The 72,089-nt window shown below is 40.8% G+C and overlaps 3 protein-coding genes across 4 annotated transcripts in view; 1 reads left to right on the top strand and 2 right to left on the bottom strand.

The window, feature by feature from the left end:
* Positions 1 to 24,610, top strand: part of LOC110530362 (junctophilin-1) — a 29,210-nt gene extending 4,600 nt beyond the window's left edge. Inside the window, exons 2-7 of one of the 2 annotated variants that reach the window (XR_002474514.2) lie at positions 6,112 to 6,874; positions 17,433 to 17,551; positions 18,849 to 19,531; positions 19,712 to 19,808; positions 20,026 to 22,598; positions 24,326 to 24,608. Coding sequence is in view for 1 of the 2 variants with exons in the window: in XM_021613349.2 (XP_021469024.2) it covers positions 6,112 to 6,874; positions 17,433 to 17,551; positions 18,849 to 19,531; positions 19,712 to 19,792 (1,646 nt within the window). In the remaining variant the exon portion in view is untranslated. Of the gene's footprint in view, positions 1 to 6,111; positions 6,875 to 17,432; positions 17,552 to 18,848; positions 19,532 to 19,711; positions 19,809 to 20,025 lie in introns of both variants that reach the window. The other variant, XM_021613349.2, reaches the window with a different exon arrangement.
* A 6,636-nt stretch (positions 24,611 to 31,246) lies between these two features.
* On the bottom strand, positions 31,247 to 34,057 carry LOC110530360 (transmembrane protein 70, mitochondrial). The gene is made up of 3 exons (XM_021613348.2): positions 33,743 to 34,057; positions 32,006 to 32,117; positions 31,247 to 31,891 (listed from the first exon to the last, which is right to left on the bottom strand). The coding sequence occupies exons 1-3, from the start codon at positions 33,923 to 33,925 to the stop codon at positions 31,443 to 31,445; spliced, it is 744 nt and encodes a 247-aa protein (XP_021469023.2). The 5' UTR covers positions 33,926 to 34,057; the 3' UTR covers positions 31,247 to 31,442.
* Positions 34,058 to 45,757: 11,700 nt separating this feature from the next.
* On the bottom strand, positions 45,758 to 71,695 carry LOC110530359 (potassium voltage-gated channel subfamily B member 2). Its single transcript, XM_021613347.2, has 2 exons — positions 70,990 to 71,695; positions 45,758 to 49,903 (listed from the first exon to the last, which is right to left on the bottom strand). Exons 1-2 carry the CDS (start codon positions 71,566 to 71,568, stop codon positions 48,020 to 48,022), a joined length of 2,463 nt encoding a protein of 820 aa, XP_021469022.1. The 5' UTR covers positions 71,569 to 71,695; the 3' UTR covers positions 45,758 to 48,019.
* Positions 71,696 to 72,089: the final 394 nt, after the last annotated feature.

Here is a 72,089-nt window from a genome sequence, read left to right as displayed (position 1 = left end):
AGTTTTTTGGTCCTTAATTAAATGAAATTGGTATATGTTTGTATTTATCACACTTTTATTTAGCCATTTATGTTCTTTAATACAGGGCAGACATACAAGTTCCTTACTTTTTTCCCCTTCGACTTGCCTCTTCCATTTTTGTGGTAATGCTGCAATTAATTGGTTGTAATTTTAGGTAGAGCAGACTCACCACAGACGGATGCTGGCACTAAGACCGCACTCAACCAACTCTATAAGGCCAAAAGCAAACAAGAAAATGCCCATCCAGAAGCGGCGCTCCTAGTGGCCGGGGATTTTAATGCAGGCAAACTTATATTAATTTTACCTCATTTCTACCAGCATGTCATATCTGCAACCAGAGGGGGAAAAAAACGATAGACCACCTTTACTCCACACACAGAGATGCATACAAAGTTCTCCCCCGCCCTCCATTTGGTAAATCTGACAATAATTATATCCGCCTGATTTCTGCTTACAAGCAAAAACTAAAGCAGGAAGTACCCGTGACTCGCTCAATACAGAAGTTGTCAGAAGAAGGGGATGCTACGCTACAGGACTCTTTTGCTAGCGCAGACTGGAATATGTTCCGGGAGTCATCCAATGGCATTGAGGAGTATACCACCTCAGTCATTGGCTTCATCAATAAGTGCATCAACGACATCGTCCCCACATTGACCGTACGTACATATCCCAACCAGAAGCCATGGATTACAGGCAACATCCGCATCCAGCTAAAAGTTAGCTAAAAGGAGCTAAAAGCTTAAAGGAGCGGGACTCTAATCCAGACGCTTATAAGAAATCCTGCTATGCCCTCAGACGAACCATCAAACAAGCAAAGCGTCAATACAGGATTAAGATTGAATCCCACTACACCGGTTGATTCTCGTTGGATGTGGCAGGGCTTGAAATCTATTACAGACTACAAAGGGAAACCCAGATGCGAGCTGCCCAGTGACGCGAGCCTATCAGATGAGCTAAATGCCTTTTAAGCTCGCTTAGAGGCAAGCAACACTGAAGCATGCATGAGAGCCCAAGTTGTTCTTGACGACTGTGTGATAACGCTCTCGGTAGCCTATGTGAGCAAGACCTTTAAACAGGTCAACATTCACAAAGCCGCGGAGCCAGATGGATTAGCAGGACCAGGACGTGTACTCAAAGCATGCACAGACCAACTAGCAAGTGTCTTCACTGACATGTTCAACTTCTCTCTGACCAAGTCTGTAATACTTACATGTTTCAAGCAGACCAACATAGTCCCTGTGCCCAAGGAAGCAAAGGTAACCTGCTTAAATGATTACCGCCCGGTAGCACTCACGTCGGTAGCCATGAAGAGCTTTGAAAGGCTGGTCATCAACATCAACAGCATCTTCCCGGATACCCTAGACCCACTCCAATTCACATACTGCCCCAACAGATCCACAGATGATGCAATCTCAATCGCACTCCACACTAACCTTTCCCACCTGGACAAAAGGAACACCTATGTCAGAATACTGTTCATTGACTACAGCTCAGCGTTAAACAGCATAGTGCCAACAAAGCTCATCACTAAGCTAAGGACCCTGGGACTAAACACCTCCCTCTGCAACTGGACCCTGGACTTCCTGATGGGCCATCCCCAGGTAGTAAGGGTACGCAACAATGCATCTGCCACGCTGATCCTCAAAACTGGAGCCCCTCAGGGGTGTGTACTTAGTCTCCTCCTATACTCCCTGTTAACCCATGACTGTGTGGCCAAACACGACTCCAACACCAGCATTAAGTTTGCTGACGACACAACAGTGATAGGCCTGATCACTGACAACGATGAGACAGCCTATATGGAGGAGGTCAGAGACCTGGTAGTGTAGTGCCAGGACAACAACCTCTCCCTCAATGTGAGCAAGACAAAGGAGCTGACCGTGGACTACAGGAAAAGGCGGCCTGTACAGGCCCCCATTAACGTCGATGGGGTTGTAGTGGAGCGGGTCGAGAGTTTCAAGTTCCTTGGTGTCCACATCACCAGCTATCATGGTCCAAACACACCAAGACAATCATGAAGAGGGCACGACAACAACTCGTCCCCTTCAGGAGACATGGCATGGGTCCCCAGATCCTCAAAAAGTTATACAGCTGCACTATTGAGAGCATGGTTGCATCACTGCCTGGTATGGCAACTTCTCGGCATCTGACTGTAAGGCGCTACAGAGTGTGTATGGCCCAGTACATCACTGAGGCCAAGCTTCCTGCCATCCAGGACCCATATAATAGGCGGTAGCAGAGGAAAGCCCAAAAATTTGAGACTCCAGTCACCCAAGTCATAAACTGTTCTCTCTGCTACCGCACGGCAAACGGTACCGGAGCGCAAAGTCTAGGACCAAAAGGCTCCTTACCAACTTCTATCCCCAAGCCATAAAACTGCTGAACAATTAATAAAATGGCCACCGGACTATTTACATTGACACCCCCCCTTCCATTTGTTTTGTACACTGCTGCTACTCGCTGTTTATTATCTATGCAGTCACTTCATCCCTACCTACATGTACAAATTACCTCAACTAACCTGTACCCCCGCACATTGACTCGGTACCGGTACGCCCTGTATATAGCCTCGTTATTGTTATTTTATTGTGTTACTCTTTATTATGTTTTACTTTAGTTTATTTGGTAAATATTTTTTGCTTGTAAGTAAGCATTTCACGGTAAGGTCTACACTTGTATTCGGCGCATGTGACAAATAAGGTTTGATTTTATTTTATTTAACGCATTAGTAAACCCGCTACCATCATGCAGTAACATTACAGTGTACAGTCAGCAAGCACTTTAGCACTTACACTGGCGAGCCCCAGTGGCAATAAATCAAACCAAAAGCTTACCTTGACTTGGAGGAGTTCCAGTGTTGTGTTGTATAGTCATATCCAGCTAGCTAACATAGCACCCCTCTGTTTGAGCAGGGTGTTTGAGTAAGCTAAACTAGTAAGTGATACTGAAAGTGAAATGACGAAATTGCTCTCTCTCTCTCTTGCCTCTACTTCACCTTGGAAGAAATTAATTTGTTAAAAAGTCTTCCAACTATTTTCTTTCTCTCTGAGTCAAATCAAATGTTATTTGTCACATACACGTGTTTAGCAGATGTTATTGCGGGTGTAGGGACTACTCACCACATTTTATGCACTGCAGTCCTAGCTAGCTGTAGCTTATGCTTTCAGTACTATATTCATTCTCTGATCTTTTGATCCTTTGATTGGGTGGACATAGCCTAGTGGTTAGAGTGTTGGACTAGTAACCAAAAGGTTGCAAGTTCAAATCCCAGAGCTGACAAGGTACAAATCTGTCGTTCTGCCCCTGAACAGGCAGTTAACCCACTGTTCCTAGGCCGTCATTGAAAATAAGAATTTGTTCTTAACTGACTTGCCTAGTTAAATAAAGGTAAATGTCAGTTCATGCTGCCAGAGCTCTGATAGATTGTTGGACTTCCTCTGGAAGTTGTCATAATTACTGTGTAAGTCTATGGAAGGGGGTGAGAACCATGAGACTCCTAGGTTTTGTATTTTTAGTCAATGTACCCAGAGGAGGATGGAAGCTAGCTGTCCTCCAGCTACACCATGGTGCTAGCCTACGGAGTGTTGTTGAGGCTACCATTAAAACAGTGTGTTTTAATCAATTATTTGGTGACGTGAATAACTTTAGTAGTTTTATCTAAAAACGATAACTTTTTAAATGTTTTACAATTTTTATGAAATTCATTGAGGAGGTTGGGCCTCCCCATCTCCACTGCTCTGCACTGTTTTAAGAAAAAGTTGCGCTGTTCACTGCAGCTGCATTGATGTGCTTTCCATAAAGATAGCCAGCTTTGCATCCAGCTCCCAGGCATATGCATGGTCCTAAAGTCAGCTCGCTAATACTGCTAAACTGCATTAGCCTTTTAATCGTGATGGTTGGTGTTGAGCTAGAGTATGACTGCCATACCCAATTGACGCCCCTGGGTACCTGAGTCAGCATAGAATCAGTCAGCTTATGAATCGGTGGGACAGTGGGAGTGTCACTCAACGAAATATAAATACTAGTCACTGACAAAAAGTGGCAGAATCTATCCTCCTAATGTGTTCAGAGTGATTTTGTTCTGTAACCTAATTGTGTTTAGACTGATTCATTTCACATAGCAAGACAGATGGAGTTAAGTTTGGCATGACCAACAAACTTCCCAATGTCTCAAGTTACTTCCATATTTTAAAATAGTACATTATTCTCTGTGGAAGCTATGATGGACAGAGTGGCATATCGCCTTGAGTGCATACCAGAATGCAGTATGCATTTAGAAATGTAGGCCCTCCTTTAGTCGCTGAAACGGCGGGAAGGCTTGAGATATCACAATTATGGTGGAAAGTCTATTTTGCACTTCCACCTTCAAACAAATATCTGAATGCCAAAAATACAGTTGGAGTGTCAACTGAGACTGTGAGGATGTCAAGTCAGTTAGTGTTATGGTGGTGGGTTCAACGTTACTGTTAGTGTGACAGAGTTGTTTTACTTCCACCTGAGCGATGTTTGAAATGAGTGACTTCTGCCGAACTGCAGTTCTTCCAATGGATCCTGTGTGCAGGAGGCATAAGGAGTGCCAAATCAACCCCTAGATCCCTATGCATTTGTGGACATTGCAGAGGATTTGACAGGTGTAAGCAATATGCTAATAGCTCAAACTTGCCCTCTGATAGGCTAGGTGGAAGTTTCACTACATTGCTTCAATACCAATAAAATGGTATTAGATCTCCACAAATACATAGGGCATAGTGCCTAGTGGTTGATTTGGGATTGGGTGTAGAATAAGTAGCCTACACTTCCCAGTCCCTCCTGACCTCCATGCCACGACCTGTTGCAGGACAGGTTGTTACCGTGGATGGGAGCTCATGTTACGAAATATTTTAAGGCTAACATATTTGGACAACTGCACTTGTTGTAACCTCAATAGGCCCTATCTAATCAAGGGCACTACATAGTAATGGCTTCATTCTTGCCAGCTTTCCCTAACCTAAACAAACAGTGCAACACACCACTGGTACATAACTTAAATGATATACCAGTGGTACCCTATGCTTGTCTAGTATGTCTACTGCCATAAAGGCCATGTCTAGACTTGACAGTTCATGCAGCTTTAGTATTCTGATCATGGAATTCCAAATATGTCATGCATCTACACCACAGCGTGTCTGGATTCCCTTTTCCTGCTCTATATTCAAATGCCAGTATGCATTCTACAAACGGTGGAATAGGCTAAATATGATAATAACACATCAACAACCTCTGTAGCTAGCCAGCAAGCTAGCAAGCAATGCTAAAGTGATTGCAAATGGGTTAGCATAACTCTAGCCAAACAATTTTTTTTTCTCTAAATATTAGTTAGCTGGCTAGATGGTAGACCACTCTGGTAGGCCTACATTATGATCAAATAACCACAGTAGTCTACTTTGCCACTGTTAAAGCTGCAACTTAAAGCAGGTACAGCCTCAGTGTTCACAGTAAATGCCCACACCGGAAGTTGGACAGAATCTTCACAACATTCAAGTTTGCGCTCAGCAGACCTTAAATTTGGTCAGTGCCCCCAAAAAATTGAGGGAACATTGGTCTGGACCCATCTTTTCAATGCGATCTTCGTATTTTGATAGCAGAAATCGCATGTAAATGTCAAGTGTAGAAACGACTAAAGACTGCCTGGTTTGGCATAACGCCAAGAGTATATTAATAGCAAATGATGAAGTGATAGTAAATCATGATACAAACAAATACTGAAATATGAATCTCATCATGGACATGGTATCTTGTATGTGGTTTGGAAACACAGCTCTGTCTGATTGACAGGAAAATCACAGTACCTGGGTAAAATTAGGTATTGGATGTGATTTTAATCCGTTCAATGGAAAGTTCCAAATGTAACAGGGATATTATGGACTTGTAGATATGTTTTCCACTTCAATTCCTTGAATTGACATTGGGCCAGTGTAAATAGATTTTCTAATCAACTCTAATATTAAAATGTTGTACGCCAAGTGATTATTCTGTGATCATGACAAAAATGTTGTTCATGATTTTCTTAACGTTTGTATTCATTCTTGACATTTTTTGTTATCCTAACAGGTACATACCAGGGGCAATGGACAGGAGGAATGCGACACGGATATGGTGTGAGACAAAGTGTGCCTTACGGGATGGCTACGGTTATTCGTTCCCCTCTCCGAACCTCGATGGCCTCGCTTCGCAGCGAACAGAGCAATGGCACCGTCCTCCATGCCAACCTTGACCTGTCAGACAGCCCAGCCGGCATTAGAGGAGGCTTTGTTCTCAACTTCCACAGTGAAGGCGAAGGTGAGAAGAAAAAGGGCCTGTTTCGTAGAGGGTCCCTGTTCGGAAGTCTCAGAAACCTCCGAAAGTCAGACTCCAGGTCGTCCATATCGAGCAAACGCAGCTCTGCCCCCAGTGATGCCGCCAGCTCCATCAGCCGAATCAGCTCCAGTGATGCCAACTCCACCATCAGCTTTGGAGATGGAGTTGATGAGTACATGCCCCTGGAGGACAATGTAGATGCCACCACCACAGAGTCCTACATGGGGGAGTGGAAGAATGACAAGCGGAACGGCTTTGGTGTCAGCGAACGCACCAACGGGATGAAGTATGAGGGTGAGTGGATGAACAACAAACGCCATGGCTATGGATGCACAATGTTCCCAGACGGCATCAAAGAAGAGGGGAAGTATAAAAACAATGTGTTGGCGCGAGGCATCAAGAAGCAGCTCATTCCTCTCAAAAACACCAAAACTAAACAGAAAGTGGATCGGGCTGTGGAAGGAGCCATACGGGCAGCAGCTATTGCCAGAACAAAAGTAGAAATAGCCACATCAAGGTAATCAGTTTCTCAATGTGTATGGTTGCATCCAAATTGACACCCTATTTCCTATACTGCTCTACCAAGCAAAAAGGCAGTAACTGCTAATTTGGTCGAAAATTAGTTAGTTATTTTTGCTACATTAAATACATGCTTAATCATGTGGAAAAGTATCCTGCCTCTATTGTTTTGTGTTTTGGAGAAAATGGGGGTAATGTTAGCAGTAACTACATAAAGTTACTGTAAAACCAAGGTAAATAGAAGCCATTTTTCTCAGTTCCACGCTATGAGCAGTTACTGCCTTTTTGCTTGGTAGGGCAGTATATAGTTGACAAGTTTTGACTAGAGCCTTGTTGGCTCTGGTCAAAAGTAATGCACTATATGGGGAAGGTTAGTGCTATCTGGGATTCTTGGGACATACTTACCCTAAACCCTAACCATAACCCTTCCCTAACCTTAATCCTTACCTTAACCGTTTTAAATGTCAACTTCAATGGGATGAAGGCAGAGTTGGGAAATCCCAAGAATCCCTTTCAGACTTTTCCATATGGGGAATTGGGTGCCATTTTGGACACCAATGTTGTGGTGTTGTTGGTGGTAAATAATCCTACTGCTGCATGGGTTTCCAGGTTAGGTCTGCTGATTGGGTTAAGTTGAATGGCTGACAGGTTGGAATTCTCAATGAGGGGTCAGGTTTTTATTGGTGTCACCTCATCCTACCTCTCCCATCTCTCTCCAACATTCTCCAACTCTTTCTCTCACTCACTCTCTCTCTGCCTCTCTCGCACACACACACACTAGAACCTAATTGTGTTTAGACTGATTAATTTCACATAGCAAGACAGATTGAGTTATGTTTGGCTTGACCAACAAACTTCCAGATCAGATCTGCTGATTGGGTTCAATTTAACCCGATCAGCCAAATAATACACAAAATAATAACATGGGTCAGGAGCCCGTAAAACGGCCGCCAATTCCTCCAGCGCCATTGTTTGGCCAATTACGCGCTGGTGGGGATATTTAAGACAACCCGAAAGCTGGTCTTTGCGATAACGCGGTTGGTTATGGCATAGATTATGACAAAGGAAGCGCAGCCTATCCAGCCGTGAGGCATAATGCCCATATGCACATAGAACAAGAGATATGTGCTTTTTGTGCTTGTAAACCTCGTTTTAGAAACATAAAAAACGAATGTTTTTTTCCCATTTCGTTTTATTTGATTAAAAACCAAGCATAGCCTATCCTAGCTGTTTTTTGTCATCCCCAATGCATTCGCCAAGTTGTCAAGACTATCGACAAATGGTTTGGTTTATGAGACCACTGAAATTAATTTTAATCACAAAAGTTTTATAAAAAGTTTGGCAGCAGCAAAACAGTGAGCAATGAACCCCTTTTTATCCATGTAGACTATTACATTTTTGGGGATGTACGTAAAAACAAATCCATGTAGGCTATATGCCTATTATGGTATCTTTTGGTATCTTTCTTATCATGGCCATGCGTTAGCCAAGTAGCCTATTTATAAAAGGTTACTAAATGGTCTACTCTTGAGGCTTTTGCCGATATGCTTTTGCATTATTCACATTTCACATAGACCTGCCTGCAGTGCATACTCCATTCTGCTTGCAGCCATCCCCATTTCTAAAGACGCGCTCCTCCAAACATAAGCAAATACATTTTGTCAGTCCTATAACGCCATATAAACGGTAGGCCTAGGCTAGATCTTGCTTATTGAGAATGTGCCTCACACATACAATTGAATTTACGGGAGCCTAGTATTTTTTTATTTGAGAAGTGCAATGGGTAAAGGCCCATACTGGTTGAAGCCAATTATAACAATGTTTGTTGACTGTTAACTAGGGCTGACCCCAATTAGTTGACTAGTCGATTGTTTTGTTGTTAGGCTGTTGGTTGACCGAGAGTGTTTTAGTTGAGCACTAACAAATATATATATACACTAATCAGGTCACTTACATACATATATATATGCTCCTATCTCAGTGAACTAATAATTTCGGAGGCCTAGACTAAAGGCAAATTTATCCTTGATTCGAAAATGTGGTCGAAGGCTTTGCATGGAGGCATGCAGAGGCCAAATCGAGCCCTGTACTGCACCGCCATGCGCCTCCCAAATGTTGTAACAATGCAGAATGCTCTGTATAGCTCCGTTTTGATGTGATTGGTTGACGGTAGGTGGGGGCGCTACATCCTATATAAACACAAACTCACTTTCTTGACAACAGCTCTGCACGTTCTGCGAAGCGCAAGAAGTATGAATGCCCTGACTTTTGCTGACTCCATTCTTGCCCTGACTTCTGCTGAGGCCATATCACCGTAAATGCTGCATGGCCAATGCAGACGTCGGGTTGACCATTCGCCCAGACGCAAAATGCACTTCTCTCTCCAGAATGCGCTCTCTCTTGCCATTTTGTGCACATTCATTATTTCATAACTTCATTGTGTGAATTGCTTGCGTTTGATTGTTAGTGTATATCAATTTCCCATTACATATATCACCAGTAGTACATTTACCGTTAATTCCCATCATTTCTAATCTACAATGTTTGTTACTTTGGTTACGGTCATTTCTTTTAATACATTCAATATTATTATTCAAATCTTTCTGTTCTCATTGTCGAAGTGGACACATTGTTTGCAGTGCGCACAAACTATGCTACACTTGTGAGAAACAAGTTTTTGTTTATTTAATTCCATTTACGAGTTCTGTCAATTTAGTCATTGTCTTTTGTTTGGAGCGCTCCTGTCAATGTTGAGTAAGGAAGCGCAAGCATCGAAGTAGGCCTATAGGATACCTGGTCTGCGCGCAAATATAGGCATATAAATTTGCCCATTTGGATATCTAAGATTATTTCCGATTGGTTTAACGCACCACCACTCTGTGGAGCCAAAGTAATGTAATGTTTTCTTCACCTCAAATAGCAAGCAAACAAAGTCAGTTTTGTATGTATTTAAAAATCTTTCCAGCGCTATCCCTTTCGATAACCACTCAGCATGAAAGGGGAAAATGTCATGCTCTGACCCAGTGGAAACGTCATAGAATAGGCTTCTTACCAGTGCTTGACTTGGACTAAAATAGGTTCCGGTACTCATTTTGGGTGCTGGTACTGTTTATATTTATTTAGGTGCAGGAGCTCCACAATACTTTTGAGCTAATATTCTATCAGAGGGAAAGGCCCCCAGCCGAATTGGAGTTTTGACAAGGCAAAAGTCTTCGATAACCTACATAACTTGAGGAAAACCACATGCCGTATTTAGCCATGGAACACCTTGAGTGGCCAGCCCTACACCTACAACTTGTTTATTCATCAAAACCCAGGCCTTTAGAGCTACCGCTAACTATTGCTCTCATTATAATGGCTGTGAACATAGCACACATATTTCTGACACCCCTCCGGACCTATAGCACTACTGCCAGCGCTTAGATTGACCATTGCATTAGGTTTGTTAAAATAGAGCCCATGTCTAACACGTCTTCATGACATGCCGTGGACTTCGAATTATTCCAAATTAAATTAAAGTTGAATTAGACATAAAGACTCACTTAGAGAGAAAACAATCATATTGTTAGTAGCCTATCTTGTCTATCACTTGGACAACAGTAAATTATGTTTTCTTTCAACGCTACATGAAACAACAACATTGATTTACTGTTTTATTGTCCTTTTATAGCATGGGGTTGCATTATTTTCCTATAAAGCACGGTATATCAGCACGGTATAATTCAATGGCTAAGAAGTTCATTCTTACATGTTCTATTTTTGAGCTGCTTTTGAAAGTAAAGGTCGAATTAAAAACAGTATTGGCATTGTTGAATTCGATTTTCATAATAGCAAGCTAGGATGATGGTTTGGTTAGCTAAGCTAGCAAGTCTGGTTGGTTACCAAGGCAACTACTGTAGCTATCTAGCTAGATAGTAAGCTTAATTGCTACTTCAGTGGAAATTTATACTGGCAAATTAATACATTTCTAGAGGCAAATATGTTAATTCATAGCCATGGTATAAAAGGGATAATCAACTCAGGGCTCCATGCATTCTCTGGAAAATAATACAACTCCATGGCGCGGTGGAACACACCTTCCACATTGTGCATTATTTTCCTGAAAATACATAGCCCCTCGTCTCACTGAATGCAATGCACAGAGATGAAATTATATACTACCATGTAAAACACCCACCCATATCTGTTTAAAGTATCAAAATAGAGACTTTATTGCCATATCATGCCCACCCATCCCCCCTTTCCTCATAATCTTCTTCTCTGATGATTACCACTCATTAGCATGTTCTTTATCCTGATTTTCTGGCATCTGTATGAATTGTAATGAGGGCTCTCATATGTCACTACCACAACAACTCCTCCCATCATGAAATATAAATGTGTCAGAGGCAGAATGTCTAAAATTAAGGTTTCGGTCTTTGAAGACTGTCTGAGTTTATACGTGTGGTAAGAGCTTTGGAAAGTGCAGACTGGGTTTGGTTTGCGTCACTTTCCCCATCATCTGGGTGGAAGCCCAGGGGAGCCAAGAAGGGAGGGAGTAGAGAGAGAGATGGAGAGAAGGGGGGGGGATGAAGGAGGGCAAGCAGTTCCTAGACCAGACCGGACGGTGTGTACTAACTGTGCCCTGCTCACATGTGAGGCCAGCAGCCACTAGTGTGTCAGTCAGCACTGAGCTCTGACTAAATAAGGCAAGGCAGGACTTGGCTTATCAACAGTTTACAGGAATACAGCAGCAGCTGAGCTGATACATTAGCCCATCTCTGTCCCACCATCGACTATCATCTGTTGGACTAATCAGTCTATCTGGTTGGGACTAGGTGTTGGAGAGTTTATCACTCACCTTTCCTCAGAACTCTCCTTAGACTTGCTAACATGTTTCCAGTAAAGTTTCTTAAACTTGGTTTAAATCACCTTTTTTCAATGTGCCCTCGCTCCCTATATTTTCTCCCCAAGCCACGTGATGTAGTATAGCCTATGCTTACAGGCTTCAAAGCTTTAAAGAAGCCCACATTAAATCGTATCATGACTCCATGATGATAATGAGTATGGGATAGTGGGGTAAGTTAAGCCCATTTTTATATTCAGCATCACAAAGGAAATATAGCATTCTTTCTGAAAAAGATATCTACATATATTTCAGAATGTTGTGTATACCTGGAAAAAAAAATCATAATTAATGTAAATGTTACAGTTTTGAAAACATAGTTTGTTCAATAAAAGTGATCTCTTGGTACAACTTACCCTGGGTATGGGGTTAGTTGTGCTGTGAGACAGGGTAAGTTAAGCCACCTACACATTTCTTTAACTTAATACCAGGGCCTGGCCTATCTCATGTCCCAGAGATAATCCCTTGCATTACACCTGGGTAAGAAAACACTTAAATTTGCTCAACTTACCCCAAGGCAAACATTTTGACTATATTAGCCCACACAGCTACAAGGATGCACTTTGATGCTAGGTTTAGGACCTCACATTGAAGTGTATAGAGATCCCAACTAACGTATAGAACAATCTTCAAATTATTTACTTTGGTTTAGATACAAGCATCATGAAACCTCTAACACAAATTCATTTGACTTGGTGATTTTTTTTTGGTGGGGGGGAGGACCTAAATTACTTAGGACTTTTCCCATGTGGTTTCTTCCTTCACAGACTATGAAATGATGACAGCTTCCTAAATATTTGGTCAAATTATCAATTTTGTGTATGATTTCCTAGAAACAAGGGTTTGCTCAATTTACCCCACTCTCTCTTACAACTGTTGTACTCCTCATTGTAACTATGTAAGTATTGGTACAATATAACAGAGTTCTACCATGATTCATTCAACAGCACAACGACTCTATATGCATATGAAGTTCTCATTATTCAGAATGATTCACTGTATGCGAGACTGTCAGCTGTTTACAGGCAGCAAAGCCAATTGCACATACAGTAATAAAGACTCCTCAATGCACACTAAGGTTCTGAAGTCATGTGCCCCCTAAATTTGGTGAAATGCACTTTCATAGTCAATAGTTGAAAAAGAGAAGATCCACAATCTTGAAGGTTGAAAAAGCAAATGTTTCGTCTTTGTGAGCTTCATCGGTGTCAAACATGTCTGAAGTAAAACTTTAAATTATATCCACCTTAATTCAAAAAGTGAACACCTCAAAGATGTTAAAATGATACATTCAGTTCAAGAGAAATAGTGTGAATCCTCCTGCGCTCTGTATTGAGAGGCCCTGAAGGACACTTATACAAACAGATGTAAAACCAACTACCTCTTATTGAGCTGTTTATAAAGAAACACCATTGAACTAACCTTGAAGGTCTTGTATCACTGTACCATTGAAATAAATCATGATAAATATAAAGAAGTATATTATGGTGTTCCGTATGTCATCGCATGTAAATGGTTTGTTTTGAAAAAACATTTACTTGAGAGAAAGTGAATGCAACACATACACTACATGACCAAAAGTATGTAGACACCTGCTCTCGAACATCTTATTCCAAAATCATGGGCATTAATATGGAGTTGGTGCAAAAACAGCCTCCACTCTTCTGGGAAGGCTTTCCACTAGTTGTTGGAACATTGCTGTGGGGACTTGCTTCCATTCAGCCACAAGAGCATTAGTGAGGTCGGACACTGATGTTGGGCAATTAGGCCTGTCATGCTGAAACAGGAAAGGGCCTTTCGCAAACTGTTGCAATAAAATGGAAGTATAGAATCGTCTAGAATGTTATTGTATGCTGCAGCATTAAGATTTCCTTTCACTGGAACTAAGGGTCCTGAACCATGAAAAACAGCCCCAGACCATTATTCCTCCTCCACCAAACTTTACAGTTGGCACTATGCATTCGGGCAGGTAGCATTCTCCTGGCATTCGCCAAATCCAGATTTGTCCGTCAGACTGCCAGATGGTGAAGCGTGATTCATCACTCCAGAGAACACGTTTCCACTGCTCCAGAGTCCAATGGCGGTGAGCTTTACACCACTCCAGCCGGCACTTGGCATTGTGCATGGTGACCTTAGGCTTGTGTGCGGCTGCTCGGCCATGGAAACCCATTTCATGAAATCTCCCGACGAACAGTTTTTGTGCGGACATTGCTTCCAGAGGCAGTTTGGAACTCGGTAGTGAGTGTTGCAACCGAGGGCGGAAAATTTATAAGCGCTATGCACTTCAGCACTCTGCGGTCCCATTCTGTGAGCTTGTGAGGCCTACCACTTCGCGGTTGAACCGTTGTTGCTCCTAGACGTTTCCACTTCACAAAAACAGCACTTGCAGTTGACCGGGGAAGCTCTAGAGGGCAGAAATTTGACGAACTGACTTGGCATCCTATGACTGTGCCACATTGAAAGTCACTTAGCTTTTCAGTACGAGCTACTCTACTGCCAATGTTTGTATAAGGAGAATGCATGGCTGTGTGCTCGATTTTATACACCTCAGCAACGGTTGTGGCTGAAATAGCCGAATCCCCTCTTTTGAAGGGGTGGTCACATACTTTTGTATATATAGTGTATACAGTGCCTTCGGAAAGTATTCAACCCCCTTGACTTTTTCCACATTTTGTTATGTTACAGCCTTATTCTAAAATTGACTAAATTGTTTGTAGTCCCTCATCAATCTACACACAATACCCCAAATTGACAAAGCAAAAACAGGATTTTAGAAATTGTAGTAAATGTATAAAAAAAAAATGAAACATCACATTTGCATAGTTATTCAGACCTTTTAGTCAATACAGTCGTGGCCAAAAGTTTTGAGAATGACACAAATATTAATTTTCGCAAAGTCTGCTGCCTCAGTTTGTATGATGGCAATTTGCATATACTCCAGAATGCTATGAAGAGTGATCAGATGAATTGCAAAGTCCCTCTTTGCCATGCAAATGAACTGAATCCCCAAAAAAGATTTCATCTGGATTTCAGCCCTGCCACAAAAGGACCAGCTGACATCATGTCAGTGATTCTCTCATTAACACAGGTGTGAGTGTTGATGAAGACAAGGCTGGAGATCACTCTGTCATGCCGATTGAGTTTGAATAACAGACTAGAAGCTTCAAAAGGAGGGTGGTGCTTGGAATCATTGTTTTTCCTCTGTCAACCATGGTTACCTGCAAGGAAACATGTGCAGTCATCATTGCTTTGCACAAAAAGGGCTTCACAGGCATTGCTGCCAGTATGATTGCACCTAAATAATTTATCGGATCATCAAGAACTTCAAAGAGAGCGGTTCAATTGTTGTGAAGAAGGCTTCAGGGCGCCCAAGAAAGTTCAGCAAGTGCCAGGACCGTCTCCTAAAGTTGATTCAGCTGCGGGATCGGGGCACCAACAGTAAAGAGCTTGCTCATGAATGGCAGCAGGCAGGTGTGAGTGCATCTGCATGCACAATGAGGCGAAAGACTTTTGGAGGATGGCCTGGTGTCAAGAAGGGCAGCAAAGAAGCCACTTCTCTCCAGGAAAAACATCAGGGACAGACTGATATTCTGCAAAAGGTACAAGGATTGGACTGCTGAGGACTGGGGTAAAGTAATTTTCTCTGATGAATCCCTTTCCGATTGTATGGGGTATCCGGAAAAAAGCTTGTCCGGAGAAGACATGGTGAGCGCTACCATCAGTCCTGTGCCATGCCAACAGTAAAGCATCCTGAGACCATTCATGTGTGGGATTGCTTCTCAGCCAAGGGAGTGAGCTCACTCACAATTTTGCCTAAGAACACAGCCATGAATAAAGAATGGTACCAACACATCCCCCGAGAGCAACTTATCCCAACCATCCCGGAACAGTTTGGTGACAAACAATGCCTTTTCCAGCATGATGGGGAGTGTTGCTGCACAGATATTTTCAGATCTCTCCAGAGATGTTCGATCGGGTTCAAGTCCGGGCTCTGGCTGGGCCACTGAAAGACATTCAGAGTCTTGTCCCGAAGCCACTCCTTGTTTTGTATTGGCTGTGTGCTTAGGGTCATTGTCTTGTTGGAAGGTGAACCTTCGCCCCAGTCTGAGGTCCTGAGCGCTCTGGAGCAGGTTTTCATCAAGGATCTCTCTGTACTTTGCTCCTTTCATCTTTCCCTCGATCCTGACTAGTCTCCCAGTCCCTGCCGCTGAAGAACAGCCCACAGTATGATGCTGCCACCACCATGCTTCACCGTAGGGATGGTTCCCGGTTTTCACCAGACGTAACGCTTTGCATTCACGCCAAAGATAATCTTGTTTCTCATGCTTTGAGAGTCCTTTAGGTGCCTTTTGGCAAACCCCAAGTGGGCTGTCATGTGCCTTTTACTGAGAAGTGGCTTCTGTCTGGCCACTCTACCATAAAGGCCTGATTGGTGGAGTGCTGCAGAGACGGTTGTCCATCTGGAAGGTTCTCCCATCTCCACAGAGAAACTCTGGAGCTCTGTCAGTGACCATTGGGTTCTGAGTCACCTCCCTGACCAAGGCACTTCTCCCTCAATTTGTTAGTTTGGCTGGACGGCCAGCTATAGGAAGAGGTGGTTCTAAACTTCTTCGATTTAAGAATGATGGAGGCCACTGTGTTCTTGTGGACCTTCAATGCTGCAGATTTGTTTTGGAACCCTTCCGCAGGTCTGTGCCTCGACACAATCCTGTCTTTGAGCTCTACGGACAATTCCTTCAACCTCATGGCTTGGTTTTTGCTCTGACATGCATCGTCAACTGTGGGACCTTATATAGACAGGTGTGTGCCTTTCCAAATCATGACCACAGGTGGACTCCAATAAAGTTGTAGAAACATCAAGGATGATCAATGGAAACAAGATGCACCTGAGCTCATTTTTGAGTCTCATAGCAAAGGGTCTGAATACTTTTATAAATAAGGTATCTGTTTTTAATTTTTAATAGATTTGCAAAAAAATCGAAAAACCTGTTTTCGCTTTGTCATAATGGGGTGTTGTCAATTTTAGAACATGGCTGTAATGTAACAAGATGTGGAAGTCACTGGGTCTTAATACCTTCCGAATACACTGTATCGAAGTTGAAAAAAAAAGTTTAATCAGAAATTACAAAAATAGAGGTTTTGATGAATGACAATGCTTTCTATAGAATATCACACAATGGATATGGCATGTCAAACTATTGTGTTTTCAATGTTCGTTTTACTGCTAAGAGTGTGAGACTGTATGATAATTAAATAATTCAAGTGAATGGTTATCTAACTACTTCTAATATTATTTAATGTTGGAAAAAGCTGTTGCTCCAACAGTATTTATTGGGAACACTGTAGGATCACTGAGCTCTCCACCCTATAAGCTACTTAAGACAGAGTCTGTCTGGACGGGCCAGAGGCACAAAGTGCTTCTTCACCCTCTTAGACCTGCCTTCAAGTAGTATTTGAAATATTTGTTATACTTTAGCTGTGTCTGATTGGGCTTGTCTGGGGCAATGAACCCAATAGAATAGTCCCAGAAGTGCAAACCCTGCAGATCTTGCACTCTCAAACAACATGCTCAAACAAACACTCAAAGTATGTAAAAGTAAACAAATACTATTTGAACCTTGGTATGTACCCTTCCCAGTCTAACCAGCTCTTATTCTGCTTTGCATTCATCCAGAACAGCTCACGCCAGGACTAAAGGCGACGCTGCTGACCAGGCCGGTCAGTCAGCCAGTCAGGACTCCGACATCGCCAGGGCAGTGGCCAGGGAACTGTCCCCCAACTTCCATCAGCCAGGTAACCCAACATACTGTACCCAACTAGGCCCCAGCATCTATCTATCTCATAGCCCCATGTTATAATCCCCTTTGTCCAATTTCCTTTGTGTCTGGGTTGTGGGTTTCTTTTTATTTTCTGTCTGGGGCAGATGTATATGCACATTTTAAAATGCTAATCTATTTAGGGAGGAACATATAATTAGTATAATTTACCTTGGGGTCTTTTTTATCCTCAGAAAAAAATCAGCAAGTGTCACAGATTTATGAGTACAATATTTTGTATTAGAGTGAACATGTTTCTGTGGCATCGATGTATGTATACGTACATACTGTACAGCATATTATTCTACAAATGAATATCTTTTTTTCTGCAAGATAAGTCTTTAAATATATAGATCGGTACTTTTGTCAGCCTGCTTAGTTTTATGAGAGGGTGGTTCTTCAGTGTTCGTGTTACATTTTAATGCATATTCAGCTCCTGTATGCATGAAGGTCAGTGGTCTTATATCATTATGCTTTTTGAGCATTCCTCTTTTTACCACATGGTTTTGCTCAGGTCTGGCCCATATAGCCTTGCTAAATCTGTGACACTTGACCTGACATCAGGATAGTGTAGATCACCAACTCCTAACAACCAGGTTCAATAGCCAGCCTGCCTGCAATCTGTAATCTATTTCATTTGAATGATGCCTTATAACTTTTACTTAATGCCCCATAAATGTCTTAATTATTTACCGTTGTGCTTTTTATGAACAACTGCTGAGCTTGTAGAGATGTAGTAAGTGATCTTAGCACTTGCTATTAATAGTAGAACAAATGTAATATTATGAACGATGATTCCATTTGATAACACTACTTGCGTCAGAAAGGTGTTAACTTTGTTGACTTGAGAGCTCGTGTCAGCTGTGTTATAGCGTTGGCCTCATCAGTGGTCAGGAGAATGTCGAGAATGCTTGGAACCTTTAATCAGTATCATAAACCAACTGGGACAGCTTTGAAACTACATTAAGGAACAAATACTCGATATGTGAAATCATGGACGCAGAAAAGGTATCCTAACCATGAGCTAACTGACAATGAATAAATGTGAATTTATCATTCACCAAAAGCAACACAAAATAATATGTAGGTGTGTGTATCTCTGTATCTCAAATTAGGATTCAGCACTAAATACTTGAGTGTTTGTTGATAGTGATATAAACACACAGCATTCATTCAAACGTTGTGATATTAGATCACTGTGTACATGCTACAAATTGACTAAGTATAGATAAAAGGACTGGATATCATGATAATAACGTCCTTCCATTTTCTAGGCCCTGATTATATAAAGCAGAGGTTCAACGAACCGATTGAACCTATTGTTCAAGAGGAGAAGAAAGAAAAGACCCCTTCAAGTAGCCCTCATTTCTACCGTAAAGGCACAACCCCAGACAACTCTCCCACCGCGAGTCCACGGTCCTCTCCCCCACCAACACCCCCGTCAACACATACCCCGGAGCCCAAGAAGAGCTTCTTCAGCAAGCTCGCCCCCAAGTCTGGGAAAGAGAACAAGACCCCTGCAGCAGAGAGCCAGCTCCCGGTCATCACAAAGGCAGTGTCTAAGACATCGTTGAAACAGGAAGTAAGACAGGAATTGCCTCAACCGTTCAAAATGGAGGAGTCGGTCCCCGCCAGCCCTGGCAATGGACAGCTGCACACTGACACGGAGTACCACGGCTACTACGTGAAGGCAGACGTGAAGATCCCTCAAGACGAACCTGAGGACATAGATGAGCATGTTACCCCGTCCACCCTCACCCGGATGCCACCGCCAGCAAAACCTATGGCGCAGTACAGGACACCCACCCCAAAACCTATAGTGCCAAAGTCGGTATCCAAAGAAAGCAAACCTGAATCAAGACTTAAGAAACAAGATTCGTATAAGCCAAGAAGTCTAGCAGAAACTAGGAAACAAGCCAGCTTGGAGATCACCACGGATTTTGTAGAGGAAGAGTCAGTAAGTGGCCAAATACTGTATGATGATGAAAATGGGAAAACTGAAGCAAAGAGAAATAAATGTGTAATTTCAGAACTGTGAAACATCAAAGGTAGTCTAATATTTTCAGTGATAATGCCTAGCTAACTTTAAAAATGCAATTTTTGAAATGTTCTCCCGTATCTCTTTTCTACTTCACAGGGTCCAAACTCAATACTGGTTGCCCTTGTAATGCTGTTGAATATTGGTCTAGCAATTATTTTTGTCCATTTTTTAACCTGACGGAATCTGAACTGAGGTAAGGATCAGCTCAATAACATCTATTCAGATGTTATAAATTGTAGAGCATTGTGATACAGTAATTTATGTTCCATTACATTTTTAAATGTAACATAAAGTAAAAGAAACGTTTACCTAAAGAGTAAATTGCAAGTTTTACATTAAATATTAAGATACAGTAAGCCTGAATGTGATTCAACATAACTATTGACCCTCCTACTGTTTTCAATCTTCAGGGAACTCATCAAAACTAGTGGCGCAGGCCCCTATCTCTGCAGTTGCGTCAATGGCCTTTAAAAATGGCGCCGGTCAGGCACAGACACAGGCAAAGAAGGACTGGAAATAGAGTGAAACACCGGAGAAAGATGAGAACAGGACCATTCGGCCCCGACGCTGCCCCGTTTTGCTGGCGATGATTTGTGACACGCTTAGGTTCTGTGAAATCTGAAGCAAGCAGTCATTGCGAAAGCAAAAAGAAATATCTGCTGATCCAAGCTGTTACCAGTCAAGTGCGTTGCCTCTCCATCTGCCCTGTCAGGAGGAATGTGGAGGGGGGTGGGAGAGGGAGGGCTTGACAGGATATGTTCGGAGATGCACTTTTAGTTGACGGAAGATAACAGCTGCCTTACTATTTTACCATCTGACGTTTTAGTGGGTAGAGGCAGTGCACAAGGCTGCCAGAGGAATGTGTTTCGGCAGGCTTTGCTGCCGTGGGAGTGTGTCTCTGTATTTGCTATAATATTCACTTGGTACATAAGATTTTTTATTTATTTTTTAAGTCGCACTCACCAGTCTTATTCCATTCCCCAGCCTTATCTAACTTCTCCTTTTGGGACATGCTTGTGCGTTGGCCGTTTCAAGTGCATTTGTTTTGTGTATTTGTTAGTAACTGTTCGTTTTTTCATTTGTTTTTTCCTTTGTTTAACCTTAGGTATTACAAATTATTAAGAGAGCGTTTTATTTATTTAAGTCTAGTCCATGCATTTCTCAAACTTTTTTAAGATCCTTCAAATCCAAAAGGAATTTCCCTAACACCTGTGCTACACAAAGCAGTTCTCCTTTGAAAGACATTGAAATGTTTAATTCCAGTTATTTCTACATTGTCAAATTTGAGAGTAATGTATACGAAATTGAAGCATCTTAGCAGTATACAAACACAGATTGTGCATTAACTTTTAACTAAACAGCTTGTTTTTTACTAACCAGCTATTTATTGGCTGGCTGCATGTAACACAAATGTATGAGGTTACATAGTTAATCAACACTGATTTGTGATTGAAAAAAATGGACATTTATTTTCTGATTAAGGGCTAACTGGTGATATGGAATAACTTTCCTCCTGATTCAACTTGTCTATCTATCTTTAACCAGACACTGATACGGTTTGTTAACATATCTAGTCATGTCATGTTCTTTCTGCACACTGACCCTATATTGCATCAAATTAGTTGTTTGTAATTTGATTGATTTTAACATAAAAAGCAAAAGGGCTGTAGTTTTGGAAGTGGGTTGCACTTCGTTAGATATTTTTATTTTTTCACTGTGCAATCAAGGATCAATGTCCCCAAAACATGGTGGTCTAAATTGTTTTGTGAGATAAAGGCTTAATGGTTAATTTTGCAATTGTACATTGTCAAATGGAGGCATAATGACTTGACAACTTGACTTCTTCTTCTTTTGTTAAAATGTGTACCAAATATGGCGTCCGACATTGATTTATTGCCACATGAATATGACATATACAGTAGATTGGCGCAGGAAGAGAATACATTAGAATAACGTGATTAGTTTGGTTTGAAAATATGCAATTGTGTCTTGTAGAATATTGTTGAGGAGTTGTTTGATTTAGTCATATATGAGTAAACTATTTGTGCATGGGTTGGTTAGTTGATGAATGTCACATTTTTTTGCTTAATAGTTGAGTCTTTAAATTTGGCCGAGCCAACACCCCACCAACACTGGACCTCATACTAACTAACTTGCACCGTTGTGAAAGCAGTCCAATGCTCAGAGCCCCTCTCTGCAATTACACCTTGTTATGTGTGTTGAATACATTCAGATAGAGTAAATGGTTGGCTAAATGTTTAGATGAGTATCTGTGAGGACTGTTAGAACATTAGAATGTTCCAGTTTACTTTGGGGAAGACAGAGGAGAGGGTCTTAAATATGAAAGTCTAATTACTGTATTTTGTCGTCAATATATTATTAATATTATTTTGTGCCTAGTTAGCTAAGCATGAAGATTTATTTTTATTTTTGGAATAATAAATGTAATTTTTTCTCAATTAAAGTTGAATAAATAGAATGAAATGTATTATATTTATAAAAGCGTACATTTTGGATAACATGTTGACAGGTGTAGGAGATGCATTTTCACTGGTTATGGTAACATTTTCATTGCAGCAATGCTAAGAGTATGGTATGAGGAGTTGAAGGATGTGTTAGTTGGATTTCAGGGCAGTAACATTGCGATGTTTTACAGAGGTTTGGTCATAGACACAGAGAGTATGTGAGATGGGAAGAAGAAAGCATCAGAAGAGAAATGGCTCCAGATGTGTTTATTACTACTTCTCTGAATGTAAAGTCATAAAGAACATTTAGAGCACATCGTTAAAGAGAACAGGCAACGTTCAAAGTTGAAAGTACCACGATGAATGATCAATAATGTATTTTTCTTGTCTAAACTGTATTTGCACACAGCTATGTATAAGGCTATTTTCTACTAATTGTACCTGATGCTCCATACATTTTTTTTGCCCAAAATGACAAGCTGTTGTTACTTTTTAAAGGCAAAGTAAGTATTTTTTAGGTGTGATTGTATTTTTCAAAAATGTGTTTTGGAAAACTAGTTTGTAAACTTTTGGAGAAATGTAATTTACCATTTGATAGATATTTTTAATTCGTGATTTTAATATCAATTCAATATTTATGAACTTTTGCCAGGCTTACAAAGAATATCACTGAATACAAAATAAACAACAAGAAGCTATATTGGACAACGAGTTTTGATATTTATGATCTCTGACTACAATGATTTTAATGGATTTTGGGGCAGTTGTTCCCCCCCATTAACAATTAAAATAACGTTTACAATACCATTTTTTTTGTGTCTGTCCAATTTTGTGTTGGGGCAGCTTTCTTTTGTCCATCATCAGAAGTTGGATCAGTGAAGGCAAGGAGGCTATCTGAAAAGAGACATCATTTGACCATAGATATACAGGTGTTAGTGTTCAATCAGCAACGATGTACAACTCAGTTTCATGTTAACGTTGTATGTTTTATAATTGTAGTCTAAATTGTTTTGACATAAAGGCTTACATTTTGCAACTGTACATTGTCAAATGGAGGCATGACTTGCCAACTTGATTTTTTCTTTTGTTCAAATTTGTAGCAAATATGGCATCCGACATTGATTTATTGCCACGTGAATATAACATATACAGTAGATTGGCGCATGAAGATAATACATTAGAATAACGTGATTAGTTTGGTTTGATTTTAATTTGAAAATATGCAATTGTGTCTTGTAGAATATGCAAATGTGTCTTGTAGAAAATCGCTGAGGAGCTATTTGATTTAGTCATATAGGAGTAAACTATTTGTGCATGGGTTGGTTGATGAATGTCACATTTGTTGCTTAATATTTGAGTCTTTAATTTGGCTGAGCCAACACCAACAACACTGGACCTCATACTAACTAACTTGCACCGTTGTGAAAGCAGTCCAATGCTCAAAGCCCCTCTCTGCAATTACACCTTGTTATGTGTGTTGAATACATTCAGATAGGGTAAATGGTTGGCTAAATGTTGAGATGAGTATCTGTGAGGACTGTTAGAACATTAGAATGTTCCAGTTTACTTTGGGGAAGACAGAGGAGAGGGTCTTAAATATGAAAGTCTAATTACTGTATTTTGTCGTCAATATATTATTATAACTTTGTGCCTAGTTAGCTAAGCATGAATATTTATTTTTATTTTTGAATAATAAATATATGTTCTGTTTTCTCAGCTAAAGTTGAATAAATAGAATGAAATGTTTCATATTTATAAACGCGTACATTTTGGTTAACTGTTGGCAGGTGTAGGAGATGCATTTTCACTGGTTATGGTAACATTTTCATTGCAGCAATGCTAAGAGTATGGTATGAGGAGTTGAAGGATGTGTTAGTTGGATTTCAGGGCAGTAACATTGCGATGTTTTACAGAGGGTTGGTCATAGACTGCCACAGAGAGTATGTGAGATGGGAAGAAGAAAGCATCAGAAGGGAAAATGGCTCCAGATGTGTTTATTATTACTTCTCGGAATGTAAAGTCATAAAGAACATTTAGAGCACATCGTTAAAGAGAACAGGCAACGTTTAAAGTTGAAAGTACCACGATGAATGATCAATAATGTATTTTTCTTGTCTAAACTGTATTTGCACACAGCTATGTATAAGGCTATTTTCTACTAATTGTAACTGATGCTCCATAAAAAATGTTTTGCCCAAAATTACGAGCTGTTGTTACTTTTTAAAGGCAAAGTAAGAATTTTTAGGTGTGATTGTATTTTTCAAAAATGTGTTTTGGAAAACTAGTTTGTAAACTTTTGGAAAATGTAACTTACCATTTGATAGATATTTTTAATTCGTGATTTTAAAATCAATTCAATATTTATGAACTTTTGCCAGGCTTACAAAGAACATCACTGAATACAAAAACAGCATGAAGCTATATTGGACAACAAGTTTTGATATTTATGATCTTCTGACTACAATGATTTTAATGGATTTTGGGGCGGTTGTTCCCCCCCATTAAGAATTAAAAGAAAGTTTACATCATTTTTTCTGTCTGTCCAATTTTGTGTGGGGGCAGCTTTCTTTTGTCCATCAGAAGTTGGATCAGTGAAGGCAAGGAGGCTTTCTGAAAAGAGACATCACTTGACCATATATATACAGGTGTTAGTGATATCCCACTCAGTTTCATGTTAACGTTGTATGTTTTATTGTTCTCACTCCAAAACCCTGGATGTAGCGTTTTGAATTGCGGTCCATTGTTTTTACTCAAGCATACTGATGTACTACTTCAAATTATTTAACTTCTTATTAACGTTGGTGGCGAGAGGATAGGGGGAATTCCCCTTTGCTGAAGCTGGTACAGAAGGGGTACTATTTTATTAGGAGCAGTCTAACCCCCCCCCCCCCCCCCCCCAGAGTGAAAATTGGCCCTGGGCTCAGGGATTGCTGCGGTTATCCTGAGTCTAAAATAGTGTACAACAGCTGCTGCTGGGAGAGTGTCACATTTGAAGGCAATGGAAGAGGTTGCGGATTTCTTTCTGTATGTACTCTGCTCACATCGTAGTGTGTGTCAGTGAATGGAAGGAAGGTCACTGACAAACTGTTTTTGTTCCATTCTCTTTGTGTTTCCAGACAACCACTGTAAATGACAGCGGTTCAGTGGAAACAGACCTATATAATGAATGTATTGCAGCCATGGCAACTCCTTATACTGTTCCTCTAGGGGAGAAAGCCTCCTGAGAGTCCATAAGCTTTGAAGCACTATTACGTTTCACACGGAGTATTCTATTTTTCTGTCCCCACTGTCCTCAATTTTATCAACAGTCATTACTCCACGCATAAGCCTGACTGACCATACTGAAATCACAACAGGAGTACAACTGACATGTCTTTAATAAATCCTGCATGCATGTACACTCCATCCCCTTGCTACACAAGGAACATGTGATGTGAAAAGTATAAATGGAAACTGGAAAGAAGCAGCAGGACTCTTGATGATTCTGGCATTGCATTTATTAACTTGTGCCAGAAACATAATTGCTCTTACACAGTTGGGAGACCTGTTTCAGACAATCCTACGCAGGTGTTATTTTATTTCCAAATGCCCTCCCATCCAACAATCTCTTAACTAATCTACTCCAAATACTATTCTCATCTGATCTTTGGTCTCGGCTGAAGTCTCGAACAAAAAGGGTTCGTAAGCATAGTCTGTGAGCAATTTCAGAGATCTTTTTGTGGGAATAGCCAAGGTCAAACAGCGTAAGTTACAGGCGTATTGCTGGCATGTGAATGGGAGACAGTGACAAACCCCAAACATCTCCAACTATACACACACACACACACTTCATCACTTCTTGTGTGGGATACCAGACACATTTACTTTTCACCAAGTCAACGGTGTCAATTCTCATTGTGCTCAAAGTTTAAAGCATTTGTTTATTTATTCAAGGTATTAGATACATTTAAATCATATTAAAAGTATAGAAAATAACACATTTTTCACATGTATTCATTAGTTGAAGGTGTTTAAAGTCGCATCACATTTAAAACTCAACTTCATAAAAAACATCCTTGGAAAAAGTTGCTTCTCCGCCCTGGTCAAAATGGCAGCTGTTACAGCTGGTAATACATTCTGGGGGCCTGAGGAGGCTCCTTAATTAACCCTGCCCACTCCAGCCCATTCACCCCCCAACTCGCTTGCTTGTTCTGCTCCATTAAACTTCAACCCCCCCTTTTCTCCAATAGAGCGAGATTGATAGGCCCTGGGGGTCAAAACTCTGAGGTCGTCCCGTCTGCACGGTGGCACCTGCTCTTCCCTGTCAGGAGCGCAACATTGCACCCACCCACTGGCTGCTGGCGGGGCTGCTAGCTACCACTTCAAATCCACTGTCAAGTTCCTCACAGCCAAGGCAGGCTTGATATAGAGCACCAGTCAAAAGATTGGACACACTTACTCATTCAAGGGTTTTTATTTTTTACATTGTAGAATAATAGTGAAGACATGAAAAACTATGAAATAACACATATGGAATCATGTAGTAATCAAAAGTGTTAAAAATATGAGATTCTTCAAAGTAGCCACCCTTTGCCTTGATGACAGCTTTGCACACTCTTGGCATTCTCTCAACCAGCTTCACCTGGAATGCTTTTCCAACAGTCTTGAAGGAGTTCCCACATATGCTGAGCACTTGATACAGCACTCCATCACTCTCCTTATTGGTCAACTAGCCCTTACACAGCTTGGAGGTGTGGTGTTGGGTCATTGTCCTGCTGAAAAATAAATGATAGTCCTACAAAGCAAAAAAAAAACTGATGGGATGGTGTATCGCTGCAGAATGCTGTGGTAGCCATGCTGGTTAAGTGTGCCTTGAATTCTAAATTAATCACAAACAGTGTCACCAGCAAAGCACACCCACACCATCACACTTCCATGCTTCAAGGTGGGAACTACACATGTGGAGATCCTCCATTCACTTACTCTGCATCTCACAAAGACATGGCGGTTGGAACCAAAAATGTCAGATTAGGACTCATCATACCAAAGGACAGATTTACACCGGTCTAATGTCCATTGCATGTGTTTCTTGGCCCAAGCATGTCTCTTATTAGCGGTTTCTTTGCAGTACTTCGACCACAAAGGCCTGATTCACAGTCTCCTCTGAACAGTTATTGTTGAGATGTGTCTGTTTCTTGAACTCTGAATCATTTATTTGGGATGCTATTTCTGAGGCTGGTAACTAATGAACTTATCCTCTGCAGCAGAGGTAACTGTAAGTCTTCCTTTGCTGTGGCGGTCCTCATGAGAGCCAGTTTCATCATAGTGCTTGATGGTTTTAGCGACTGCACTTGAAGATACTTTCAAAGTTCTTGACATTTTCCATAATTGAGTGACCTTCATGTCTTAAAGTAATGATGGACTGTTGTTTCTCTTTCCTTATTTGAGCTGTTCTTGCCATAATATGGATTTGGTCTCAAACGCATAAAGGAGGAAAGCAATTCCACAAATTCACTGAAATGCATCCCAGGTGCATCCCACATCTCAACCTCATGAAGCTGGTTGAGAGAACACCAAGAGTGTGCATCGTTGTCAAGGCAAAGGGTGGCTACTTTGAAGAATCGGAAAATGTAAATATATCTTTAACATTTTTTTGGTTACTACATGATTACATATGTGTTATTTCATAGTTGATGTCTTCACTGTTATTCTACAATGTTGAAAATAGTAAAATAAAGAAAAACCCTTGACTGAGTAGGTGTCCAAACTTTTGACTGGTACGATAGATAGATAGATAGATAGCACATTGTTGGATTGCCCCAACCAAGTTTAACATTCAGTTACATTTGTATTCACCTGCCAGGCCAAGGCTCTAGCCCTCCAAAGGAAACTAAACACATGCTGAATATCATTATCATTTGTACTAACAAAGGAGCTGTAGCTACTGCTTAGTAAATCATGTCATAACAAGAGCAGGGATATGTTAGCTCAAAACAGATCTCAAAAACATTGTTGCATTAAATAAATGACTCACATTTGTGGCAAGGCTCCCTAGCAATCACACACAGTATAACATACCAAACATTGCAGCAACATATGAACATCAAATTTAACTGATTACAATTGATTAGTTTATCAAAAAGGTCACAAACCGTGTGTGCTGGAGTTTAATATCTAAGTATTGCCGCGCCTTTGTTTGGTTAGAGCAGCGCATACAGAAATCAAATCTGTATCAGATCAGTTCCTCAATGAATGACACTACTCAGCAGCTGATAATGTGCATCCCCATGAGTCACAGTGGAGGACCAAAATGGCCGGCTGATGAGCTGGGAGGGGATAGTGGCTTTCCTTTCTGACTGGAAATACTTCCACATGTTCCTGCCAGTGCCTTCAACTGGCGTCATGAAAAGTCCCTTTTGTGGTATTGATTGATTTGTCCAAATAGCAAAATATTTTTTTTTTTTAAGAAACAAGACATTTTCTGAATGACTTATTCCTTAGCTACATACAATATATGTTATTTGTTTCATGATTGTGGAATACCACACTGGCTTGTTCCTCTTTTCACTTGACTTACAGTGCACCCTAGTGGATGTAGTCAAAACATCCTTTATAGTACATTAGTGACTCAATATCCTGACTTGAATAGTGTTGGCATGAAGGAGATTTCAGAGCTTGAGTTACTTAGTTGTCTTGCATTTGTATTTATTATGGATCCCCATTAGCCAAGGCAGCAGCTACTTTTCCTGGTGTCCTGTGACATAAAACAATTACATACAGTTTAAAATACTACAAGACATTACATCTCATAACAACTTACCTGACACATTCAGTGTGTTCCCTCAGGCCACTACTCCACCACCACATATTTACAATACAACATCCATGTGCACACGTGTGTAGTGTGTCTTATCTTGTGGTCTCTGGCACATCAGGATTAGCATTGTAATAAACTAGTACTTGAACAACTTTGCTGGAAACAAACTACACTGCTCAAAAAAAAATAAAGGGAACACTTAAACAACACAATGTAACTCCAAGTCAATCACACTTCTGTGAAATCAAACTGTCCACTTAGGAAGCAACACTGATTGACAATACATTTCACATGCTGTTGTGCAAATGGAATAGACAGGTGGAAATTATAGGCAATTAGCAAGACACCCCCAATAAAGGAGTGGCACATGTGACAGACGTGACAGAGTCTGGAGACACCGTGGAGAACGTTCTGCTGCCTGCAACATCCTCCAGCATGACCAGTTTAGGGTGGGTCAGTCATGGTGTGGGGTGGCATTTCTTTGGGGGGCCGCACAGCCCTCCATGTGCTTGCCAGAGGTAGCCTGACTGCCATTAGGTACCGAGATGAGATCCTCAGACCCCTTGTGAGACCATATGCTGGTGCGGTTGGCCCTGGGTTCCTCCTAACGCAAGACAATGCTAGACCTCATGTGGCTGGAGTGTCAGCAGTTCCTTTAAGAGGAAGGCACTGATACTATGGACTGGCCCGCCCGTTCCCCAGACCTGAATCCAATTGAGCACATCTAGAACATCATGTCTCGCTTCATCCACCAACGCCACGTTGCACCACAGACTATCCAGGAGTTGGCGGATGCTTTAGTCCAGGTCTGGCAGGAGATCCCTCAGGAGACCATCCGCCACCTCATCAGGAGCATGCCCATGCGTTGTAGGGAGGTCATACAGGCACGTGGAGGCCACACACACACTACTGAGCCTCATTATGACTTGTTTTAAGGACATTACACCAAAGTTGGATCAGCATGTAATGTGGTTTTCCAATTTAATTTTGAGTGCGACTCCAAATCCAGACCTCCATGGGTTGATAAATTTGATTTCCATTGATAATTTGTGTGATTTTGTTGTCAGCACATTCAACTATGTAAAGAAAAAAGTATTTAATAAGAATATTTCATTCATTCAGATCTAGGATGTGTTATTTTAGTGTTCCCTTTATTTTTTTGAGCAGTGTATACCCATTTTACATTACACTACAGTTTCACAGTAACACCAATACATGCAAATCATGAGAATGTCATTCTCCACTCACATGCGTTTCCCCCCATTTCACTTCAGTTGTAACGTTGACTTTCAATTTTTCCACAGTTTGGCTGTCTGAATTCCACAGTTTCGACGAAGACCTCATAATTCCCCTGTAATGAGGCAAATAAAATGTACAACACGTTATTAAAACTCACATTCTTAATAATAACATATCTTAAAGCCCTTCACACGGAGGTGTACAATGTGAGGGTAAACTAACCATGGAGGCAAAGCTGTGTGTCTTTAAAATATGTATATTTTCAGAAGACAAAGAATCTGGTTTTCAACAGTAAGACTGGTACTCACTTTTGGCAACACATCATAGGCCCTGAGATAAAAGAGAACAGTATCATGTAGAGATTCTGCAAAGAGGATGACCATCTGTTAGTCACACCACCCACCAGAAGTGAAATTTAACAGCATATAATTTCTGACAGTTGGAATGGTGGGTGAATATGAATATTTCTGGTACATTCCTCCTTTGAGATTACATATTTTCAGATCCGGGCAAAAGCAATCTTTCTGGGATAACTTGTTCTATTTACTTCCAATTTTTATACCAGACATAAAACTCGAAACCATTGTGGCTCTATTGAAACACAGAGTTAAAATAAAGAAAACAAAAGAAAAGGTTGTTAGCTATGGGTTTGGTCCTAAACCGTTTTAACTGTCAAGAATGCAACACGACTAAAGAGAGGTGTTTAGCAAGAAACATTAGAGTATCAGAGGAAAGTAATGACATTTCCAGACATCTAGTAGTTCTGGTACTTAATACGTAGTCACAGCGATATACTAGTTATCTAAAATGTTCTGATTAAATTCAGTATATACGTTTTACATTCTTCTCTATATGATCACTAGATAAGTAAATAAAAAGGTCTTACCATGCCAAGTATACCAGGTTGACACTCTCTGAAGAGCAAAGTTATGCAATCAACACTGTTTGATAGTGCCCAAGCTCTCAAAACATCAGAAGTAGCAACTTCTCATTTTGCCCACAGAATACTGGTAGTGTTTTTCTAAAGAGATGCATTGTTTGAAGCAGAAGGAAGGGAAGTTACAATTGCAATCACAGTCATGTCACAAGGTGAATTTAGTTTATATTTAGTGATGAAATGAATCCATAAGCTTTGTTTAAACACATTTTATTCATATACTCCATGTCTATACATTACCTCTTACTAGTGAAAGGAAGAAACCAACATCTCTCAAAGGTTCTCTTTGATATCATATAATTTATAGCCTACATTAACAACTAAGGCGTACAAACACACACGTTCCATTCAACAGTTCAGACTGCAATTGGCATTATCTGTAGAAATCCGTTAACTCTTATTAGGTTTACCATTCAAGTCTTCCGTATCAAATGAAAAGGGCTGGTCGTAACCCATGAGGTGGTTATAGTCATGAGGAAGTGGGAACAGCATCGGATTCACAAGCATTGACTTCTTGTCGGCATAGAACGTGGTGAACATTTTGCTGACACCCGGTATCTTGACCTCACTCTGACGGAACACAGTCTTTTTCTCCATCAGAAGGATGTTGTAGGTGACAGCTGTGTACGTGTCAGTGTCATGGTTGTGGTACAGGCGAACCACATAGCCTTTGGTGATGATGTGGAGGAGGATGGGAGTCAGGAATGTGAAAAAACCAATGACACCACAGAAGGCCCCCTTCAGGACAAGACTCTGAACGCTGATGCCAGTCTTCAAAAGAATGTAGGGCATCATACACAGGCTGGCCCCGCTACTGGTGTAAGAGAACATCTTCACACCTGCAACAGACAAAAAATAAAATTCTTGTTTAGGCCTAGTTATTCAATGATGATAACAATGTTGATGATGAGGAGACGATCATGAGAGATTGTTTATGGTGATTAAAGTAATACCTCGGACAGAATTGCCGAGGTTCCCTGAATAGATGAGCGTCCCCTCCTCAGAGTGGTTTGTGGAAGATGTAGAGAAGCAGCAGGCCATCCGTAGTACAGAGGCTGGCTGTACCTGGGCAGAGACAGACAAATGAGAAACTAGGCCATTTCTTTCCATACAATGCCTTTAACTGCTACAATTAGACCAGAACAAATAATATATCATTTTAAAAAGAACCTGGTCCAATTCTTAATTACCTTTCAGATGAGATTTTACAGAGTGTGATCAAATATGTCATAACGCAATTTGCCATGGGGGTTGTATAGATTAATTGAATCTAACGCACTTTCAAAAGTTAATGAACTTGCACAACCAGGCCAGTGCAGATCATGCCTGACCACACCGCTCGAATATTGATTTTGTCCATCCACACCAGATGCGGTCAGGACACGCTGGTTGAAATATCAAAATTAACTCTGAACCAACTATATTAATTTGGGGACAGGTTGAAAAGCATTAAACATTTAAGGCAATTTAACTAGCTAGCTTGCTGTTGCTAGCTAATTTGTCCTGGGATAGAAATATTGGGTTGTTATTTTACCTGAAATGCACAAGGTCCTCTACTCCGACAATTAATCCACAACTAAAAGGGTAAACTTAGTTCATTTCTAGGAATCTCAACTCCTTCAGGATTCTTCTGACTTTATATGGCGGTTGGCAACCAACTTTAAGGTGCATTACCACCACCAACTGGCCTGGATGTGGACTTCAGTTCGTCTTTCAATCACCCGCGTGGGTATATGCTCCTAAAAACCAATGAGGAGATGGGAGAGGCCAGACTTGCAGTGCATCACAAATATAACCAATGATTGAATAACATGCTGACCACACCGCTATCGTCAGATGCACGTTGCAAAATAAATGTACACATACATGCTATTCAATCATTGCGTGCACACGACAGAAAGCATGGCATGGCCAAGTGCTAAAATAAAAATAGGTCCTATTTGTGATGCTGAACTGCAAGTCCGGCCTCTCCAATCTCCTCATTGGCTTTTATGAAATAAGTGTTAATTCAATATTGTTGTAATTGTCATTACAAATAAATTTTTTCCCTTTCTAAATCGGACGATTAATCGGTATCGGCTTTTTTTTGGATCCTCCAATAATAGGTATCGGTGTTGAAAAATCATAATCGGTCGACCTCTAGTTGTAATGCACCTTAAAGCTGTTTGCCAACGCCAAATAAAGTCCAAAGTAAAAATAGAAGCCTGAGGAAGGAGGAGAGATGACGATAAAGGAATTCAGTTTACTGTTTAATCTGTGGAATATTGTCAGAGTAGAGGACCTTGTGCATTTCAGGTAAAATAACAACCCAATGTTTATATCCCAGGACAAATTTGCTAGCAAGCTAAATTGCCATCAAAGTTGAATGCTTTTCGACCTGTCCTCAAATTATTATAATTGGTTCAGAGTTTTGTTTGATATTTTAACATGCATGTGCTGATCGTGTCTGGTGTGGCTGTACAAAAACAACATGCGCGCGCCCGGTTTGGTCAGGAGCATGTAAATCATACATAGCTAATGTATCGAGTGTAGAACTATCGAACGCAGAGCCACTAGGCTAGCTAGTTAGCTAACATTGCTTCTTTCAGCCAAAATAAACTTACGTAACTAGCATAATAGGGCATATTATATCCCAGGATTGGAAGTATAACTATCTACCAGACAAGTGAGGACAAAATAAAGCCAAATACCTTTTTAGCCGCATCATTGAGAAACGACCTTTTGGCAGCGTGATACAAACACCCTTCGGTCTTCATTGGCAGCCTTCTACACGCGTGAGTAGCAGGCCTCCCATTTCGGAGGGCAACAAATTGTATACTAAACGTTTGAGAAATAGCAGTACGTAATCCACGTGCAAAGTAATGCTGAAACATTATACAATCATAAATTTAAGCCACTTTAGTAGCTTCTTTGCTAACAGCATGCACAACAGCACTGTTATTAACCCCCGCCCCTTTCTTCTTCTGTGGCAGTGGTAAGCACAGGATTCTTCTTTGAGGTTTATTGGCAGACTGCACTAATACGGTGTATTGCTGCCACCTACTGTACGGGTTAGAAAGAATACTACAAAAGCAAAATATGTTTTGGATGAACAAATTCATGCTAATTACCCCCCCCCCCCCCCAAAAAAACTAAACAAATTCACAATACTACCCTGAATTTTAAAAAAAATGTACTATTCAGATCCCTACACAGTCTCAACAACCTGGGAGGGGGAACCTCTTCATTCAGTACTCCCTGTTACATTTCGCCTGTAAAGTCCTGGAGATCCAGAAATCGATTTGTTGCCTTCACAATGATGTCTAGCTTCTTTTATGTTTTCTAAGTTTAACTAGTGCAATTTATCACTAGCGCTATAAACACAACAAAGTCCACCTTCTTCACTATTAGTGTGTCGGGATCCTTCTCCTGCATGGCATTCACTGCAGACTGTGGGACATCCACTACCATCTCCTCTCTACTCACTCCTTCAGCTATTTTCACTGCCTCCACATAGAAGACCTGCTGGTTGGCCTGATCCTAGCTACTGCGACCTCCTTCATCCGTACAGGGAACACTGGGAACTCGGGAATGTGATTCCCATGACAATTATAACAACATGCTTCATCTGACTCTTCAACTAGTACATATTTTTTTTCCTTCGACAAACACTTTCCACATGTCCAAACTTTTTACAATTTTAACACTGCTGCGGCTTCTGTACATACTGTCTCACCGCATAAATCAAATCAAATCAAATTGTATTTGTCACATGCGCCGAATTCAACAGGTGTAGTAGACCTTACAGTGAAATGCTTACTTACAAGCCCTTAACCTACAATGCAGCTTTAAGAAAAATACCTTTAAAAAAAAAAATAAAAGTAACAAATAATTGAAGAGCAGCAGTAAAATATCAACATCGAGGCTAAATACAGGGGGTACTGGTACAGAGTCAATGTGTGGGGGCACCGGTTAGTCGAGGTAATTGAGGTAATATGTACATGTAAGTAGAGTTGTTAAAGTGACTATGCATAGATAATAACAGAGAGTAGCAGCAGCGTAAAAGGGGGCAATGCAAATAATCTGGGTAGCTATTTTATTAGATGTTCAGGAGCCTTAAGGCTTGGGGGTAGAAGCAGACCAACTGATGTAACCCATCAGGATGCTCTCAATATTGCAGCTGTAGAACCGTTTGAGGATCTGAGGACCCATGCAAATCTTTTCAGTCTCCTGAGGGGGAATAGGTTTTGTCGTGCCTGCCCTATTCACGACTGTCATGGTGTGCTTGTACCATGTTAGTTTGTTGGTGATGTGGACGCCAAGGAACTTGAAGCTCTCAACCTGCTCCACTACAGCCCCGTCGAAGAGAATGGGGGCGTGCTCGGTCCTCCTTTTCCTGTAGTCCACAATTATCTCCTTTGTCTTGATCACGTTGAGGGAGAGGTTGTTGTTCTTGCACCACACGGTCAGGTCTCTGACCTCCTCCCTATAGGCTGACTCATTGTTGTCAGTGATCAGGCCTACCACTGTTGTGTCATCAGCAAACTTAATGATGGTGTTGGACTGGCCATTCAGTCATGAGTGAACAGAGAGTACAGGAAGGGACTGAGCATGCACCCCTGAGGGGCCCCCGTGTTGAGGATCAGCATGGCGAATGTGTTGTTACCTACCCTTACCACCTGGGGGCGGCATGTCAGGAAGTCCAGGATCCAGTTGCAGAGGGAGGTGTTTAGTCCCAGGGTCCTTAGCTTAGTGATGAGCTTTGAGGGCACTATGGTGTTGAGCGCTGAGCTCTAGTCAATGAATAGCATTCTCGCGTAGGTGTTCCTTTTGTCCAGGTGTGAAAGGGCAGTGTGGAGTGCAATAGAGATAGCATAATCTGTGGATCTGTTGGGGCGGTATGCGAATTGGAGTGGGTCTAGGGTTTCTGGGATAATGGTGTTGATGTGAGCCATGACTAGCCTTTCAAAGCATTTCATTGCCTCAGACGTGAGTGCTACGGGTCAGTAGTCATTTAGGCAGGTTACCTTCGCTTCCTTTGGCTCAGGGACTATGGTGGTCTGCTTGAAACATGTTGGTATTACAGACTCAGACAGGGAGAGGTTGAAAATGTCAGTGAAGACACTTGCCAGTTGGTCAGCACATCCATTATCTTTCATCTCTCTGTGTTTCATAAATTTCCTTCAATTCGCTAGAGGCAGTCAGCAATAAGCATCCGAGCGAGCGAAACAGCGCCCATCTGTCTCTATGTGTAGGCCATCTGTCTGATGCTGTCTGGTCCAAACGAGTATGACATTGTTGCCGGATGTAGCATTGAAGGCAAGAGAAGCCAGCGAGCATCTGGCCTCCCTTGACAAAAAAATAATATTACAAATTTGCCTATCAGCGTTGACCTAAACTGAGCGAGATCAACTGTGAATGATCCTGGCGTACCAAAAAATGTGTCAAGGGAAACCAGCTTGGATTTGGCATCACTCCTATCAAATCCCATTGAGTGCATAAGTCATTGACAGAAAAACTTTAATTGTTGCATCTCATTGTGCCGTTGTCCTCCGGTGGCTAGCTAGCCAGCTTGCTAAAATTGGCCCTTTCCTAAATTAGCCATGGAAGTAGATAGGGATTGTCACTTGTGGTTTTACTTAATTCTCCGTACTGGCCAATGATTATAACGGTGATGCTGATCCAACCATTAATTCATACATTGTTTTGCCCCTGGTCTGAGAGGATGTAAGTTCAATATGTAGCTAGATGTAGAAGGCTATTGTTAACTAGCTAACGTTGCTCATGAATGGAGGTTAGGCTAGTGAGCAAGCATTTAGCCAGGTAGCCTAGGACCACATAAAATTCAAGCTCGTACTGTATGACAGAGTGATAGACCGTTTCAGCAACATGAAAGAGATGAGGATGGCATTGGCATTTCTCTACAAGTAGGGTGAGTGAACATGTTTTTCAACCTGCACGCACGCACGCACACTCACACACACACACAAATCAGAACCATGGACAGCCACATCATATTTATCTTACGTTGATTGGACTAAATTGTTTTGGGGATCTTTTGTTACTGTATTAGACTAAGCAGAGGTGACTTGATGATGTTGAAATGTTGAAGTTGAAAGGATTGTTGAATAGGGGAGGCAGCTCCTGTTTTCTTTGCGACGTTTGGTAACTCTCTTCTCTCTCTCTTCTAAATCAATAGTTGTTTAGTGGTCCGAAAATGTCGTAAACATGAACTTTCTTGACCATGCGGTAGGTCCTGTAACTGTCTCTTACTGTACATGCAATATGCTTTGTGAACTTCACTGGACAATGGTAGCTATCCGGTTTTGTGATAAAACAAAGGTGTGGTTGATTTTATTCTGCCACTGTGTCTTCTTATTGTCTCTGCCTTTAGGCCTCTATATCACGGTCTCAAGACATATGAATTAACTGGTTAGAGAGCAAACAACTCAATTATCACAATAAATAGGTTGTAATATGGAGGGGGGGTGGGGGGGGGGGGGCTTGGCTTTATCCCTAAACCTCACAGCCTTTATGTCTAGCGAGACACCGGAGGTTACACCTTTAACTGGTGCCCAAATTTGAAAATCATAGCTTTCCACATCTTACGTCAATATCTTGTTGAGCCACAGAGCTTTCTCCTTTTGCACTTTTGACACACACAAAAGCAACCTCATACTGCTCCTGGTCACTCTAACCAATTCCACTTTACCCAATTCCTCCTTCTCCATCTTCTTCGAGACCGCAAACAAGGCACCCCAAAAAACTTGTTTACGCACAGGATTTCCTGAATGAAGCAGCAATATGAGAGATACTGGATATAATGACGAGATGCTTATGACTCCGCCCTAACAATATTCTTCTTCATTGTGTGCTTTTCCGACAGACTAGATGATTTGTTGCGAAGAGCAAACTGTTCGGGTGACTCTGTACTGGCCTACTACTCACAGGGATCCTCTCAGGCTCCCTCACCCTTTTCACACCATCCTCAACTTTCCTCACTGCCTCAGCATATGACACTTTGCTCACTGCTTTCACCCTGAAAACTTCAACCTGTCTCACTCACACAGGACATTTCTGATCCCCAGCAACAAGGCCACCCCCACAATTGAAACACTACACTTCTTCCACCGAAACTATACACTTCTTTGTATCATGCCCCCCTGCACACTTCTAACACAACAGAATCTCCCACCTACATATTTCTGCAACATGACCATAAACTTGGCATCTGAAACACGGTAGTGGGTTTGGAACAAAAGCTCTCATGGGATAACTTATATACCCTAGCATGACTTTATCCTGCAAAACTAGAAGGACAGACAGGGTCTCCTTAGTCTCCCATGCATCACAGACACCCGGGGATCCTAAACTTCAGTCGATCCACCTCAACTCAACACCACCCCAGTTATTACTCCTTTCAGTGGCGCTCTGCTCCGGAGAGCAAAGCAAGACACCGCTCTCGGTCCGATTCGCGAATTGCGTAGTGCTTTCTCCCTCAGGGCAGCAGACACACAAAAAATCTTGACAAGTCCACTTATGGGTACTTTGACAGAATTCAACTCCTTCTTCACCCAGCCTGATACCACAGACGGAACCGACCAGAGTCATCTCAGGCATTTTCCTGATCATTGGGGTGAGGTTTGGAAGCCTTCAACTCACCTGATGACGCATGTTGGTATACAGCAGAGGTAAATCTGGGTCTTCCTTTCCTGTGGCGATCCTCATCATAGCGCTTGATGGTTTTTGCGACTGCACTTGAAGAGACTTTTAAAGTTCTTGAAATGTTCCGCATTGACTGGCCTTCATGTCTTAAAGTAATGATGGACTGTTGTTTCTCTTTGCTTATTTGAGCTGCTCTTTCCATAATATGGACTTGGTCTTTTACCAAATAGGGCTTTCTTCTGTATACCACCTCTACAGTACCTTGTCACAACACAACTGATTGGCTCAGACACATTAAGAAGGAAAGAAATTCCTAAAATGTACTTTTAACAACACCTGTTAATTGAAATGCATTCCGTGTGACTACCTCATGAATCTGGTTGAGAGAATACCAAGAGTGTGCAAAGCTGTCATCAAGGCAAAGGGTGGCCACTGAAGAATCTCAAATATAAAATATATTTTGATTTGTTGAACACTTTTTGGTTACTACATGATTCCATATATGTTATTGTATAGTTTTGATGTCTTTACTATTATTTTACAATGTAGAAAATAGTAAAAATAAAGAAAAACCCTGGATTGAGTAGGTGTAACTTTTGACTGTGTCATGACGTGGCCCTCTTTGGATATAGCAAGCACCAACTCTCTCTCACCACATCTCTCTTCCCCCTACACCCAGGCTCTGTTATCTCAGGTTGTAAATTCCTGGAGACTCTCTCCCTCATGCAGTATAGAGAGAGAGGGTTCACAGTAGAACAAAGGAACTTCTTCTACATCACAGAACTTGAGAACTGAACATTGTCCATGTTTTGTTAGAAGGCGTAAACGGTCGGTGGAGAATCCAGCTACGACCAGTCCATTTTGTTTTATGATTGTGAACTCAGGAAATACAATACAGCCACATTACCATAACTCTGCTTATACAGGAGCCTCCGTTCTGAGGCTTGCATCTAATTATTGTATAAAATGAATGAGTAAAGATGAAACTATTTTTGAAATTGTGCAATGTGATTTTAAACCGTTAATGTGAGATAATTGTATTTCTGTTTAAAGTTTCACTAAGTCATTGGGCCACCCCCATGAGCACAGACATCAATCTGGCGTCATGGGACAGCCTTTTCTGCTGTTCTGAATCAAACCCCCACCTAGAGAAGCCCACTTCAGACCATGCGTACCTCGATTACCAAGAGGTCTAAGGTTTGAGTAGAGACCATGCAATCCTCGGTCATCTGAGGGAGCTAATGTTGTAACGACTGTTGAACCACGTGGAGCATTGGCTACACTGGTGGAAATGGTTCAACTCTGAGACTATTGATACCGACAGAATAAGAGCAAATCTTCGATACTAATTACTAGTCTGCAGCTAGAATTTATGTTGACCTGGAATGCGAAGACCGACAACCTGCCGAAACATCTATCTACAATAACATTTCTGAATGGGACTCTGAAGTATCCATTCTAACCACGAAAGACTCCAGGGACGCAAAGAGAAGTTCAGATGAACTTTTCAACAGAAAGACTGATGATTCCAACAGAGATCACGACGACACACTGAGCGTAAATATACAGTGCCTTGCGAAAGTATTCGGCCCCCTTGAACTTTGCGACCTTTTGCCACATTTCAGGCTTCAAACATAAAGATATAAAACTGTATTTTTTTGTGAAGAATCAACAACAAGTGGGACACAATCATGAAGTGGAACGACATTTATTGGATATTTCAAACTTTTTTAACAAATCAAAAACTGAAAACTTGGGCGTGCAAAATTATTCAGCCCCTTTACTTTCAGTGCAGCAAACTCTCTCCAGAAGTTCAGTGAGGATCTCTGAATGATCCAATGTTGACCTAAATGACTAATGATGATAAATACAATCCACCTGTGTGTAATCAAGTCTCCGTATAAATGCACCTGCACTGTGATAGTCTCAGGGGTCCGTTAAAAGCGCAGAGAGCATCTTGAAGAACAAGGAACACCCCAGGTCCGAGATACTGTTGTGAAGAAGTTTAAAGCCGGATTTGGATACAAAAAGATTTCCCAAGCTTTAAACATCCCAAGGAGCACTGTGCAAGCGATAATATTGAAATGGAAGGAGTATCAGACCACTGCAAATCTACCAAGACCTGGCCGTCCCTCTAAACTTTCAGCTCATACAAGGAGAAGACTGATCAGAGATGCAGCCAAGAGGCCCATGATCACTCTGGATGAACTGCAGAGATCTACAGCTGAGGTGGGAGACTCTGTCCATAGGACAACAATCAGTCATATATTGCACAAATCTGGCCTTTATGGAAGAGTGGCAAGAAGAAAGACATTTCTTAAAGATATCCATAAAAAGTGTTGGTAAAAGTTTGCCACAAGCCACCTGGGAGACACACCAAATGTGGAAGAAGGTGCTCTGGTCAGATGAAACCAAAATGTAACTTTTTGGCAACAATGCAAAACGTTATGTTTGGCGTAAAAGCAACACACCATCCCCACTGTCAAACATGGTGGTGGCAGCATCATGGTTTGGGCCTGCTTTTCTTCAGCAGGGACAGGGAAGATGGTTCAAATTGATGGGAAGATGGATGGAGCCAAATACAGGACCATTCTGGAAGAAAACCTGATGGAGTCTGCAAAAGACCTGAGACTGGGACGGAGATTTGTCTTCCAACAAGACAATGATTCAAAACATAAAGCAAAATCTACAATGGAATGGTTCAAAAATAAACATATCCAGGTGTTAGAATGGCCAAGTCAAAGTCCAGACCTGAATCCAATCGAGAATCTGTGGAAAGAACTGAAAACTGCTGTTCACAAATGCTCTCCATCCAACCTCACTGAGCTCGAGCGGTTGTTGCAAGGAGAAATGGGAAAAAATTTCAGTCTCTCGATGTGCAAAACTGATAGAGACATACCCCAAGCGACTTACAGCTGTAATCGCAGCAAAAGGTGGCGCTACAAAGTATTAACTTAATAAGGGGGCTGAATAATTTTGCACGCCCAATTTTTCAGTTTTTGATTTGTTAAAAAAGTTTGAAATATCCAATAAATGTCGTTCCACTTCATGATTGTGTCCCACTTGTTGTTGATTCTTCACAAAAAAATAAAGTTTTATATCTTTATGTTTGAAGCCTGAAATGTGTCAAAAGGTCGCAAAGTTCAAGGGGGCCGAATACTTTCGCAAGGCACTGTATATATTGATTGCAATTATTCCCGAATGAGTGAGCGTTCATGTGCAAAGGATTGGCATTTCAATTAATATAATTATCAACTGTGTAGTGTCTTTTGTCTATCGCGCCCTTCAGTCCCTTTGTCTACCAAGCCGTCATACCAGTTTAACCCACTAGGGCACATCCCCTATCATCCCCTACCTTGTAACCATATCTACTTTGTTTGTTTGTTTGTTATGCATTTCTGTGATTATTTAGTTAGTTAGTAAATAAATGATTAAGATAATTGATGAATGGATGATTTATAGTAAAGACTGGGTTCGTGCAGATAACCAACGATTTACAACGTTCGGAATGAGACTAACGTGAGGTAAAGAATGATTAATTAATTAGAAGACTAATTGATCAGATATTAAAACATCTGAAAAGTTATATTAGGAAAATTATAACTTTGTAATCTGAATATTTTCCTTGGTGCCCCGACTTCCTAGTTAATTACATTTACATGATTAGTTTAATCACGTAATAATAATTACAGAGAATTGATTTGATAAAATAAGTCTTCACTTTAATGATGCCAAAGACTGGTATTGTCTAGTAGTAAAGGCCAAATTAAATATTTTATCCCCAAAAATATGTCTTTTTTTTATTTTTTATACCTAAAGGGTTGTAATATTCATCAGGAAATAGCTCAATTATCCATGGTATGACAATCCATATGTTAGCTTGGTACCATTTATGCAGCAAGACAATGATCCAAAACACACAATCAAGTCTACTGTACATGAAAATGGTTAAAAAGCAACACATTTAAAGTTTTGGAATAGCCTAGTCAAAGTCCAGACCTAATCCCAATTGAAATGTTGTGACAGGACTTGAACAGTTAAAACAGTTCTGCATGCAAGAAAGGTAACATTCAGTATCAAAAATATACAAAAATAGAGAAAATCTGAAAGTGGACAAATACTTTATTACGTATTTGTCACCAATTACTATTCAAAAATTCTTTATTCATAAAAAACTAAAAATAATAATATCTTTCACCTAATCAAATCAAATCAAATCAAATGTATTTATATAGCCCTTCGTACATCAGCTGATATCTCAAAGTGCTGTACAGAAACCCAGCCTAAAACCCCAAACAGCAAGCAATGCAGGTGTAGAAGCACGGTGGCTAGGAAAAACTCCCTAGAAAGGCCAAAACCTAGGAAGAAACCTAGAGAGGAACCAGGCTATGTGGGGTGGCCAGTCCTCTTCTGGCTGTGCCGGGTGGAGATTATAACAAAACATGGTCAAGATGTTCAAATGTTCATAAATGACCAGCATGGTCGAATAATAATAAGGTAGAATAGTTGTAACTGGAGCAGCAGCACAGTCAGGTGGACTGGGGACAGCAAGGAGTCATCATGTCAGGTATTCCTGGGGCATGGTCCTAGGGCTCAGGTCCTCCGAGAGAGAGAAAGAAAGAGAGAATTAGAGAGAGCATATGTGGGATGGCCAGTCCTCTTCTGGCTGTGCCGGGTGGAGATTATAACAGAACATGGCCAAGATGTTCAAATGTTCATAAATGACCAGCATGGTCAAATAATAATAAGGCAGAACAGTTGAAACTGGAGCAGCAGCACAGCCAGGTGGACTGGGGACAGCAAGGAGTCATCATGTCAGGTAGTCCTGGGGCATGGTCCTAGGGCTCAGGTCGTCCGAGAGAGAGAAAGAGAGAAGGAGAGAATTAGAGAACGCACACTTAGATTCACACAGGACACCAAATAGGCCACCTAATGGTGGTGCTCAAAACATGCGCAAATTTCCATAGGAACCCAGCCCTAAAAGCGCAGGGCTTGTGCAACGTGCCATGCCTTTTATTTTTTTCTTACAGGAATGATATACATATGAGGAGAAAGCTGAAGTAACTTTTTCACTGATATAATCAGATCTCATGTCTGATTCCCAGCTTGTCCACTAGGTAGTACCTCACTGTGCGAAAATGTCTAAAATGAGTTTTAATTACTGAAATCTTAACTCGAGCTCTAGGGTCATTTTATCATGTTTTTTGTTTGCGGGGGCATTCTTATGACATTGCCAGCAGTACGATTTTAGCTCGATATGATATGTCACTTTCTATTTTCTGACTGAAATTGACGGAGTGAGTACTAGGAAAGCTCTGCGGGCCTGGGCAACCGATCAGAGTTTCATAGAAACATAATTACCACTTTTGGGAAGGAAAATGATTTCACTCACATTGTAATTATTTATAGGTCATATTTCATAGAAATTTGGAAATACTGGACAGTTACTTTAAAGGCTGACTTTGGTCAAAATGCTAAAATAATGGCTTTAAACTGATCAATGCAACATCATACCAGGTAGTTGGTAGTTTAACCTTGTAGTGTTTTCAGTAGTTAAAAACGTTTTACCATGTAGCGGTGTAACTAACTACTAGAACTACACACTACTTTTCTTTGCGGAAATAAAATATGGGTGAAGCAGGCATTTTCAGATCTGCCCAATTCTCATTTGAAACATTGTTTTTGTGTTTAAAGGTGCTACATGTAGAATGTCTCACCCATGTGGAAGCTAGGTGAATTGCAACAACACTTAAAGCCGATTTATGGTCATTCTGGCGTCTGCATTGGCCGTACAGCTTTTAGATGTGGCCTCTGCAGAAGTTAGGGCATTCATACTTGCGCATCGCAGAGCTGTTGTGAATTAAGTTGTCAAGGAAGTGAGTTTGTGTTTACACAGAACATACAGCCCCAACCTACCATCAACCAATCATGTAAATGCCGAGCTATACGGAGCTATAAAGAGCCCCTCCGCATTGTTACAACATTTATGAGGTACACGGCGATGAGGTACAGAGTTCAATTTAGCCTCTGAAAGCTCCGCTATTGCATTACACCCTCGGTACGGAGCCCCTGGACCTCATTTCCGGAAACACGGGTGGAGAGGTTAGTGTTATTCGACTTCCCAAGGTTTCCAGATAGCATGGACCAATGGTGGTTACGCCCCAAGGATCCCGGAAATCATGGTGGAGACTATTTTACTTTCAGTTTCATCCTCCAACTTCAAACAGCTGTAAAAATGATGTTTTTTTCACAGTAATTTAGATAGTACAATGATACCTTACACTATTCACCGGTCTGGCTTTTGTTGTCAAATAGAAAGTCTGCATTTTAGACTGCGGTTTTGTATTGGCCCAAAATACATTTTCTGTGAAAAATATTTTGAACCAGTATCATTCCATTATTACTGCAGATATGCTATGAATGATGTTCTGCAAATACAGTGCACAATTTATAAATGTAGCTCCTTTAATAAGCTAAATTAGACATTCTGTTAACATATGACCCCAAAGTGATCTGTTCTTGCAATTTGTAGTCTAGGACATTTCATATTTACATATGATATTTTTTCACAAGGTAGTTTGAATGTAGTGAACTACTTTTTCAAAGTAACTTTAGTCAAGTAAACAATATTTTTCTTAAGGGTAGTTCAGTTTAGCTTAACTTCTCCCAATGTGAAGTAATTGGTAGCTTGGTAAACTATATTTTCTGTTCACTGTTCAATCATCACCAAAGGATCTCCCCTTAACCATATCCTTGGTTCATTGCTGTTTTATGAATATGTGAATTTGATAACAGCCAGTGATTGATTGATTATCACTGAATTGAGCGCTCGCCATGATGAACTTGGTTATACAGTTCCTAGATAGAGCCTACTACACAGTATCATTCGATAGGGAATGTAACACATTTCCCCCCCCCCCAAAAAATGTTATTTGTCCTCATACTGTATATGTCTAGTCTATTCACCTTATTATTGAAAATGTCCATGACATGTAAAGAGAGAATCTTGAGGACCACTCTGCAAGCAGACACATTACAAAGGGTCACATGAACAAATTTTATTTGTCTTGCATATGGTAATAAACCTATTGTAAAACAATAAGTTACTATTCATTCACTATCAAGTTATGTTGACTAACAATTAAGATGACTATGGTCACATACCGTTAAAACAACCAAAGTATATTGGGATGGAGGGAACATCAAAAAAAAGCAGGCAGAAGAAAAATATCTGCGGAATTGACCCTAGAGTTACCTACAGTATATTGTGGTTGTAAGTATTGATTTGAGGATGTGCGTATGATCAAGCTAACTGTACAAAAGAATGTAAGATAATTACAACAAAAATACAAATCGTTTTACAGATGACTTGGTGGATAAGAGGTGGTGTCATACCAGGGTGTGTCAGTGCAGTAACTTTTCCTGTTTTCCATGACATCTCAATTATGATCTAACATAAGTCTACTGCACTGTACTGTACTGTACTGTACTGTACTGTACATTACTGACAGCAAATGGTACTTTGAAAGGAGGAAGTAAGCCATGATATGATAAAGCTTTCAAGTTATACAAAACCCGAGAACTTGGTACAATAGCTATTTGCTTATCATCACCTCATATGTATCCCTACTAGAAATACATTATTTATAGATCTCTATGTACCAGCCAAATTATGTAGGTTTTCGCCTTCTCATAAATGTCTATTTATGAAAAGGCACACAATTCAAAAATGTACCAGGAAATATTACAATCCAGATCTATTTTATCTTAGAAAAATAGAATCAATCATACGAGTGAACCAACAAAACATAATATGGTAGCATAATCTACTTTAAATAGAATATAAGCACAGTAGTTTATATAGTTAATACACTGTAGTATTACTATTGTCCGCAGTAACCCTCGTGATTCAGTTCAGACTTGTCGGCATCATTTAAAAAAAAGCTGCAACAGTTGTCTACCATTTACTGAGTAGATCAGCCATGCAAAACTTAAAATGCACAATGAATCAATAAAGATGTTACTTTGTTCAATATTAAGAGGAATTCCAACTAGAGATATGCATGAATTCTTGGATTAGTGCCTTAAAATCCTCCGTCTGTAGAGGGCAGTGTTATACTTTCTACCTGAGTACTGTACTGTATTGGACCTAGCAATCAGCCCCATACAATATAAATTCAACTTGACACATCAAACATCACATACACAGTATTTGTTCCAACTAGCATACATACATACCCAACACATGTTCTGCACTTCTCGAAGGCAGCATTATAACAACATGAATACAGTGAGGAATGTAACAACAGATTTCCTTTGATCAGAATGGATCTGGTACTCAGCAGTAATGCATGTCCATTTTAGTGAAGAACTTGAATAACCATTCAGTTGATATGATCTGTATCTAAGTGAATGAAGTGCTGCTGTATGATACTTTTTTCCCCTTAAGTATAATGGTTGTCATTATCTAATCACTTTTGCCATAGTGTAAATCCTTGAGGTTGCCATGCAATACTTGTATGGCTTGTCCATTTCCCATTGCATGGATGAAGGGTTGCACAACAACAGAGCTAAACACAGAAATTAGGGACGTAAGCTCATTCACGAACAGAATATAAAATAGTAGAATATAAAGTATTAGAAAGCAATCATAGATAGTCATGTATAGGCTATTATTAAAACTGTCTTATTGGTCTATTTCCATATAGATTTGCTATATAATATGCTGCACTTTCTTTTTGCTTCCCTGAACTAAGAGACTGTTGCTTGTTCCATATATCTCTTGGTTGACTTGATTGAGAACAATGCAAAATCTAAACAGACAAAATAACATGAAAAGTATATTAAACTTAGCAAATGAATGCAAGTCATATCAAGTAACAGAATATGATATGACATTGATACTGTTTCACAAATGATGAGCCCTTATATAAAAATCCCAAAGCCTTTCCTCATTTCTCTCTTCAGATGATGTCCTTGTCCCAACACACTAGCAAGCTAAAACAAAGAAACTTGCAATGAATAACTTGCTACGTAAAAAGTCCTGGACCATAATGTACAATTTGTTCATAAATGTCCTCATTCATACTAGGTTGTTTCTTTGCTCACATTGGAGCCTTATAGTAAAATCCACTGTTATAAGTTCCACGTCTGCAGCAAAAAGCAGTTCTCATAGGTCTTCAGAAACAGTGATGTTATCAGAAATAATACTTGTCAAGTCATGCAGACAACTTATTATTCACTACATTAGTGTGCTTCTTTTTTTTCTTCATACACAAACAGAGAGTCTGTTTCCTCTTTCCTTGACCGTCCACCTATACTAGTCACATGCTTGTTTCACAAGGTGGAGATAGACTTCCATCCAGAACTATGTGGTTTTCCTTTTGGCTGTTGCCTGTCTCTCTTTCCCCGTTGCCGGCGACGACCACTTCCTGAGTAGTGCAGTTGAGGGATTTAGGTGACAAAGGGCTGAAGACGGCGGCCCTGTCCATGTGATTCCCGCTATGGCTTAAAATGGAAGGCGGACCTTCTCCCTCTAAGCCCTGGGCTCCATCCTCTCTTTGGCCTGACTGTCCTGGAGACCATGGGCTGGTCACCGGGCCCTGGCCTGGGGGTGGGGAGGGCTGGTATCCTGGTGGAGACAGAGTTGCACTGAGAGACTGAGGGGACTTAGTGCTGGGAGGTGTTAATGGCACCTCTCCCTGAGATTCATTGAAATTGACTTTGAGAGATTTTGTCTTCTGTGGATTGTTGCCTCTGAGAGAACTGCGGATGCTTTCGACGCTCATGTCAAAGCTTTGATTATCCTCCCCCTGTGAGGCCCCCTCTGGATTGCTTGAGACAAACTCATAAAGACCCTCCTTGATGATGGTGGCCGGCTGAACTTTGCCTGTGGTTTTTGGTTCCACAGAGGTGATCTGGCTGAGGTCGAGGGGATGAGGAGCTCTCCGTCCTGCTACGTTGGGGAGGAGGGAACTGCTCTCTGCCACACTGAACTCCGTAGTGCAGCTGGCAAAGCTGTCCACACTGGATGGGCTCCTGAGGTCACCCATGGCTCTTTCCTTGATTGGGGGGGGCTTTAGTCCAGAAGACACTACCTTCATTTCCATTACTTCCTCAAGCTTCTGTCCTTGTTCATGTGGAGCTCCAGAGCCAATGTTGGCAGTGGTCGTCATCTTGTTGTACATCTCCTCCAATATCTGGGCGTTCAGGTGCTGTGGGCTGGTTCTTGGTGGATTGACCCTATCTGGAGATCCCAGTTGAGCAACCTCTTTATACCTCGCCTGGGATTTTGGACTAACCTCAGAGTTGCCGTGCCTACTGCTCCACCTACTAGGCGAGAGATGGTTATCCATCGGCCGTTTCTCGTCACCTTTCTCCACCATAACATCCGTCAGCTCCATACTGCGAGCAAATGCATCCTTCAGATTCATAGAAACAATACTGCCATTCCTCTTGGCCCGCTCCAAGGCCTCTCTCCTCTTGATGGCTTTCTCCTGTCTCTTCTGCTCTCTGTAAAACTCTGAGAAGTTGTTCACAATGATGGGGATGGGCAATGCAATGACCAATACACCTGCAATACAGCAGAGCCCACCAACTATTTTACCAAGAAGAGTTTGTGGATATATGTCCCCATAACCTACAGTTGTCATGGTAATGGTAGCCCACCAGAATGAAGCTGGAATACTAGTGAATTTTGTGGCATCTTCATCTTTTTCGGCAAAGAATACCAGGCTGGAGAAGATCATGATACCCATAGCCAGAAACAATATTAACAGACCCAATTCATTGTAACTGCGCCGAAGGGTGAACCCAAGGGACTGCAGTCCAGTGGAATGTCTGGCCAGTTTTAGAATTCTCAAGATTCTCATGATACGAAATATCTGGACCACTCGTCTGACATTCTGGAACTGCAGAACACTCTTGTTGGATTCGGTCAGGAAGAGAGTTACATAGTAGGGCAGGATAGCGAGTAAATCAATGACGTTCAGTGGGCCTTTGCTGAACTGCCACTTGTCAGGAGAAGAGAGGAAGCGGAGGAGGTACTCCATCGTGAACCAGGCGATGCACACAGCTTCAACATGCGCTAGGCTGGGATTGTCATTGAACTGTCCAAACTCATCAACGACTTGTAGCTCCGGCAAGGTATTGAGTGATAATGAGATTGTTGATAGAACGATGAAGAATACGGAGACAAAGGCCAGGAACTGAAAGACAAAGAAACAATTTAATATTAGTCATGATGAGAGAGTTGAAACAACTCCTTTTACGTGTGTGCGTGTGTGTGTGTGTGTGTGTGTGTGTGTGTGTGTGTGTGTGTGTGGTGCACATATATGTGTCATGCGACTAGAAAAGGCCATAGTATGTGGTTGGATTGATTTCATCATCTCTTGTGTTTCATCCACTAAACAAGGGGGTACACAAAAGGTCCACTGAACATAGAAGAGATTAATGTTAACATCTGGAATACGAATTTGAAATAAACAAGGTTCATATCAGCATGTCACGTTAGCATTGCTTGATATAAAGGATGGCCAATTTTGGGAGATAAAGCTACAATAACAATAACATGATGTCTTCTACATACATAGACAATCCACAAAGTGATATCATATTTGTCGGAGGTTAACAGTTTTGATTAAGTAAACAAATAACTTCAGCATTTTGCAAGTGGTTCTTTCATGTTTCAATGTGTTCTCTTGATGAAAGAAAATATCCTCCATTCATTGAAAACAAATTTTATGCGAAATGTCAAGGAACATGAATCAAACTGATTAGAGATTTCCTGTCTCTAAATCTCTGAAGACTTGATTTGGTATCAACATGTATACAAATGCATAATTTACACCTGACATCGTCTTGCAAGCCTAAAAGTACATACTGGTTACTAATTCTAGTTAACTTGTTTCTCAGAACTAAGCCTTCCTTACTGAGGTACCTGGAAAACCTTCATTATGCCTTCAAGTGAGCAGATAGTGAGTGACTTCAATATTTGTTTACATTTAGCTTTGCCAGGAGGATCAATAAGAGCAGGTGTAAGAATGTAAAAATCAACCAGTAAGTTGACTGCTGACTTTGCTTAAGGTCTAATGATTTTCTATAAGTAAATCAACTACCACACCTCAGCTATCACTGTCTTCACAGGGTCTAGAATTGTTCTCCCAATGCAAACCCTTAACCCTACAGTGGGGTACTCATATTGGTCTGGCAGAGGCAGAGCAGCCTCGTAATGTGCCTTGACCTTAAGGGAGAGATTTGTTAGTGCATCCATCTAACTATAAAGTCATTTTTAGTTTTACTATGATATTACTGGTACGTTACTTAGTGACAGTATAGCGACCTATTTTTTAAAATGTATTACACAACATCCTTTGGTTAGATGGAGCTGCCACTTAAACTTGTATATACTGTATAACCCAATGGGTATGATGATGTGAGCAATACCAGAAATGGTTGTGTAAGGCACAGATGACAGAGCAGAAGGCAATATTTCCTCCCATCCAGCTAAATGTGGCCGGTAGCAGAGGCTCGCTTATGGATTGATAATCAATGCTTAAAGCAGATATCCTGTCAACTTTCTGCAGCCCATAGGCCACTCTTTCCTTACCCCAAGAAACACTTAAATCAGGGATATCTGACTGATGGAGGAAACAAACAAATCACCACATCAGTTAACGCTAATTAACAGTATATAGATTTTTGTCTGCACTTTATTGTGTCACGGTTCTAAGAAGTCTTTGTCAATGGCTATCTTTCTCTGATTAAATAAGCACTAACATAAGCACATACCAAAGGTTGACAAAGGTCAAACCTGTGAGGTGTGTGTATGTTCACTTTGTCATCAAGACAAGGGCACAGGTTTAGTGCCCTGTGGAAATAGACGCTTATTATATCCCTCTTAGTTATACCTGGTCGGTCCAGCCTCCCTCCCTCCTTCCCTCCCCCTTGGCTTGGGTTCCCAAGGCCTGTGACACTGTCATCACATGGGCTTTACCTCCCTGAAACACTCTCTTAATCATGGCTTTAGAGGAGAATTAACCCCAGGTTACAAAGGACTCCGACACCGAAATAGATCTGTATCTCCAACGCCTCTGTAGAAAAAAGGTAATTGTGATTAGCAGACAGAGACAAAAAAAAAACTATGGCATAAAAGTATAGTTAGGGCTGCAAAGGGAGCGGATATTACTTGAAACTTTCAAAGTGTACCAGTAAACTACCAGAATGTTGGTATCTTTCAAGGATTTTATGTAATCTATGAAAAGACATCTAGTGGCCCTTTTTGGTATTTCAGATTATCACAGGTGTCTGTAATTATCTCTAGCCCTCTGGGGATTTATCAAATGTAAAATATATGAAATAATTAAATAAGATGATATTAAATTAAATTAAAAACGGAATGTCAAAGCTCTAAAACATTATGCTAAATATAAGCCATCAAATTAGTGAATACCAGGGTTTCAGCATGAAATATCCTTTTAACACACTTACAGTGCCTTCAGAAAGTATTTATAACCCTTGACTTATTACACATTTACAGCCTGAATTCAAAATTGATTAAATATATTTTTTTCTCATCCATCTACACAAAATACTTTTTAATGATTTGTTTTATTTTTTACTTACGGAAAATGAAATACAGAAATACCTAATTTGCATATGTATTCACATCCTTGAGTCAATACTTTGTAAAAACACCTTTGGCGGCGATTTCAGCTGTGAGTCTTTTTGGGTAAGTCTCTAAGAGTTTGCACACCTGGATTGCACAATATTTGCCCATTATTCTTGTGGTAAAACTTTTTTCAAGCTCATTGGTTATTGACCATTACTATTCATCCATTTTCAAGTCTTGCCATAGATTTTCAGGCCGATTTAAGTCAAAAATGTAACTAGGCCATTCAGGAGCATTCAATGTTTTCTTGGTAAGCATCTCCAGTGTAGATTTGGCCCTGTGTTTTAGGTTATTGTCCTGCTGAAAGGTGAATTCGTCTTCCAGTGTCTGTTTTAAAGCCGACTGAAGCAGGTTCTCCTCTAGGATTTTGCCTGTGCTTATAGCTGTATTCAGTTTATTTTTATCCCCCCCAAAAACTCCATAGTCCTTGCCGATGACAAGCATACCCATAACATGATGCAGCCACCAGCATGCTTGAAATATGAAGAGTGGTACTGATATTTTGTGTTGGATTTGGCCCAAACATAACGCTTTGTATTCAGGACACATTTTGTGCAGTAATACTTAAGTGCCTTCATGCAAACAGTATGCATGTTTTGGAGTATTTGTATTCTGTAGAGGCTTCCTTCTTTTCATTTAGGTTAGCATTGTGGAGTGACTGGGTGTTTTGATACACCATCCAAAGCCAAATGAATAACTTCACCATGTTCAAAGGGATATTCTGTGTCTGCTTTTTTTTTTTTTTTACACATATACCAATCGCTGCCCTTCTTTGCAAGGCATTGAAAAACCTTCCTGGTCTTTGTGGTTCAATCTCTGCTTGAAATTCACTACTCGATTGAGGGACCTTACAGATAATTGTATGTGTGGGGTAAATATATGGGGTAGTCATTCAAAAATGATTTTAACCACTATTATATAACATGGAATGAGTCCATTCAACTTATACGATTTGTTAAGCACATTTTTACTCCTGAATGTATTTAGGCATGACATAACAAAGGGGTTGAATACTTATTGACTCAAGACATTTCAGCTTTTAATGTTTTATTAATTCCTTGTTCTACAAACAAAATTCCACTTTGACATTATGGAGTATTGTGTGTAGATCAGTGACACAAAATCTTAATTTAATCCATTTTAAATTCAGGCTGTAACTCAACAAAATGTGGAAAAATTCAAAAGTGTGACTACTTTCACAATGGCACTGTATATATTTCACAATGTCAATATGTATTTGTTCTGTAATGTTTTGGTGTCAAACTGGTGGCAGTTGAGAAGAAAAGTCAATAGTTGCAGAGTTAATAGAAAATAATACCATTATTGATTAGATTCTATTTTCTCTTAAACCATATGGTCTATCTACTAGAAATTCATGGACACTGACATATTTTTATATACTATATATGAATACATCTTTTTACAAGTTATTCAAGTATAAATTACCAAAATTACGATAGATTGCCATATATTTTCTGTTAATTACCAAAAATACTGAAGATTCCAGTAACTTTGGTAAATTACAGGAGCTTTGCAACCCTAAATACAGTATTGTCTGTTGGAGATTCAGTCACACAGACAGTTGCCAATTTAATTTCAACTCATTTAAAAGATGCATAGGTGTTTGAATGGGAGAACTAATGACGTAAAAAGACAGATCCCTCATTGCAGATAATGCAGTTAGGAGTTAGCAGTAACATTTCCTAGCAGAACACCTCAAGGTGTCAAAATCATTTCTATAGGGATACTGGCCCATGTTGACTCGAATGCTTCCCACAGTTGTGTCAAGTTGGCTGAATGTCCTTTGGGTGGTGGACCATTGTTGATGCACACGGGAAACTGTTGAGCGTGAAAAACCCAGCAGCATTGCAGTTCTTGACACAAACCGGTGCACCTGTGCCTGACACCTACTACCATACCCTGTTCAAAGGCAATCTTTTGTCTTGCCCATTCACCCTCTGAATGGCACACATACACAATCCATGTCTCAGTTGTCTCAAGGCTTAAAGATGTATTTCTAACCTGACTCCTCCCCTTCATCTACACTGATTGAAGTGGATTTAACAAGTGCCATCAATAAGGGATCATAGCTTTCACCTGGATTCACCTGGTCAGTCTATGTCATGGAAAGAGATTAATGTTCTTAATGTTTTGTATGGTCAGTGTATATTGGTATATCCCAAACAGGCCAGGACATACTGTAGTATTTAGCACTGAAAGATTTTGGGGGGAGAGCTATTGACTGGCTTGGAGAGCTAACGATGGGACTCTTGGCCTTGTGAGAGATGGTTACACAGAAAAATCCCTTTCTGGAGGGATTTCCCTCATCCCATGAAGCAAATGCAATTATAGACTTTATTAAATGTCATGTATTCTTTCTTATTTGAAACATAAATATTATATGTATAGGCTAATACATGCTAACTTTGAGTCTCTACTCATAGCCATACAACCATACTGTATGGATCACAATGAGTTTCATTAATCAATTATTATACACAATCTGCTTTCTATACACAATATACTGTCTGGCTGGCATTTTTCAATGAAAGTTTCCATGGGGGTGTTTAGAATTACAACGTTGACTGAAGAAGAAGTATCAGATTATTGGTTGATTCTTCCTGTTGAGGAAAGAATGAGTAACCATTTCTAACCTCTCTCTATCCTTACTATAGATAGCCACCAAATCCTATTATAATTATCCTGAAATGTCCTCCTCACAGAGACAAGACAACGCAAGCACATGCAGAAGCTCCTATACTTATGGCCCTCTGGAGGACAGGGGGTGTTATATTGACTTATTATACCTGCATCTACATATAAAGTGATAAAAAATATATAATAAAAATAAAAAAATGTCCAGGAGAGCACATAAGGTGATTTACAGTGGAGAGTGGCCATAGCTGTGACAGCCTGTCGATGCCACGTGAGTTGCTGACAACCGCCTGCATCTGCTGCCAGCTACTTCTGAGAAAGCCTCCTGCCAAGCTGAGGCAAAAAATAAATGAGCCACAACTGGTGGTAAAACATAATATATATGTTGGTTCCACTTATAAAGTACCATGATCCATACAAGTATTGGTAATGTTTATTTTTATTTTACAGTGCTGTTTTAGATGGTATTTGACAGATTATTACTCCGAAATGATGTGGTAAGTAGAAATGGGTTGGCCTACTGTACTTCCAGGTGTTTACCTGTTATTTACTTAATGAAAATAATGTATAATTCAACACAATCAGTAGCTACCTACAATTAGTATCAATGATATTTGTACTTGGTTTTAATATTAATAAGGTGGAAAAAGTTAATATGCCAGAACAATGTAACAACTATGTTACTACATAAGTAAATCCCAAATAACCCAAATCATTGGAAAGATATCAGATGTAAGAACATTTCAAAACTTTTAAAAAAATATACAAATGTTCAACTGAGAACACATTAAAGAAAGGTGGCTTGCTATAGAGCTTTACAGAGAGTCATTATGTGATGCAGTGGTACACTCTTAGAAAAAAGTGTTCCATAAGGGTTCTTCGGCTGTCCCCGTAGGAGAAACCTTTTTTGGTTCCAGATAGAACCCTTTTGGGTTCCATGTAGAACCCTCTGTAGACACGGTTCTAAATGGAACCCTGCAATCAAAACCTGCAACCAAAAAGGCTTCTTCAAGGGGTTTTCCTATGGGGACAGGCAAATAACCTTTACATTTTACTGCAGTCGGCTAAATCAGGGTCACACAGAGTGTTTCTTGGTAGTCTTAAACAAATCTACTTTGAAACTAAAGTATACACCTCACACACATGGTTTTGGGTTTAAGAAAAAGAAGGCACCTGTAACATGTCAGATATAGAATTTAAATGTATTCAATTTTGAGTTTGCATCCCAATATTACACTTTATATACATATAAATATCACAGAAGACTGAAAAATAACAAAACTGTTTGACATAGAAACATTGAATTTTCAGCATTTATCAAGTGTATTAATTACGAATTTATGACAAATACTATATTAACCTTTTCACGCGTGAATTCCAAATATCTCTAACATGCTGACCACACTGGCAGTGTTGCGTGCGCGAGCATTGAAAAATAAATGTACACATACATGTTATTCAATAATTTCAACCAAACTGCTCATGAGCATCTGCATAGCCATGCGCTAAAATACAAATTGGTTATATTCTAGATGTTTGACGTGCTGGAAGTCCTGCCTCTCCCATCTCATTGGTTTTTAGGAGCACATACCCACGTGGGTGATTGAAAGATGGAGGTCCACACTCCATCCACACACACATGGTTTCTCAAATGATTGCCTCGCCTGGTTCACCAACTACTTCTCTGATAGAGTTCAGTGTGTCAAATCGGAGGGTCTGCTGTCCGGACCTCTGGCAGTCTCTATGGGGGTGCCACAGGGTTCAATTCTTGGACCGACTCTCTTCTCTGTATACATCAATGATGTCGCTCTTGCTGCTGGTGAGTCTCTGATCCACCTCTACGCAGACGACACCATTCTGTATACTTCCGGCCCTTCTTTGGACACTGTGTTAACAACCCTCCAGGCAAGCTTCAATGCCATACAACTCTCCTTCCGTGGCCTCCAATTGCTAGTAAATTGTTAGTAAAACTAAATGCATGCTCTTCAACCGATCGCTACCTGCACCTACCCGCCTGTCCAACATCACTACTCTGGACGGCTCTGACTTAGAATACGTGGACAACTACAAATACTTAGGTGTCTGGTTAGACTGTAAACTCTCCTTCCAGACCCATATCAAACATCTCCAATCCAAAGTTAAATCTAGAATTGGCTTCCTATTTCGCAACAAAGCATCCTTCACTCATGCTGCCAAACATACCCTTGTAAAACTGACCATCCTACCAATCCTCGACTTTGGCGATGTCATTTACAAAATAGCCTCCAAAACTCTACTCAACAAATTGGATGCAGTCTATCACAGTGCAATCCGTTTTGTCACCAAAGCCCCATATACTACCCACCATTGCGACCTGTACGCTCTCGTTTGCTGGCCCTCGCTTCATACTCGTCGCCAAACCCACTGGCTCCATGTCATCTACAAGACCCTGCTAGGTAAAGTCCCCCCTTATCTCAGCTGGCTGGTCACCATAGCATCTCCCACCTGTAGCACACGCTCCAGCAGGTATATCTCTCTAGTCACCCCCAAAACCAATTCTTTCTTTGGCCGCCTCTCCTTCCAGTTCTCTGCTGCCAATGACTGGAACAAACTACAAAAATCTCTGAAACTGGAAACACTTATCTCCCTCACTAGCTTTAAGCACCAACTGTCAGAGCAGCTCACAGATTACTGCACCTGTACATAGCCCACCTATAATTTAGCCCAAACAACTACCTCTTTCCCAACTGTATTTAATTAATTAATTTATTTTGCTCCTTTGCACCAAATTATTTTTATTTCTACTTTGCACATTCTTCCATTGCAAAACTACCATTCCAGTGTTTTACTTGCTAAATTGTATTTACTTTGCCACCATGGCCTTTTTTGCCTTTACCTCCCTTCTCACCTCATTTGCTCACATTGTATATAGACTTGTTTATACTGTATTATTGACTGTATGTTTGTTTTACTCCATGTGTAACTCTGTGTCGTTGTATCTGTCGAACTGCTTTGCTTTATCTTGGCCAGGTCGCAATTGTAAATGAGAACTTGTTCTCAACTTGCCTACCTGGTTAAATAAAGGTAAAATAAAAAAAATAAAAAAATAAAATTCCAGTTGGTTGCAGTAATGCATCTTAAAGTTGGTTGCCAACGTCATATAAAATTCACAGAAGAAGATTGAACTAGGACAGATTATTAGATTTAATTGTGGATTAATTGTCGGAGTAGAGCTAAATGTCCATGAATGTTTCATATGTGTTTCGACCTGTCCCCAAATTAATCAGTTGGCTCAGAGTTCTTTTTGATATTTCAACCTGCGTGTCCTGATCGCATCTGGTGTGGATGGACAAAATCAAGAAGCCCACACGGATACGCGCGTGCCCGGTGTCGTCAACATGTAATGGTCGCCCTAGCATGAGTTTTTTTTTTTATGCAGGTGATGTCAGAATCCACTCACTGTTTCAAAATGTGATCATTAAGCAACAGGACAGTTAACCCACACTGCCCTCTAACCAAGGCACTCTGCTTGCTAATTATCTATAGGCTGTTTCAATTAGTAAATTTCAAATTATTTTCTAACAGGTTTTATTTTGCAACAACAGTTTGAATTGAGGTGTGTTCAGGCTCCTCATTAATTCACATAAGAATTAATGAGGAGTCACCCATGTCACTGTTGCGGACAATTTATGTTTGAGGCTTTACTGAGCCGGACAAAATTCTCTCTTCAAAGAGTGCCCAAGTACTTCTCTCGTGTTTCTCGAGATCAAGTATGCAGACATTTGCGCATCTATAGTCAGAACAGGCCTTACACAAACTTTTCCCCCCTGGCACATTTTCTGGCTGGTGCCCGCATTGCCTTCATTCTTGTTTTCCTTTGGACTTTGGACATGCGTGTGCGTTCCTATCAAAGTAAGTGCCTTATTTTCTGTAAATTGTTTTGTTGTTTCTACTGCAGCATACCACATGTATGTATGGAGCATAATGTATTTACTGTTTTACTCATGTTTTCAAGTAATGGTGACAGATCATGTATTCCAATTCTTGCGTAGATTGTAATGGTGTGGGTAAAATATTTTTATGAAAGTTGTACTGATTATGATGAGCTACTGCTAAGCTATTTGCCAGCTCAAATCAAATCCAATTTTATTGGTCACATACACATGGATAGCAGATGTTATTGCGAGTGTCGCGAAATGCTTATGCTTCTAGATCTAACAGTGCAGCAGTATCTAACAGGTAATATCTAACAATTCCACAACCTAACCTAATACACACAATATAGTAAAGGTATGGAATGAGAATATATAAGTATAAAATATATGGATGAGCAGTGACAGAGTGGCTAAGATGCAATAGATGGTAAAGAATAGATAGTGAAATATACAGTATACAGTATATACATATAAGATGAGTAAAGCGAGCTATGTAAACATTATTAAAGTGGCATTATTTAAAGTGACTAGTGATCAATTTTTTTAAGTGGCCAATGATTTGAGTATGTATGTAGGCAGCAGCCTCTCTGTGTTAGTGATGGCTGTTTAACAATCTGATGGCCTTGAAATAGAAGCTGTTTTTCAATCTCTGTCCCAGCGTTGATGCACGTGTACTGACCTCGCCTTCTGGATGGAAGCGGGGTGAACCGGTATGATCTGTGACATGATCTGTGACATCAGGTGTTGTAGGTGTCCCGGAGGCCAGGTAGTTTGCCCCCGATGATGCGTTATACAGACCGTACCACCCTCTGGAGAGCCCTGCGGTTGTGGGCGGTGCAGTTGCCGTACCAGGCTGTGATACAGACCGACAGAATGCTCTCAATTGTGCACCTGTAAAAGTTAGTGGGGGTTTTCGGTGACAAGCCAACATTTTTTAGCCTCCTGAGATTGAAGAGGCGCTGTTGCACCTTATTCACTTAAAAAAGGTATTCATATAAAGTGTTGGTGCTACATACTGTGTCGGCTGATGAAATAACATTGACCGTCTTCTGGGTAACGCCCTCAAAACAAAAAAGAGGTGCTGTTGCACCTTCTTCACCACACTATTTGTATGCATGGACCATTTCAGTTTGTCGGTGATATGTACATAGAGGAACTTAAAACTTTCCACATTTTACATTGCTATCCCGTCGATGTGGATAGGGTGCAACAGGTCCCTTTGCTGTTTCCTGAAATCTACAATCATCTCTTTTGTTTTACTGACATTGAGTGAGTGGTTATTTTCCTGACACCACACTCCGAGAGCCCTCATCTCCTCCCTGTAGGCTGTCGCGTCGTTGTTGGTAATCAAGCCTACCACTGTAGTGTCGTTTGCAAACTTGATGATTGAGTTGGAGGCGTGCATGGCCACGTAGTCGTGTGTGAACAGGGAGTACAGGAGAGGGCTGAGCACGCACCCTTGTAGGGCCCCAGTGTTGAGGATCAGCGGAGTGGAGATGTTGTTGCCTACCAGCTGGGGGCAGCCTGTCAGGAAGTCCAGGAACCATTTGCACAGGGTGCATCGTCTGTGGACCTATTGGGGCGGTAAGCAAATTAGTAGTGGGTCTAGGGTGACAGGTAGGGTGGAGGTGATATGATCCTTGACTAGTCTCTCAAAGCACTTCATGATGACAGAAGTGAGTGCTACAGGGCGATAGTCATTTACGTCAGTTACCTTAGCTTTCTTGGGAACAGAAACAATGGTGGCCATCTTGAAGCATGTGGGGACAGCAGACTGGGATAGGGATTGATTCAAAGCGCGCAAATAAGTTGTTTAATTTGTCTAGGAGCAAGACGTCAGTGTCCGCAACGGGGCTGGTTTTCTTTTTGTAATCCATGTTTGTCTGTAGACCCTGCCACATATGTCTCGTGTTTGAGCCATTGAATTGCGACTCCACTTTGTCTCTATACTGATGCTTTGCTTGTTTGATTGCCATACGGAGGGAATAACTACACTGTTTGTATTTGGGCATGTTTGCAGTCGCCTTGGCATGATTAAATCGGTGGTAAGTGCTTTCAGTTTTGCACGAATGCGGCCATCATTCCACAGTTTCTGGTTAAGGAAGGTTTTAATAGTCACAGTGGATACAACATCTCCTATACACTTCTTTATAAACTCGCTCACCGAGTCAGCGTATTTCTGTACGTCAATGTTATTGTCAGAGGCTACCCGAAACGTAGCTATGTGTAGAGCCATGTTTTTGACATCATACAACGTGTCTGTCAGACCAAAGATGTTATAACACAACAAGGTGAAGAGATGGTTCAATTGACTGACTTATGGTGCTTTCAAGACAACTGGGAACTCTGAAGAATATGAGGTCAAATCATGACGTCAGTGATCTTCAGGTCGGAATGTCAGAGCTCTAGAAAGAGGCCAGAGTTCCCGAGTTGGAATTCTGAGTTGGATGACCGTTCAAAAAGTGGCCAAACTAAGTTCATATATTTCGGGCAATGGGTGAAGCCATCTTTGACTTAGTTTATTTGCGTCTTATAGTGAATGACATTCTGGGATTAGGGAGTTCTCTTGTCAAACATGGCTGCCATCATAAAGAAGTTAGCTGCTGTTAGCTTCGCTGATACGTGTCTTTTTTCTAAACAATATTACATTTCTCCCTTGTGCTCACCAGATATGTGGTACATTGTTAACAAGTCTAACTGTTCGGTGGCTAACTTAAGTATTGTGTTTTTGTCAATGCAACCTGTTATTTAGATTGGTTTATGGAATGAGTTTGGCTGTGGATGTGTTCCGTATGATGCTTGGATGATGTTTGCATTTATCTTTTACAATAAATGGTGAAATTGAGGAATAGAGTTGTGAAGACACAAATATGTGACCATACGAATCCAAGGGTTAATAACATTCCACCCATGAGGCCACTAGAGGGAGATTTGGTCATTTGACTGCAGGAAAGGGCACGGTTCTATATAGCACCTTTTATTCTAAGAGTGTGAGGAGGGATAAGACAAAGCCTCTGAAAAGCCTTGGCTGTAGGAATTGCGTGACGCAGGGATTGTCTCGGGCATGTCAGGATGAACAACCCATCAGGCTACAGTCATGGTTGCTGAGGTCAAGTCAATGGTCATCCTGCATTATCCCTATTGGGTGTGATGGCAGAGCTTCTTGAGGTCTCATTGGTCAACTGTGACCTGAATTATCACCCACCAGGTGGATCAAAGTGCAAGTGCAACATCCACTAAAGTGGCGTAATAGTTGCCAAATGGTTTGACCTTTGCATCTTTCCACTTTGGTCTAATCTAAATTCATGCTGCTTCACGTAGAAATTACACAGGGAAATTAGTGATACCCTTGAGTGACTTGAGTTGCTCTGTACATGAAGAAACAACACAATGGCAAAGACTACGCTGAAAAGTTTGACTTTTTCACAGGCAGGACAATGAAGTCAGTATTCAACATTATACATTAACACAACTTTTCTGTGAAAACCACACTAGTGGTCCACTACCATGTGTCTTTCTCTTGTCTATGACACCACATGGCATTTACACCATTCATTGAGACCACTGTGCCTTGTTCAGCAAATGCTCTATAGATTCTACCCTCACATTGCTATGTGATATACTACCCAAGCACTTAATACAGAATAATTCACTCACGGGCCTTGTACGCGTGTGGTGCATATAGATATAGTCCAGGTAGACAGACATCACTGGTGAGGGTGTGGGGGTGGAATGAGCAGGATTAGCTTCCTCCTGACCTTATCTTTAGATCTGCACCAACTTAATTACATGAACAGTGATCTGGATACAGAGAAATAGCTAGCCTACGTCTTGAGATCATTCCAGGGCAGGGCATGCGTGTACACACAGGGAAGGAAAGCCAACGGATCATCAGATACTCAGCCACAATAATGCACCTTCATGGCTAAGGTGTAAGAGTCTTCTTTGATACGCTGTGTAATAGTCATAAAACACCTGTATTGTTCTTCTCCTGCAAAACATTCTGGGTGGTTTTATCCCCCAACAGTCCTGACAGACAATCTTTACCCACTAAAAGAGCACAGTCTGACAAAGCTCTCATTAATTAAATAAATGCAAATGACAGAGCTTTCTCTTTGGCCGTGGAGCTCTCAGTGGAGTGGAGCAATTACCGTTGAGGCACATATGTTGTATTTTTATTGAATAAGTAAAAAGGAAATAATAAGGTGAATCAATAGACAATGTACAGTATGTCACCTTCATTACTTTCTCAAGACGGATATCGCTATGGGTATCTACAAGAGTTATTGTAGAGTATTTCAGGATTCATCTGTAGTCTAGAGGAAATATATTTTTCACAGCAATAACAATTTACTATTTTCCATATAGATCACATATATTTTCATATAAACTACAGATTTTAAAAAATAAGTTCCCTCTAGACCTATTTGGTAAAAGACAAAGTCCATATTATGGCAAGAACAGCTCAAATAAGCAAAGAGAAATGATAGTCCATATTTACTTTAAGACATGATGGTCAGTCAATGCGGAAAATGTCAAGAACTTTGACCGTTTCTTCCTGTGCAGTCTGATGAGTCCAAATTTGAGATTTTCGGTTCCAACCACTGTGTCTTTGTGAGACACAGAGTGAACGGATTATCTCTGTATATGTGGTTCCCACCGTGAAGCATGGAGGAGGTGTGATGGTGTGGGGGTGCTTTGCTGGTGACACTGTCTGATTTATTTAGAATTCAAGGCACACTTAACCAGCATGGCTCTACAGCATTTTGCAGCGATACACCATCCCATCTGGTTTGCGCTTAGTGGGACTATAATTTATTTTTCAACAGGAAAATGACCCAACACTCCTCCAGGCTGTGTAAGGGCTATTTGACCAAGAAGGAGAGTGATGGAGGGCTGCATCAGATGACCTGGCCTCCACAATCACCCGACCTCAACCCAATTGAGCTAGTTTGGGATGAGTTGGACCGTGGAGTGAAGGAAAAGCAGCCAAAAAGTGCTTAGCGTATGTGGGAACTCCTTCAAGACTGTTGGAAAAGCATTCCAGGTGAAGCTGGTTGAGAGAATGCCAAGAGTGTGCAAAGTTGTCATCAAGGCAAAGGGTGGCTACTTTGAAGAATCAAAAATATGTTTTTGATTTGTTTAACACTTTTTTGGTTACTAAATGATTCCATATGTGTTATTTCATAGCTTATGTCTTCACTATTATTCTACAATGTCGAAAATAGTAAAAATAAAGAAAAACCCTTGAATGAGTAGGTGTGTCCAAACTTTTGACTGGTATTGTAGATATAGGTATGTTCTGTATTTAGAAAATGCCCTTTGGCGATTTTAAAATCCAACAAGGGAATCCATTCGGGAGACCCAGTCTAAGAGCTTTGAGTATTATACCCTGCTAATCCACATTTTCATTATAATATGCTTTGACAATAAAGCCCTTTATTCATACACAGAAATCCCTCAAAACATAACCCTGAGCATGATGCTCTATGGTTATGAGTGGCGGAGATATCCAATACAGTATGTGAGAGGTGGGTGCGTTGGACAATGGGGCTAGTACGCTGGCTGAGCTGCCTCAGCTGTGTTTCTCTCTGTCCCCACCAGGCTGCATGCATGTGTGACCTGGACCGGCATGGTGCAGTCCTTGAGAACATCTGGCCACTGAGAGGTAAGCAGATTAATTGAAAGATCTGGATTTCCCTCATTAAGCCCTGGCCAGTGCCTTCCTCCCACTCAGTTACGTTTAGCTCTTGGGTTGCTGCTAAACTTAAAACAAAGGCTCCAAGGAAATGCACAAAACATTGTCCCGGGAAGATTGTTTGTAGAGGTTCAATCTGGCAGAACACAGGGATTTGTTCCAGCTATAATCTGCGACAGGAGTTTGGATTTACAGCGACATCGGAGAGGAAATGAAGACGTGTGGAAGGCAGAGAACTGTGGCTTAACACAGCTGTTAGAGGGGAATCTTCATCAAAATAATGACTGTATCACAAGTGTTATGGTTATGACATAAAAGAGAAACACCACTTGTAAAATTTCATGTAAAAATTATGTGCAAATAACAGTAAATCCATCAGTCAAACAGTATTACAGTTCCACATTCACCTCAAACCGACTTCACCTCAAGTCCAGTAGCAATATTGTGATCATAACTGCCAAAGGCAAAATGTAATTTACTAAAATAATTAATGATATGAAAGTATTCCTGTAAAATGTATGCCAGTATACAGCCAGCAAAAAATAATCCTACAGTATATAAAATATATATTCTGAGCCAATAACAAAATGGCTGACCTACAGAGCCTACTTCCTCTGGGGTATACTTGTCATACAGCAAAGAGCTCACAGTTTATAAATCTGATGGACAACAAGACAAAAAGCAGCAAGACAAACAACATGCTTTAAATCTCCCCCCCCCCAAAAAAAAGGGATATACCATCTCAATGCATAGGATGTAAGGACTGAAGGTTAGATTTCCTCTGACAAATGTCTCGGAGGGGAAACAAACTGAGCACGGAAACTCAAGAACATATTGATCATTGTCAGGGGGTATTTATGGGAAAGTGATGTAGGACATATTGGATTAGCAGTGTTTTTATAGGTGAGATGTAGCTGGAGCCAATCCACCACATTTGTCACGGAGATTCTGCTGAGTAAGGGGCACAGCGGAGGAATGGCATTTCAGGACATAGTACAACAATAGCAACTGGAAAATGGTTATCTAGCCTACGTAAGACCATAACTTAACCAATATCAAGCCTTGTGTGTTTGTGTATATATGTGTGTGTACATATTCACTATTGATGAGGGATGTACCACTGGATAGGAAACCAAATATATCAGTGTTTCTTAGCAATGCAATGACTCAATTATCAATATACAGTGAAAATGCATATAGACTCTCAAAAATGTATCAATATAACATTGCAGTATGAAGGGAATTTGCATAGATTTCACAGTTCATTACTATGGTCAAAGACACCATGCTATTACCCCACAAAATAGTTTTTATTTAGACCATGTTGACTCAGGCGATGGTCCCTGGCTGTGATCTATGTAGACCAAAGCCTACTGGATTGAGTTCAGTTTGTTGGTGAGGGTGTGATGGTGTCTCTTTGTGTAAGGGGAGAAGGCCACGATTATAGTAATTAGTCAAATATTTGTGCCTGATTGGTCGTCACGATATACAGACCAACCAAAAGCTTGGTTATTTAGGTGACATGAACATGTGACATAGATTCAGACGACGTGATGAGTGGCACCCTGTACTTCAACACAGCATGTAAACTGAACTGATATTTATGTCCAAGGTATTCTGTTTTAGGGACAAACATTGGATGTTGCAATGGCCACGTGCTCACCGCACAGTACTGCATTGAATGGAGAAGAGCAGACTGCCACAGCATACTTATACATCACAACAAAAAAAAACATGCGTATGTCATCTGCTAATGCAGAACTAATTTGCATATTACTACGTATTTGATTACCACCCACTCCATAAATAGACTACTCAACTCAGGGCAATGATTTCCAACTATAGTAGAGTGCCCAGTTCCTTTCATGTGCCATTGTGATGTAGGCCTACAGCCTGCCAACTGCAGTCAAATAAATCATATCACACTCACCACCCTCAAGCCACGCAATCAATTGTATGATTTCTTAAATAAGAATGACAAATAAGCAAAAAAGACTACATTTAAAGTACGTTTATCGATCGCATGATCTTGACTTTCAAGTGTTTATTGAAGAGGATCAACAGACTCATTCAATCTGTACACCTCCAAAAAATGAGGAAAAACAAAACTACAAACATTTCACCTTTAAGACTAACCTGAGAGAGAAGACACTGTTTGGCAACTGAGTAATATTGAACAACCTCACTGATGATTAAGTCTAGCTCTAAAAAGGTCCAGATGGACCCTCTGCCATAATGGAATGAAATTCTCTCAAAGTTGATATAAATCTAAGATAAAAATGGAAGTAATTATTTGAAAGGTTTAACCAGCAGTTTCTAAAAAGTAAAAGGACGGCTCATGCTTTGAATTTTAACAACTGGCTACTATAGTGGAATGTGAAGGCCATTTTAAATTAAATGACTTAGCAACACAATGCATGGATGAAGTCAGGGCCGGGGAAAGATCTTTTGGGGGACAGGTGCAACATTTGTTTAATAATGTTTAAGGCTTGTTGAGCAGTTATGACTTTCATCATTAAGTTACATAAAAGCAATAGATGGCCATATCGTAATGGCAAATTAAATGTCATATATTTAACACACATATTTACGACAACTTGCAGTTAGTGGGATCAGAACAACAGCAACAAAAGGACACTTCAGAGACAGGAAGGGAAAAGGTGCTGTGCTCTGCACAGGTAGAGCCTGATCTGTGCATGTGCTTGTATAAAGTGACACAGGATGAGAATTGATGGGCTTATTTTTTCCTGTTTATAGCTTTTAATATTGAGGTAGTTGCAGATAGAGGAGAAGGGAGGAGGGATGAGACAAGTAGTTATATAAAGGGTGGCACATTACCACACAGATGCAATTTACATTTTCCTGCGCCTCGCACTGCCATGCTTTTACAAACTGAACTGCCATGCTTATACGAACTGAACTGCCATGCTTATATGAACTGAAGGCAAAATGGATTATGCTGAGAGGTGCAGTTTACTTGCCAAGACTCAAAATCCCTCATCCCATATATCAATAATAGGATAACATCCTTGGTATAATAATGATTCAACTTTGCCTGTGTGAATATACTCCCATGGCTGCTGAATATATAAAGAGCACTTAATTAAATGCTCTGAGTTGATCAGGTCCCCATTTCAAAATTGTGACCTTTCTATCCAGTGGGTAAATTGAGGTGGATTGAAAGACGTCTCTCAAAAAAGCTAAAACGTTGGAATACAGTTTTACCATGCACAAAATTCCAATCTAGCCCAGGCTAAGATAACCCTGTACTACTATAGTGCATGTTCCAGACCACAGCAATTGGGCCACATGGGCTAGTGAAAAACCTGTACTTTTCTTTGAGAACAATGCCCTATGACCCATTTGACATTATCAGCTCCAATTGAAGGTCAATCGATGTAAATGGGTGAAATAATTTTAAAAAGGATACGCATCAACAACACAATTGGGAAAAACAATTCTGCTATCCAAGCATTCTGCCTAACCTGCCAAATGGACAAATTTAACTAACTCAAGCTTTTTAAGCATTCTTCAAGAGTAAATTGAGAGTGCTAAGGAAACAGGCTTCTGCCATCTGCACAATCTCACAGTCATTAACTCAAATTAACCAGGGGACCCTCAACCTGTATCTACTCAACAAGTACTGAAGGAACTCATCATGAAGCGAGAAGGAGACTACCTGTACTTCATTTGTTAATCTTATAGCAGCAGCAAACCCAACTCCAGTAATTGATTAACAGCTCTACCGCACACGTGACCCCTGCCCGGGCCGACCGGCATATTGCAAACCTAGCTCACTGTGAGCCAGACGGTGTGCAGCCTTCGCAACAGTCTATTTGCAGAAGCAGCCAGGGTAAAACCCCCAAAGAAGATTAAGTCTCACTTCCATCACTCCCTACAGTACTGAGCCGTACAACCAGGCCTCAGCAAAACTAGGGACACACACCATTATGTAGTAGGCCTACCTGTATGATTTCCTGATGGCTTTTATAGCATATAAAAGTATGTTAAAACTGACAGATATTTAAGAACGGTGTGTAGAATGAAGGAGTTGATGACCAGTATGCCCAGGACACAGCAAGCTGTAAGCACTCACATGGAAGTTTCACATGTTCTGTGTCAAGAAGTTACTCATATTCACAAAAGTTTTGAATGTTTGGTTGTATCATTGAAAATCACACAATACATTTTTGACACCCGTGGTAAAGTTGTTTCCAATAATTTCATAATACAAATGTAGATTTGATAAATATACCAAATCAAATACTGTACTATAAGTAATAAACTGGAATAACATTTTACACTAATGAACATCCATTGAAGCCTCACAAAATTATGACTTCTAGAGTAGTCCGTGAGGTAATTTGATATGGTCAATGCAAGGCCCCTTTCCATTCCTGTCAGCAGTTGTGGGTGATGTAATGACAAGCGCTTGAGTGGATACTGTGTCATTGTGCTGACTCACAAAATATGATTGACTGGGAGCCAACCATAACATACTGCACTGTTGTGACAGGCCAGGTACAACCCATTGCCGCTCCTCCAGTATATCACACCTAGAAGGAGTTGTCGGTGCACACAGCCACTGCCCTTCCCTGTGCCTTTTGCTTTTCCATGTCTTTCTCAGGTCAAAGGGGGCAGCACACCCTGGGATCACCTCTGTGCTTTTAAGCACTCCCTAATCCCCATGTGCTAGCTAATGCTACCCCCATGGTTCCTTCTGCAAGCCAAGTGCCCATCAAGGGGGGGGGGGGGGGGGGGGGTAAGGGATGCCCTTTCTTACTTCACTGTTCACTCTATCATTACAAATCACCAAGCTAATTAACAAACACATTTGGTTTGGTGCTACTATACCCATCTCTGGATAGTCAGGTTTCAATGTAAATATAGTACAGGTATGTGAAGGAGGACATGTTTCAGGGTTTGGAGCCCATCAGCTTGAATTACATGATGTTCATAGTGGCTCAAATATTGCACAGGGACAAAGTGAAATCAAAAGGATTGCCCAATTGGCAGTCTGTTGAGTGTCCTGCCAGTTTAGTGAGGCAGGATAATGGGGACTGACCAGTACTTGTGTGAGCCAACAGTGGGTTCCCCTGACCATCTGTCCTCTTACCTTCACTACCTCCTCCTAAAACACTTTCCTATCAGGCCTACTCCTATAAGACACTCTCTGCACCTCCTCCAGAACTAGGTGACTAAATGTTATTGAATAAATTAAAAACTTGCACACTGCGCTTGACGGTATCACTTGTGTTTTTTAGCAAAACTAAATGTTCTGCTTATCCCTCCCAACTACTCTCCATAAAACTCCAGCATGGTCCTTCAGAAAACCTCCTGTACTGTATATACCATTTGAGGTTAGCATCTGTGTGAACCATTAGATGTTTTAGATTCTGCCCATAGAGAGGACAAATGTGCAATTGTGGGAATACAATGCATTACACTTCCCCACTCTAGGAAAAAAAAGATAAAAGCATGCACATTAAAGCTGTTACTAATGGGTTGACTACTTTCCTTGGCCTGAATTCTGGGACGCCCAGTACACATGGTATACCATTGGGAGTGTGTACGCAAGACAAGGAATTAAGTTGCTGTCTGCAAAATAATATTTCACATTAGACAGATTCATATAAGAACCTAGTCCTGGAGACATAGTTATTTGATTTAACCTGAACATGAATACCAAACCATAATACCTAACCTAACACTAGGCATTTTGTGCCCTAGTTCATATTCACCCCTTGTTAAGCAACTGATCACCCTATACTGAAATGAACTAAATGTATTTAAGGATGAAAAATACTGTGTATCAATATGTGTGATATTATTAATATATATATTTTTAAGTGTATCATATCATCTGTACAATACAAAGCGCAGTATGCACTAATCACACATGCACCATAATCTTCTGGGTTCTTTCTTATCTGATTACTTCATAGGTTAAAGGAGGATTAAGCTGCTGGGGGCCCAATACTCTCCTCCTGAGTTGGAAGGAAGGAGGTATCTAAAGAAAAACTCAATGTGGAACAAAGGATCTGTGAATAAAACTAACTGATCAAATTCCATATATCAAATCCCTGATATATTGAGATCTACTTCATTCAGAGTTTTTCCAGCAGCTGAGCTGGAGTTGAAAAGGGGTTAAGAGCATAGGCTCTATAGTACTCAACTACTTCACAGTAGCCACTTTAGGATGTTTGCCATGAGGCAAATCCAAGATCATAAATTATGTTTAAATCGATAAATTAGAGAAATTCCTGCATCAGCTATGACACCATGGGATGGGATGGATTTGGACTGACCCACAGTCAGTAGGCCTAAACTTAACCCAGGTCAATGCTTTGGTCTTACCTTAGCAGCAAGAGAAGAGCTAGGCTTCTCAAGGAGGTCCCACAGCTTCTGTCTCTTGTCTGGACAGCAGCCTTCTTCCGGCTCCTCCCCATCCTTTTCTCTGAGTGACTCAGCCTCCCTCCTCAACTCCTCGTTCATTTGCTCCTTCTTCTGGTGGTACCTGGCCTGGCAGCAGGACTCCAGGTAGATCTCATCTATACCCCAGTAGTCAAGCTCCTGGCCGAAGGACAGGGCGCACATCTCCTCCATCATGTGCAGCTTCCCTGTTCTGTAAAAGTTCAGAATGGAGGAGAACGCTCCTGGGTGCCTATCGAAGAAGTACTCGTTATCAGTCAAGCTGTAATCATCGCAGATCTCCATTAAGGTTTCGTGGGTATTGCAGTCTCTGAGTTTACCCAGCCTGGTCCTGGGCAGACGGTCCAGTGTCCTCCATAGGACCTCGTGGACAAGACCCCCAACATTGATGCGGACTCTTCTGGATCGGGCCTTGGTACGGATGATATCGATAGGCTCTGGTGGGAGTGAGCCTACAGGACGTAAGTTGCTTTTGGGGATCCCAAAGCCAGCTCTCTCCGCCATGATGGTCACAGTTCAGGTGTTCTGATAGGTCAGGAGGAGGTCAGGTCAAATCCACTGACCCCTCAGTTAGGAATGGGCACACCAACTTTGAATGTGAGATCAACTTCAAACCGGTTGCCCCATGGCTTCAACTGAGAGAAAAAAAAACAGGAACACTAATTTACCCATTAGTTGATGACAAATGTGCACCTGGATGCATTATCCTGATCGTGGGGACCCTCAGGGTGTGCAGACTTGTTTCAGCCCAGTTGGCCTCAACTAATCATCACGCCCTTGACTATTTCTATCAGGTCTCTTAGTATAGCAAGAAAATCCAAGAAACTCCTTAGCGGGCTACTGGAACAAAATCCTACACACCCTGTGGTCCAAGACCAGGATTGAAGAACAGTATAGCCAATCCAATTAAATAAATGGGATGTGAGCTCAAGGTATTGCAGAACTACCCTAAAAAGTTTTTCTTTATAAAATAAAAAATGATTCAGTTGCACTACAGCATTGAAGGCAATAGGCCTACACTTTAA

This window comes from Oncorhynchus mykiss, chromosome 8, assembly GCF_013265735.2.
Source record: "Oncorhynchus mykiss isolate Arlee chromosome 8, USDA_OmykA_1.1, whole genome shotgun sequence".
Taxonomy (NCBI): Eukaryota; Metazoa; Chordata; class Actinopteri; order Salmoniformes; family Salmonidae; genus Oncorhynchus; species Oncorhynchus mykiss.
This window is presented reverse-complemented; position numbering and strand designations above follow the sequence as displayed.

Coding starts and splice junctions, on each gene's coding strand:
- LOC110530360 (XM_021613348.2), bottom strand. CDS start 33,925: ATGTTTCAGCATTACTTTGCACGTGGATTACGTACTGCTATTTCTCAA. Junction 32,118..33,742: donor TCAATGATGCGGCTAAAAAG/GTATTTGGCTTT, acceptor GTCTCTGCCCAG/GTACAGCCAGCCTCTGTACT. Junction 31,892..32,005: donor CCTCGGCAATTCTGTCCGAG/GTATTACTTTAA, acceptor TGTCTGTTGCAG/GTGTGAAGATGTTCTCTTAC.
- LOC110530359 (XM_021613347.2), bottom strand. CDS start 71,568: ATGGCGGAGAGAGCTGGCTTTGGGATCCCCAAAAGCAACTTACGTCCT. Junction 49,904..70,989: donor GCTCTTCTCTTGCTGCTAAG/GTAAGACCAAAG, acceptor TTTGTCTTTCAG/TTCCTGGCCTTTGTCTCCGT.